Here is a 72,089-nt window from a genome sequence, read left to right as displayed (position 1 = left end):
ACAGGCCGAAGGGCATTACTAGATATTCATAGTGTCCATCATGGGTGTTAAATGCAGTCTTCCATTCATCACCCCGGCGAATCCGGACGAGGTTGTAAGCCCCACACAGGTCTAGTTTGGAAAAAATATTGGCACCACGTATACGATCAAACAGTTCTGAGATCAGTGGCAACGGATTCTTATTTTTCACTGTGATCTGTTTGAGACCCCGGTAGTCAATACAAGGATGCAGGGAGCGATCCTTCTTCTTGACGAAGAAGAACCCGACTCCTGCCGGGGAGGAAGACTTCCATATGAAGCCCCTCTTCAAATTCTCTTTAACATAGGCGGACATGGACAGAGTCTCTGGCAAGGAGAGAGGGTATACCCTACCACGGGGAAGGGATGCACCAGGACTCAGCTCGATAGGACAGTCATACGCACGGTGTGGGGGAAGTTTCTCCGCCTCCCTTTTGCTGAAGACTTCCGAAAATGCAGCATAATGACCAGGCAATACTGCCAATGACCAAGGCAGAGGAGGCTGAGCCGAACGAATCTTCACCAGGCAACGGCCGTGACACTCAGGGCCCCACCGGAGAACCTCCCCAGAGTTCCAGTCTGGGGCATGTAGTCGGAGCCAAGGCAGGCCCAGCAGCACGGGGTTAATGGCCTTGGATAAGACACAGAACGATAGAAGCTCGGAGTGGAGAGCCCCTACTTGGAGCCTCAGCGGCTTGGTCACAGCTATAACTGGGTCTGGCAGAGGTAGTCCATTTACCGATTCAACCATCAATGGTCTCTCCAGAGGGGTAGTGGGTAATTGAAGACGGTCCACCAGGTCTCTACAAATAAAAATTGCAGCGGATCCAGAGTCCAGATACGCAGAGACCTGATGCGTTTTCTCGCCGAACACTATGTTCACGGGTATGGACAATTTAGACGGCAGTCCTTCTTTGCCCAAAGTTGTCTCTCCTAGCAAGTCTAGGCTTTGGGGCTTTTGGGGACACAGACGCACAAGATGGCCTCCGAGGCCGCAATGTAGACAGAGTCCCGATGTGCATCTGCGTTGTATCTCCTGGGTAGATAGCTTACATTGGTCCATCCTCACAGACTCTTTAGGAGGATCGGCATCTGAGGGCAGCAGGGGTTTCTGCCAGGTAGGGACCGGACTAGGAAGCCCTCCCTCCCGATGAGCCTCTTGGAGCCATTCTCGGAGCCTTCTATCAATTCGGGCGGCCAGAAGGATGAGATCATCCAGGGTAGACGGCAGATCTCGAGCGGCAAGTTCATCCTTAATTTTAGAAGAAGTCCATCCCAGAATGTAGCCACCAGGGGCTCATTGTTCCACAACAGTTCTCCTGCCAGGGTACGGAAGTGGATGGCGTATTCGCCCACGGAGGTGTCTCCTTGGCGTAAGTTCAGCAAGGAAGCCGCTGCAGAGGAGACTCGGCCAGACTCCTCAAACACCGTGCAAAATCTCCGGAGGAACCCCTGGAAGTCACGGGTCTCTGGTTCTTGTCTCTCCCAGATAGGGTTCGCCCATGCAAGGGCCTTGCTAGTGAGAAGAGAGATGATGAAAGCGACTCTTGCGCCATCAGATGAAAATGCCCTTGAATACAGGCTGAAGTGGATCTGGCACTGGTTCAAAAATCCATGACAGGTACCTGCGTCTCCATCATAGCGGTCAGGAAGTGGCAAAGAAAAACGAGGATCAAAACTGCCAGGAGGTGTAGTCTGAGGATCAGTACTGCCAGGAGGTGTAGTAGGAGGAACGGCAGCTTGTACCTCCTGCCGACGTGTGAGAATGTTCAAGGCCTGGAGGAGTTGGTCATGTCGAGACCGGAGGTCTAGCATATCCGTCCGCATCTCTTGTGACGTCATCTTGGTCCTGGATGGACCAGCGGGGTCCATGGCCTGAGCGTACTATCCCTTTGGGTTCTCAGCAGTCATCTTATTATTATTATTATTACAGGCAGAATTACACTGAAAAGTAACATCTAAAGATAGATAACACAGAATCCACCATTCACAATAGGTGATGGACAAAGCTCCACTCCAATCCCTTCCTGCACAATGACCTCTGCCTAGGTCACAGATCATGCCTAGAAAACTCTCCTATAGAAGTCAATGGTTCAACCCCAGACTATTGTTTCCTAAGGTCCATGTGACTGATGTAAAGCATATCTCTAAATGCTGTTAACAGCAGCTCCGGCAAGATGGCTGTTCCCATAATAATGTACAGAAAATAGAATAAAGAAATCAACAATCAAATAATAAAAACATATTAGAAGAAAAAATATGTTTCATTACATAGTTTTATATAGTAAAAAAAAATTAGGTGGTACTGTACATTCCCTTTACAACAATAGGCTAGCCCGTTTCATCCAATCACACAGAAGGGCTACTGTAGCACAAATTGAAAAAAAAAAAAAAGTTAGCCGAAAGCGCCTACCATGGCCACGTCATCATCAAAACTGGACCATGAAGCAATGGAAGAAAGTGGTCTGGTCTGATGAATCATGTTTTCTCTCACATCATATGAACAACCGGGTGCATAAGCGCTGCTTACTTGGGGAGAAAATAGCACCAGGGTGCATTATTGGAAAACAGCACAATTTAGACTACAGATTAAGAAGCAATGTAATAAAGAAATTGAGTAATATACAGTATATCTGAGTAGTGCAGACTTAGGCCTCATGCACACGAAGGTGCTTTTGTGGCCACAATTCCCCCGAAAATCCACGGGAGAATTGTGGCCCCATTCATTCCTATGGGGCCATGCACACGACCGTGGTTTTCATGGTCCGTGCATGGCCCAGGAGCCCGCACCGCAGAAAGAACGGGCATGTCTTATTACGGCCGTGTTCTGCGGTCCGGGCTCATTGAAAATAATGGCTACGGCCATGTGTACGGCCCGCGGCTGTTACTCCGTGGCCGTCCGACCCGAAAATCACGGCCGTGCACAGGGCCGCCATCAGGGGGGTATTAGGGGTAGTGGTGTGAGGGGCCCGGCCAAACCTAATTGAAAGGGGGGCCCGGCAACTGCCGCGACATTCTTTTGGTAGGAAAAAACGGGCCCCTGCAATGGGGCCCGTTTTTTTCACTAAAAGAATGTCGTGAGCTGCTGCTGCTGCTGCGGGCCCCCTCCCCTCGTCATGGGGGGCCGTCAAACCGTCCGCCCGCGCGCGCGCACCCGATCGCGCGCCCAAGGAAACTCCCGAGCGTGCACCCACGAACGCCCGCACTGGAGACCGCCCGCGCGCGCACCCGCGATCGGCCGCGCGCGCACCCGCGAACGAAGCGCGCGCAGCCGCGGACACACATGGACAAAACTTACCTGGAGCCTGGCTGGAGGTGAAGGACTGGACGTCTAACCCGAAGACCTCGCCTGGAAGACATCGCCGGAAGAGGACTGGAGTGGGAGCAGCTCTTCTGACACAGTGAGTAAATTATCTCAAAGTGCTGATCATTTATGGCCCTGTTCACACAGTATTTTGCAGGCAAAAAAAAATCTGCCTCAAAATTCCTTAAAGAATTTTGAGGCAGATTTTGACCTGCCCACACTATCTTGCCGCGTTTTTTTGCTGCGTTTTTTGCCCGCGGCGATTGAGGACAGCAGGCAAAAAACGCAGCGAAAAATGCATTTTCTGCCTCCCATTGATTTCGATGGGAGGTCAGAGGCGGAACCGCGGCAAGAAAGGACGTGCTGCTTTTTCTTTTTTCCGCGACTGGCTCCCATTGATTTCAGATTAAATCAATGGGAGGCGGTTTTGGAAGTTGTTTGGTGCTGATTCTGACGCAGTGTCCGAGTCAATATCAAGGCCCAAAAACTCTGTGAACTGGGCCTTATTGTTAGGGCTTATTCAGACGATCGTGTAATACGTCCGTGCAACGCGCGTGATTTTCACGCGCCTCGCACGGACCTGTTACTTTATGGGGCCGTTCAGACTGTCAGTGATTTTCACGCAGCGTGTGTCCGTGTGTCCGCTGCGTAAAACTCACGACATGTCCGATATTTGTGCATTGTTCGCGCATCACGCACCCATTGAAGTCAATGGGTGCGTGAAAATCCCGCCCAGCACTTCCGCAGCCGTATAAACTATGAATGAAAACAGAAATGCACCACGTGCCACAAACAGAGTGTCATAATGATGGCGGCTGCGCGAAAATCACGCAGCCACGCACCATACGCTGCTGACACACAGAGCTGTTATGGACCTTTTGCATGCGCAAAACGCCACGTTTTTTGCGCGTGCAAAAAGCACACGCTTGTGTGAATCCGGCCTTAGGGTAGGAACACACTAGGCATGAACGCTGCAGATTTTATGCAACACATTTTATTGTGGAAAATCCGCAGCGTATTACAGTCGCAGCAGAGTGGATGAGATTTTAACAAATCTCATCCACACGCTGCAAAAAAAATGGACCTGCAGTGTGGCTTTTTAAGCCGCAGCGATTCAATGTATTCTGTGGAATCGCCGCTGCTCTGTTGCGGAAATGCTGCGGTTCTGCCGCAAAAATCACAAATGAGAAAAAAAAAAGGTACTTTTTTAAATTGATAAAGTTTAGACTTGCCCCGGCCGTAGTCCTGGTGACGCGATCCTCTATTCTTAGAGCAGCCCCGCCTCCTGTCATGACGTTTCATACCATGTGACTGCTGCAGTGTGTGATTTTTGCGGCAGAACCGCAGCATTTCCGCAACAGAGGAGCAGCGATCCCACAGAATACATTGACATGCTGCGGCTTAAAAAGCCAAAAAGCCGCAGCATGTAAAAAAAAATTTCAGCGTGCGGATGAGATTTGTTCATATCTCATCCACTCTGCTGCGACTGTAATACGCTGTGGATTTTCCACAATAAAATGTGTTGCATAAAATACGCAGTGTTCATGCCTAGTGTGTTCCTACCCTGAGGCCGGATTCACACAAGCGTGTGCTTTTTGCGCGCGCAAAAACGTGGCGTTTTGTGCATGCAAAAGGTCCATAACAGCTCTGTGTGTCAGCAGCGTATGATGCGTGGCTGCGTGATTTTCATGCAGCCACCATCATTATGACACTCTGTTTGTATGTTTGTAGCACGTGGTGCTTTTCTGTTTTCATTCATAGTTTATACGGCTGCGGAAGTGCTGGGCGGGATTTTCATGCACCCATTGACTTCAATGGGTGCGTGATGCGCGAACAATGCACAAATATCGGACATGTCGTGAGTTTTACGCAGCGGACACACGGACTCACGCTGCATGAAAATCACTGACAGTCTGCACGGCCCCATAGAGTAACAGGTCCGTGCGAGGCCCGTGAAAATCACGCGCGTTGCACGGACGTATTACACGATCGTCTGAATAAGCCCTAACAATAAGGCCCAGTTCACAGAGTTTTTGGGCCTTGATATTGACTCGGACACTGCGTCAGAATCAGCACTAAACAACTTCCAAAACCGCCTCCCATTGATTTAATCTGAAATCAATGGGAGCCAGTCGCGGAAAAAAGAAAAAGCAGCACGTCCTTTCTTGCCGCGGTTCTGCCTCTGACCTCCCATCGAAATCAATGGGAGGCAGAAAATGCATTTTTCGCTGCGTTTTCTGTCTGCTGTCCTCAATCGCCGCAGGCAAAAAACGCGGCAAGATAGTGTGGGCAGGTCAAAATCTGCCTCAAAATTCGGTGCGCGGTTCCAGGCGGTCGCCGGAGCGCATGCGCGGGAGTTTGCGGGTGCGCGCGATCGGTCGCACGGGCGGCGGTGTTTGACGGCCCCCATGCTACCCAGGGCCGCCATCAGGGGGGGGGTATTAGGGGTACTGATGTGAGAGGCCTGGCCAAACCTAATTGAAAGGGGGGCCCGCAGCTCATGACATTCTTTTTGGTGAAAAAAACGGGCCCCATTGCAGGGGCCTGTTTTTTTTCTACCAAAGGCAAGTCGCGGCAGTTTGCCGGGCCCCCCTTTCAATTAGGTTTGGCCGGGCCTCTCACATCAGTACCCATAATACCCCCCCTGATGGCGGCCCTGGGTACCATGATATAGTGCTGGACGGAGTACCGTTAACAGGCGGTGCCACGGTAGGGGGGCCCAGAAAATTTAGCTGTAGGGGGCCCTGAAATTCCTGATGGCGGCCCTGGCCGTGCACATGGCTACGGTCGTGTGCATGAGGCCTTAAGCTGAATTCACAAGGGATGGAAATGCTGCGAATTTTCCATTTGAAAATTCTGTAGCATATTCCAGTCTCAATCATCCACATGCTCCTAAGGGTATGTGCACACACACTAATTACGTCCGTAATTGACGGACGTATTTCGGCCGCAAGTAGTGGACCGAACACACTGCAGGGAGCTGGGCTCCTAGCATCATACTTATGTACGATGCTAGGAGTCCCTGCCTCTCCGTGGAACTGCTTTCCCGTACTGAAAACATGATTACAGTACGGGATAGTTGTCCTGCAGAGAGGCAGGGACTCCTAGCGTCGTACATAACTATGATGCTAGGAGCCCGGCTCCCTGCACTGAGTTCGGTCCGGTACTTGCGGCCGAAATACGTCCGTCCATTACGGACGTAAATAGTGTGTGTGCACATACCCTAAGCATTTTCTGGGTGGAAATCAGAGCATGCTGCAGATTTTCATATCCGCTGCATGTTCATTCGGTTCTGCATGGTTACTCTGGATTTCACTCTTTTCAATGTAGAAGGGATAAAATCCTCTGCACACTACGCAGCAAAATCTGCAATAACACTTGCGAATTTTGCTGCAGAAAGGTTGCGGAAATGCTGTGGAAATGCAGCATTTCCGTCTCGTGTAAATTCAGCTTACGTTCACACAGCGTAAACACTGCAAAATTTCCGTGTGGATTTTCGGTGTGGACATTTTGTTTTTGCAAGACAAATAGACATGCTGTAGATTGAGATTCCACACCGCAGGTCAATTTCCACAGGTGTTTACGGAATTTTTTCTGCAGCGTGTGGATGAGATTTGTCCAAATTTCATCTACTTTGCAGTTGATGTGTTTACACTGCGGAGGTTCCAAACGGAAAATCTGGAAGGAAATTTCGCAGTGTGTGGATGTACCCAAAGGGTATATGCACACACACTAATTACGTCCGTAATTGACGGACGTATTTCGGCCGCAAGTAGTGGACCGAGCTCAGTGCAGGGAGCCGGGCTCCTAGCATCATACATATGTACGATGCTAGGAGTCCCTGCCTCTCCGTGGAACTACTGTCCCGTACTGAAAACATGATTACAGTACGGGACAGTTGTCCTGCAGAGAGGCAGGGACTCCTAGCATCGTATATAACTATGATGCTAGGAGCCCGGCTCCCTGTACTGTGTTCGGTCCGGTACTTTCGGCCGAAATACGTCCGTAAATTACGGACGTAATTAGTGTGTGTGCACATACCCTAACACTGGCTGAGTTGCACTGGCTGACCTATTTATATAGTGGGGCTATGTCATAAATCAAATTATTAAAAGGAGACTCATTATTTTTAATTTAGATCTTGGAAAGTTTTATGAGCCATGATCCAGTTTTGCCACGCTTCAGTGCTAGTGGTTTCTCTGAGGTCAGAGCTGGTCTTCCAATTTCACTGTGGAATCACTTCAATGTATTTCTCATCTGCTGCATTCAGTAGGCAACCATTTAATTTCTGTTGCTTCTTCTCACGAGTTTGAACATTATTAGTGCTACTGCAGTTTTCTGCTTGATCGTCTTTGGCCTAAACATAAAATATATACTTAGGCTACATACTTAGGCCTGATTTACACGAGCGTGTGCGTTTTGCGCACACAAAAAAACGCAGCGTTTTGCGTGCGCAAAAGGCACTTGACAGCTCCGTGTGTCATCAGTGTATGATGCGCGGCTGCGTGATTTTCGCGCAGCCGCCATCATAGAGATGAGGCTAGTCGACGTCAGTCACTGTCCATGGTGCTGAAAGAGTTAACTGATCGGCAGTAACTCTTTCAGCACCCTCGACAGCGAATTCCGATCACCATATCGAGTAACCTGTTTAAAAAAAAAGAGGTTCGTACTTACCGAGAACTTCCCGGCCGTTGCCTTGGTGACGCGTCCTTGGTGACGCGTCCTTGGTGACGTGCCTCTCTTGACATCTGGCCCCACCTCCCTGGATGACGCGGCAGTCCATGTGACCGCTGCAGCCTGTGCTTGGCTTGTGATTGGCTGCAGCTGTCACTTGGACTGAATTGTCATCCCGGGAGGTCAGACTGGAGGAAGAAGCCGGGAGTTATCGGTAAGTCAGAACTTTTTTTTTTTTAACACGTTCACGTATATTGGGATCGGAAGTCACTGTCCAGGGTGCTGAACCAGTTTAACTCTTTCAGCACCCTGGACAGTGACTGTCTCCTGCCGGGTTCGGTCAAAACTAGTTCGGCCGAACCCGGTGAAGTTCGGTTCGCTCATCTCTAAGACACTCCGTTCGGATGTTTGTAAACAGAAAAGCACGTGGTGCTTTTCTGTTTACATTCAGTTTGACAGCTCTTGCGCGAATCACGCAGTTCGCACGGAAGTGCTTCCGTGCGACCTTCGTGGTTTTCACGCCCCCATTGACTTCAATGGGTGCGTGATGCGCGAAAAACGCTCGATTATAGAACATGTCGTGAGTTTTACGCAACGCACTCACGCTGCGCAAAATTCACACATTGTCTGCACTGCCCCATAGAGTAATATAGGTGCGTACGACACGCATGAAAAGCACGCGCGTCGCACGCGCGTATATTACGCTCGTGTAAATGAGGCCTCAGGCTACATTCACACGACATGGAAAAACTGCCATTTTTAGAACAATGTAGATCTATGAGTGTATTCACACTGGCCTTCAAAAAATAGGAGATGTCCTGTTTTTGGCCGCTTTCACGGCCAGACGGCCCCCATAGAACTCAATGGAACAGTTATTAACGCCAGTTTTTCAGGAATCAATCCTTGTGATGGCCATTACAAATTGATCCTGGCCAGGACTCCAAGGGCGGAGAGCTACTCTAAGCCCAGGGAAGCCCTTGACGTCACTGTCCATATATGGACAGTGATGTCAGGCCTTTCAACTATGAAGTCCCCAGCCAAAGAATTGCAAGCCCTGTGGCTGGGGACTCTTGTCTTGGGAAAGCCCTTGACGTCACTGTCCATATATGGACAGTGACGTTAGGGGCTTTGAGTTGAATTAAGTTGTCGGCAACAGTGACGTCAGGGGATCCTCCAGGGGCGGAATCCCCGACCAGAGTGGTGCCGACTCTCTGGCCAGTGATTCCACTCCTGAATGAGTTCCTGACATCACTATCCATAAATAGAAAGTGACGTCAGGGTACCATCCTGCAGCGGAATCCCCGGCCAGGGCATTGGCAATGCTCTGGCCAGGGATTCTGCTCTTAGAGAGAGCCCCTCACGTCACTGTATATATATGTAGCGTTATTCATAGGGTAGGATGAGGGTGACGCTATCTACAGGGGGTGTGGCGCTATCTTCAATGGGAAAGTATAGTGCCATCTATAGGGTAGGTGTGTGGTGCCATCTACAGTGGGGGTGTTGCGCCATCTACAGGGGGGGGTGCCATCTACGGTGGGGTGGCACTATCTACAGTGGGTGTGGCGCTATCTACAGAGGGGGTGTGTGGCACTATCTAGGGGAATGTGGCGCTATCTTCAAGGGGGTGTAGCCCTATCTACATGGGTACTGTGGCACTATGTGGGCATATGGCACTTTATATGTGGGCACTATGGCACTTTATATGTGGGCACCGTGGCACTATTTACAATGGGCACTGTGGCATTATGTGGACACTGGCACTATCTATGTGGGCACTCACACTATCTATGTGGGCACTATCTACAGTGAGCATTGTGACACTATCTACAGGGGCACTATGGTATTTACTGGGGGTTTGGACAAAAGAAACCCTGAAAAATGAAATCCATCCGTTTTTTTAACGTCCATGAAAATTGGTTGACAAACAGCCATTAAAAATGGACAGATGGACTGGAAATGGATGAAAATTTAGAGTTACACCTCTGGCACACAACCGAGTTCGGGCCATGAAAAATGGTCTGTGTGTTGGTCGCATTTCCCGTCCCGACCGCGGTACAGCTGAACGGGACTCTTGGCATCGTAGACATTTATGATGCTAGGAGTCTCTGCCTCCCCACAGAACTCCGTATTGTATAATTTTGTTCAGTATGGAACAGCTATTTTGTGAGGAGGCAAAGACTCCTAGCATCATAAATGTCTATGATGGCAGGAGTCCCGTGCACCTGTACCGCGGTAGAGTTGGGAAACGCCTGAACTCTGTCATGTGCAAGAGGTGTTACACTGAAGCAAAACCGCCACGTAAAACTGACAGTTGATCAGTTTTTAATGGATATTTTTTCACTTTCATGTAAATGTAGCTGTAATGACGGGGGTAGGGAAACGGACAAGTGAGCCCTAATCTACCCGCCACTCTGTCCCTGCCTACTTGCAACGATCCGCCCTAGGCGACGGGGTACAACTGGGCGGCGGTCCCTACGCTCAGTAAGTGCACGAGACAAACAGACAAGGGAATACAAAGCAAAGGGAATGGGGCAGTTGCCCACGGCAACACCATGAGCAACAAGAGTGGTGAACGAGCCGAGTCAAACCAGGAGTGCACGAGGTACCAAACGCAGAGCAGGAGAGTAGTCAGTAAGCCAGGGTCAGTATGGAGCAGGATCAAATAGTAGAAGCTGTAGCTGGGCCAGGAAACCACACGAGAAGAATCACAAGCAAAGGAGGAACAGGAAAGGCAGGTATAAATAGACAGAGGGCGGGAGCTAGCTCCGTCTGGCCAGGCTGTGATAGGCTCTCCCACTCCTAAGCCTGCCATCTTGAGTGGTGGAAGATGGAGTCAGTCTCAGAGACATAGACTCAGGTGCAGACTGATTACCTATGGGAGTATACACAGAAGTTGTGCCTGGCAGATCCTTTACAGTAGCCTTAGCCTATTTACCTTGCAGCTCTTAAATGATGCCATGGTCCCCCACCAGTTACTGGCTGCAGCCGTGGTGTCATTGGCCGCTGCAGTCACGTGTAAAGTACGAAACGTCATCGTTCCGATCCAGTAAACAAATACTGGCAAGACGCCACAGAACTGCCAGCATGGGATTTGAAAGGTGAGCATGTGACAACTTGTTATTTTAAGTTATATTCATATCATGATTTTTCAAAAGGTCAGAATACCTTTTTAAGTGACATCTTGAAGCTATGACCCCCATTGATTTGAGGAACAAGTGGCTCTCAGTCTAAACCCAGTCCATGATTTTAATGGAGAGGTAGCTGTGCATGACCAGTCATTCTTTATTAAATTGTAAGGTAGTTTCTGTACTGAAATTCTTAGCCATATGTTCGATTCAAAGTAGAATGATCAAGCCTATACTCCCATCACTTGTATTAGGAACATGTATATCTTGCAACCTCTCATACATCACCTATTCGATCTGCTTCTCCTTTCCTATATCATAAGCAAATATGAAGATTATTGACCTAGAAATAATTCGGTGAAAGTTACTACCATGATGGAAGTTCCTGCATTTCTGCAGCTTGAGATGCATAGGTTTAACTTGAAGCTGCTGCGCCCACAATCCGCCATAAAGGCTGGGGCCCCACTACTATTCATAGCGCAAATTCCAATTTAAAAGGGTCTTATCCGAGCATATAAAAATATATGCACATGATTATAACATTTATATATAAGCCACTAATATGGTTCTCGTTGAAAGGAAAATAAGATTTGATGGTAGGTCATGTGATCTAGCGCTGGCTGTTGAATCTTCTGTTCTCTGACGGGTCATACTTTTATCACGTGTTCCCGCTCCCCTGAGACACTCCCCGATCTTGTGAAAAAAACCTCCTCTGAAAGACACTCTTACTAATCGGAACATCCCGAGCATGTGATCATATACTCATATGCAAGATACGCCCACTGCGCTGAACATGTCACTCCAGCGTTCTTTTATCAAAGTCCACCTCCAGAAAATCTGTGTTCATCTACATGAAGGAATTCCTAACAATAAAATAAGAGTGCTTGGATTATAGGGGAGGGGTAATAATTTGACTACAGTGGCAGGAACACATATAGAAATACTGAGTGGTAACCTAAGTGTTCATGGAAATTGTCATTTTCTGTCTTCACATTGCCGCAGTGGGACCATCCAATTTTCAGCAGCAGAATTTGTAACCAAAGGCGCCAGGAGGAATATGCGAGTACATCAGTACAGAGGGCTTCAGTGATACTCGCTACATGGAGTTGAGTTTTTTTTGCTTGTTTTTTTTTTTCAAATTCAGATAACCCCTTAAACTATCGAGCAGTTGCATTCCACAGAAATACTTTGAGTTACAGCTCTGTGCTCTCCTGTGGACTGCAGCTGTCTCTAATAATTGAAAAGTCACAATATAAAAAATCACATTGAGTTCCAGTCTTATATTACTGCTGCCCTCCTGCGGTCAAACAGGGCCCAGAAAGTAACTTCTGCAACCCCTAAATCTATGCCTTTGAGATGGTGTCTAGGATAATGATCTGGCATATGTTAATGAAGTTGGTTGCACTGAACAAGCTTCCAATATTACATGTATTTCTCCTCCAACCTGTCATGCACAGGCCAGAAAAAAACATTGCCATGCCTCTCGCATTGTTCATTTGCTTTTATTTTTCAATAGTATTTATATGGCACCAATATATTCCGCAGCACTTACAGTAGTCATTTGTTCTAGAGTCAATTTCATAGGACACCAATTGACAGTATATTCCGGGTTGTGGAAGGCAACCCATATGAGCATGGAGACTCCATAAAGATTTGTACAAAGTACTGGCTCCGCCTGACAGAAAGCACTGAGGGGCAATTTATTAAGAATGACATTTTACATGTAAGTCTTAATAGTAAGAAAAGTTGGAGTACACATTTATTAAAAGACAAAAGCACTGAAATGCAAATTGCGACTTTTGGGCTCCTTTGTGACTTTTGTGACAAAGCTTGATAAATTAACCCTAAGAGTTTCTAAAAATAAATCATTATGACATTAGTCTTGAGGCATGGACTCCACAAGACCTCTGAAGGTGTCCTGAGGTTTATGGCACCAAGACGTTAGAAGCAGATCCTTCAAGTCCTATATGGTGTGAGGTGGGGCCCCATGGATCAGACTTGTTTCTCCAGCACATCCCACAGATGCATGATTGGATTGAGATCTGGGGACTTTGGAAATCAATTCAACGCCTTGAACTGTTTGCCATGTTCCTCGAACCATTCCTGAACAATTTTTGCAGTGTGGCATTAAACTGCTGAAAGAGGCCACTGACTTTAGGGAATACTGTTGCCTTGAAGGGGTGCACTTGGTCTGCAACAATGTTTAGGTATCTGCTACATGTCAAAGTAACATCCACATGAATGTCAGGTCCCACAGCATCACACTGCCTCCAACGGTCGGTCCTTCCTTCCTTCTCTCTATCTTTCTCTCTTTTCCATATTTTTCTCTCGCTCTCTCCCTCTCACTCACTCTCTCACGCTCTCTCGTTATTTCTTTCTTTTTCTCTCTTTCTCCATCTTTTATTCTCTCTCTCTTTCAATCTCTCTCTCCCTTTCTTCCTCTCTCTATTTCTCTCTCTGTCTTTTTTTTCCCTCTCTCTCTCTCTCTCTCTCTCTCTCTTTTTCTCTTTCTCTCGCTCTTTCTCTGTATCTCCCTCTCGTTATTTTTCTTTCTTCTCTCTCTCTTTTTCTATCTTTCTCCCTCTCTTTCATTTGTACATCTTCTTACAAGTACTGATTCAAAATACCAACCGAAATATGACCGTGTGAAAGTGGCCTAAATTCGAAAACCACTGTTGATCAGCCCTGAACAAATTGACCGCTGAGCCATTATGCAGCCACATGTCCATCAGATCTCTGCTTCCTTGCCCATTATTGAGTCAAACCTCACCCCCTACTATGAATATAAATGTAGCAATTGTCAAAATCTCATTAGATAACTTTTCTATAGCTTATTTTTATTTGTTTTTATTTTATTTTGTGCATTACACTGTAAGGAACAAAACTTGCATTCTGGTGCATACTTATTTTTGTCCACTAGAGGACAGCATATCCTTTATAAAACATGAGAAATTATTATGAATTTCCACATTATGCCTAGAACGGCAATTGATCTTTGTACTACTTGGTTCTGTTGCTGCATTTATGGATGAGGTTCTGGTGCAGTAAAGCTCTTGTACAGTGAATAAAAAGAATTTTTAAATCAACTCACAATGGGGTGCACAAATAAATAACCCTATGCTCACATATCCCCTGCTGCTCCAGTACAACCGCTGCCCGGTCCTGGTCACTACTTCCTGATGCAGTGATGATGTCCTGACATAGGGACATGTGAACACTGAAGCACACCATTGTGAGCTGATTTCATGATCGGACTGGCAATGTTTTCCGCAATTATATATTGTTATTTAATACGCCTTTTCCTGCTGATTCCACCTTTAGTTTTGATTGGTTGGGACATATAGACCTTTATACAAAAGGTTTCTTGGAAAAACTCCACACTAAAAGAACTGAAATTTGTGAATCGCTCACTTTCAAAATATAAGACATTAGATGCCAATAAGCTGAATATTGTGAACATCCTGATTTTGACAAACTGGAAACATCTACCAAATATAGGCTCACTAATTTTGAAAAAGACTTAGTACTTAAGAAAGCAAAAAAACTTAAAAGGGACAGAAATGATTATTCAACAAATAAACTGGGAGAATGGAAAACTGATTTAATTAATTCAAATACCGATCATAATGCTATTAGAGACGTTTTTACATTTCCATTTCATACCAAGCGCCTCATCCCTAGCCCATCGCTCCAAAACAAAACCCCGATTCCACATAGAATTTTCAAAAACAATAACCCTAACAGAAACAATAATCTAGATGAGAACATTCCATTCATGCGCTACAATCTCATTAACCCTCCACCCCTTAAAATGCCAATACCCCCAACAACTATTTCCTCTTCCGTACAGTGCACACAACCCAGCACAGTACTGGTCCCTAATGCCCTAAATAAACCTTCCAGCAGGATCCCTATTAATGCTTTTAAATCATCTGATTTGGAAGCCCATCTTTTTAATCTTACTCGGACCGATCAAATAATTCCACCTCCCTTGTCACCTCTGTTTAATGACTCTATAGAGATGCTAAACTCAGACAACATATCTCCTGCTCTACTGCAGCTATCCACACACAGTACACAAGATTCTTTAGAGTCTCCCAATTTACTAACTACACCTCCCATTCATCCCCAATTGGCAACTCATAAATTATAACTAAGCACAAGTAATTTCGACCATTACAGTATCAGTAATAATACTAATATTGAAGGACCTCTTCTATCCATGGACGACACCTATTCTGCTGTATCTTTTTAGGTCTCGCCTCCCAATTAACAATGCCCCCAGTTACTCCAACAGTCAAAACTACGGACATCTTTATACCATTCATCAAAAGTCCAAAAATTCAAAACAATTACAAGTTTCTTTCCAACAATCCAGTAAAATCACGACAAAAAGGAAATTAGAGGTCGATACCGAGGTAAGAGAGGAGGCAGAAAACGCCACCAGCGAATTATCAGTAAAACAGAAAATACACAGAACAAAGCAGTAAAATTATTCAATCTATCTACCTACAATTTAAACAAAAATGAAATGAGCCTCCTATCCAAAGGGTTAACATTTTGTCCTGTAGCTCCCCCAGACAATTTTGAATTGTTCATGGATCTAAATATGTTTGTTAGAAAGCTGACATTATTGAGACATTTCTCTATATCACCTGAATTTACAATACCCTCCACTACCATCAACTCTTCCCCTTCACCTGTCACGGTAGGTGTAGTTCCTAAGTCTAATATTTACCCTATACACCACTGTTTGTCCTTTCTTGAGACCTTTTCTACACTGGTGGGCAATGATGTCAGAACTACTGAAAGACCAAATAATTCTCCTGATAACTTAAATTTAGCTGAAAGAAGAGCTATCAAATCTTTAGTGAATATTCAGAGCCGGCTTTAGGATAGATGGCGCCCCGTGCAAAAGTATCTTTCGGTGCCCCACCCCATCATATAAAAATGCCCCATGAAAAGTATAGTGCCCCCACACAGTATAATGCCCCTTTAGTCACACACACACACACACACACACACACACACACACACACACACACACACACACACACACACAGTATAATGCCCCTTTAGTGCCCCCCCATACAGTATAATAATATTTAATAATATCATATATTATAACCCCTTCAAGGACACAGTATTTTGTCCTCTAATTGTGCCCACACAGTATTATGCCTCCTAAGTGCCACACACATTATTTTGCACCATATAGTGCCCCTACACAGTATAATATCCGCTTAGTGGCCCCCACACAGTATAATGCCCCCCTCCCCTGACTGCCACACACAGCCCCCCCTTGAATATAGTGCCTCCCTGTAGACAGTGCCATAATCCCCCACCTCCCCTATGTAGATAGTGTCATACAGCCCCCACCTCCCCTTGTAGACAGTGCCATACAGCCCGCACCTCCCCCTTGTACACAAATTAATATAATAATACAATGCCTAAATATTGCCACTATGACTATATAAAACCACGCCATACAGTGACTGAATAATACCACCATACTGTGACTAAATAATACCATCATACACTGAATAATACCACCATACACTGGTGGTATTATCTAGTCACAGTATGGTGGTATTATTCAGTGTTGGGTGGTATTATCCAGTCACAGTATGGTGGTATTATTCAAACACTGAATAACACCACCATACAATGACTAGATAACACTATGGCAAGAAAAAAGTTGTGTGCAACCTTGCAAACATTTCAAAATGTCTGATAGGGAAACATTAAAATTGATGCGCATGTCGTCCTAATGCTAAAATTCTAGCCTTATAGTCAAGTCTTCATCCCCCACACACAAGCAAACTATAACAAAGCCCTGCTCCGCTACATATTTTGATGCAATTTTCACAGAATTAAATAAAGCTGCAATATGGCTGCAACACGTGAATATACTCTTAGGGTAGGAATACACGTAGCGTAAACAGATATCATTGCGGAAAATCTGCAGCATAATCCGGTAGCAGCAGATTGGATGCGATAAAACAAATCCCATCTCTGCACAGAAACTGTACATAAATTGACCTGCGGTGCGTTTTTTTAAACTCTTGTATTGTAGTAGTTACCCCTGAATTCAATGGGAGGTAGAAATGCAGCGATTCCGCCATGAAAATCTCAAATGAGAAAAAAAAAAGCTTATTCTTACTCCGGGCCGTAGTCATGGCGATGTGTATTCTCTTCTTAGCACAGCCCGGCCTCCCAGGATGACGATTCATGCCATGTGACTGCTGCAGCCAATCAAAGCCTGCAGCGGTCACATCGAGTACAGCCAGTGGCGGATTAAGTAGACTATAGGCCCTGGGCTGTTACCCAAACTTGGGCCCCCTTCTACCCCGCCGCGCCGTAACACTACCTTTTTGTGCAAGCATTAACAAATGGGTGTTACGATTCCCCTTGTCAAAGGGCTGTGTCCCTACATACTGACAGTCTCCAACCATCACTGACAGTATCACACTGTGCAGGGACACATCCTCCTGACAAGGGGAATGGTAACACGCATTTGTCTATCAGTCCGGGACTGCACAAAGACTTTTTGTGAAACACAAGTATTTTCTATGATAAACATGTCTGGAGGTGACAGATTCTCTATAAATCTAGTGACTCACAGGTGACGACTTCTCAGGTTCTGGTAATTTTTTTACTCTTTTCTTCTCCATCCGGTCCAGACTTCATGACGACTTCTCCCGGCCATGACCCATTTCTGCAGAATTTGCAAATTAGATATCTTCTGTTTCTCACTTTTCCAACATTTCTACAACTATAAACGAAAATAAAATGATCATGGTGCCACACACTGTGCCTCTAAATATAATAGCACCATACACTGCGCCCCCGAATATAATTGTGTCAAACACTGTATAGTAAAGCACCACGTGCACAAAGGCCCCTGTAGATAGCGTCACACACATCCCTCTGTAGATAGTGTCACACACACAGCCCCTGTAGATGGTGTCACACACATGGCCCCTGTAGATAGCGTCACACACACAGCCCCCTGTAGATACCGCCACATACAGCCCCTGTAGATAGCGTCACACACACAGCCCCTGTAGATAGCGTCACACACACAGCCCCTGTAGATAGCGTCACACACACAGCCCCTGTAGATAGCGTCCCACCCACAGCCCCTGTAGATATCGTCACACACACAGCACCTGTAGATAGCGTCACACACATAGCCCCTGTAGATAGCGTCACACACACAGCCCCCTGTAGATAGCATCACACACACAGCCCCTGTAGATAGCGTCACACACCTAGCCCCTGTAGATAGTGTAACATACACAGCCCCTGTAGATAGCGTCACACACACAGCCCGGTAGATAGCGTCACACACACAGCACCTGTAGATAGCGTCACACACACAGCCCCTGTAGATAGCGTCACACACACAGCCCCTGTAGATAGCGTCACACACACAGCCCCCCGTAGATAGCGTCACACACACAGCCCCTGTAGATAGCGTCACACACCTAGCCCCTGTAGATAGTGTAACACACACAGCCCCTGTAGATAGCGTCACACACACAGCCCCTGTAGATAGCGTCACACACACAGCTCCCTGTAGATACCGCCCCATACAGCCCCTGTAGATAGCGTCACACACACAGCTCCCTGTAGATACCGCCCCATACAGCCCCTGTAGATAGCATCACACACAGCCCCTGTAGATAGCGTCACACACACAGCCCCTGTAGATAGCGCCACACACACAGCCCCTGTAGATAGCGCCACACACACAGACCCTGTAGATAGCATCACACACACAGCCCCTGTAGATAGCGTCACACACACAGCACCTGTAGATAGCGTCACACACACAGCCCCTGTAGATAGCATCACACACACAGCCCCCTGTAGATAGTGTCACACACACAGCCCCTGTAGATAGCGTCACACACACAGCCCCTGTAAATAGTGCCATACACAGCAGTGATGAAGGGAAGGAGTGAGTGATGGAGGGATGATGGGAGGGAGGGAGTGATGGAGGGATGAAGGGAGGGATGAAGAGAGGGAGGTATTGAGTGATGGAGGGATGGAGGGAGTGAGTGAGTGAGTGAGTGAGTGATGGAGGGAGTGAGTGATGAAGGGAGGGGGTAATGGAGGGATGAATTGATGAAGAGATGGAGGGAGGGATGAAGGGATGGGGGTTTGGAAAAGCACTCACCAGCCTGGAGCTCTGTGTAAAGACTTGACTGGTGGGCGGGCCTTCTCCCCTGCAGATATTCTGCTCCTTCACTGTGGTAGATGGACCTGATTGGTGGGCGGGGTCACATGGGCATGACGTCATCAAAGCTCCTTTAGCCTACTATTCAGAGCACATTTATGTAGAGAGGTGTAACTTTCACTATCCCGGCTAAGCCCGCCCCAAATTGCTCTCCCTGCACCTTCTCCCCATCTCTGCAGTGGCAGTTACCAGCGCAAGTGCGCTGCATAGTTTTTACGATTATTTGCAGTTCGGCCCATATGACGATCCGCCATTGACTACAGTGTCATCCCAGGAGGCCGGACCGTGCTCAGAAGAGAATACGCATCGCCATGACTACGGCCGGGAGTATTATCTTTTTTTTTTTTTATTCCTGCAGTCTTTCCGCAGCGGACATGCCGCCCGAAAAACTGCACCAGGATTTGGTGTGTTTTTTTCAGGTGGAATTCCCTGCGGTTTCCAGGATGGATACTCTGTTTAGTTTTATGCAGTGTATCCGCTCTCTGTGTTCCTAGCCCAATAATAAATTTGCTCTCCTCCAAAAAAAATTATCTCTAAAGAATCCTTTCTCCCCCATGCATAACATTTGCAGCCAACTTCCCCTCCCCCACATATCATTTATAATAAGCTCCTACACGACAAAATAAACTATACAGAAGTCCCCCTCCCCCACAAAATAGATTTGTAAAGAATCCCACCAAACTTCTATAGCATTTAGACAATGTCCCCTCCCACACAAAATCAATGTCCCCTCCCCCACAAAATCGATCTATAAGGAATCCCCACACACAAAGCACCTATAAACAATTCTCCCCTCCCCCAAAATATCGATCTATGCAAAAAAACAACCATCCTGTTACACATGATTTGTAGCTCCCTCTTTCCTCCTCCCCCACACAGCACATACATGAACATGGATTACACTAAAGCTGCTGCTTTTACCAGAGTCCTGAGCTCCGTAGAGGAGTCTTCACTGTGGCAGGAGCAGGAGAGCTGCAGGAGTCTGTGTGGCTGTGCAGTACAGGCTGTGCTGATTGGTGGAGCAGACAGAGGCCCCTGCTGCTTCACCAATCAGCGCTCACTTCACAATGCAAAGGAGAGGAAGGACCATTTCTCCTCTCTGATGAGCGGCCTGTACGCGAACCCCTCCCCGCCCCCTTTTTACTTAGTCCGGCGGGGAGCAAGGATGGAGGTTGTAAAAAAATAACTCATTTGGCGCCCCCCCCAAGGAGCCGACCTAGCACTGCTGAGTCGCTGGTTCGCTGCTTCTGAAACACAAGCAAGGGAAGGTAGCCAGCGCAGCGCCCCCTTCCACCTGCTGGTGTGATGCGCCCTGTGCAATGGCACAGGTCGCACACCCCTAAGGCCGGCCCTGTGAATAATGACCAGATTGTGATATGATCCGCAGATAAAGGTGGTGGAATAGTCATACAAGAGAAAAATTATTATATAAGTGAAACCATGAGACTCTTATCAGATTGCACATTTTATGAAAAATTAACAGCAAACAAACTACCTCTTTATGAGGTTGAATATAGATTCCTAAGCAAGGAAGGCTTTTCTGGTGGTTTTGATCTGGTCACCAAAAAAGAAAGGAGCTTTCCCGACTATGCCATTTATATACCACCTTCCTAAGATACACAAATCCTCCACAAATCCCCTGGTCGTCTTATTATTTCAGGGACTGGATCTCTTACTAGCAATTTATCCCATTTTATCGATTTACATTTACAGCAATTTGTACTCAATCTACCTTCCTACCTCAAGGACTCCTCACAACTAATTAGAGATCTGCGGGATTTACAAACGAATCACATCACATCCACTGTGAAATTCCTAACAGCTGACATAACAGCCCTCTATACCAACATTCCCCATGAAAAAGGTGTAGAGGCCATCAAAGTATTTCTTACCTCTGACCCACTTATACCTCCAGCACAGGTGCCATTTTTAATTAATTGTATTCATTTTATTTTAAGGCACAATTTATTCACCTTCAATAGTAAATTCTATAACCAACTACGAGGATGTGCTATGGGCTCCAGGTTTTCACCAGCCTATGCAAACCCTAACATGGGGAAGTTGGAGGATGAGCATATTTTAGGGGACCACCCTTATAAAAACAATATTCTGATGTACAGACGGTTTATAGATGACCTTTTCTTCATATAGAGTGCACACTATCTCCTTTGGTTGAAGAACATACCATTTGGTCAATTCAAAAGGGTAAGGTAAAACTGCTGTTCCCAAACGAATTTTTGAAAGAATGTAATATTTTAGAAAAAAGATTTTTAGAGAAAGATTTCCCATTAGTTTAATCAAAGGAGCTCGTAATAAAGCCATGGAGTTGACACAGGAACAGTGCATCAAACCAGCATCAGCAACAATGAAAAAAGATGGTTCTTTTACTAATAATAATTTAATTACCAGCTACAATACCGGAAATAAATTAGTCAGATCCATTTTAAATAAACATTGGCATATTTTAAAAAATGATCCATATCTCAAAGATCTGATACCCGATAATCCTAATATAACTTTCAGAAGATCTCAAATTCTAGGTATTCTTGCCCCAAGTAGGTCACGCAATAAACTCAAAAAAATCTCAATTGAAAAAATGTTCCCAATGTGGGCAATCCAGATGTCTTTGTTGCAAAAATATAACACATAGAATGAACAGTTTTTCCTCATCTGTAACATCGGAGTCATTTCGTATACATTCGTTTTTAAACGGCAAAAGTGACTATGTAATTTACTTATTACAATGTCCCTGTAATTTACAGTATATTGGTAGGACCACACAAACGCTACGCAATAGAATCAACAAGCACCGTTCTAATGTCAAAAAAGGGTTCCTTAAACAACGTTTTTCACGTCATTTTTCAAATACACATAAATGCAATTTTGACTCCATCACTATTACCACCATTGAACAAATTCCACCTGAGACTGCTAATAGGTTCATCAAACTTAAACAACGTGAAAACTACTGGATCTTTAAATTGTATTGCTTACATCCAGGGGGACTAAACGATATAACAGAATCCTCCCTAGATTGAGGCTATGTACATCAATCATTTAGTGGTTACCAAATATCTATTGCTTTTCATGACTGTATCAATTCATTCATTACTTTTTATATCAATTTTATGCTTTTATGTATTTATATATGGAATAACTTCATCGCATTCGATATTTGAAAACCCCTGTACTACAATAACGTTTGTTATTATCTCCATGCAGCAATCATCGTAGTAATTTCTTTATAATTACTATTATATTTTTTAATATTATAGTTATTAGTCCCTCAGTGCTTGTACATACTTTTATTGTTAATTCACACTATGAATTATACTTTAATTAATAATTTTTTGCAAAAAATACACACTTTCTGTTATGCTATTGATCCCTATATCAATTGGTTGATCAAACTTGGGGCTGGTCGCTTACCAACTCTATATTCCTTCTATTCGTCCCACTTTTCTCTAAAGACTAAATACGATCAACTTCTAATACACTTCTATTCTCAGCAACTCTATTGATCAATTTTTAAGTAACATTAACACTAGAGTGATTTACCCATATGTTGTTCTTTACTCTATATCTTACATCATCATTATTAAAGAATTATCCTCCGATTTACCAATCCCGCAGTCCTTCTATATCGGAGTCTGTCTGTCTCCTCTCAGCCTCCGTAGTCGTCCATTGCCTTGACTCCAGGGACGCTTCTCTTTGCGATCGCCTGTGTACTCGTTTACCTTCCTACGGAACAGGTTCCCGGCTTTTATTCATTCTCTACCCACTCCTCCCATCTTTTGGATAAATTCTTTATACTTCACGCTGATAAGTTACTGCCAATTTGTGAGTAATATATTAAAAAAAAAAATATAATAATTTATGCACAAAATTCTTTTTATCTGATTTCGTTTTACCCTGTTTGATTATTAACATCTACTATTAATATTCTTAGTTTTAATATATTTATTTATTAACTTTTGTGTGTTTCGGGTGAACATTTCAAACGGCAGTTTTGTTTTCTGTCATTTGTTACCGGTGTATAATGTCACTATTGATCTTTGACCTGTACAGATTTGGCGTGTTTTTTTCACCTTTTTGCATAGTCATCTAATTGTATTTAAAGTGTACCATTGCTTGTTTTTTTTATAGCCTGATGAAGACATCAGTTCGATGTCGTAACGCGTAGCCCTGTACAATAAATTATTTCTTATTACTTTGATCATCCTCATTACAGTTTAGCAGCGCCGTTCTCTTGGTCCATCTTTTGTTCACATTTTTTCTTCCTGAGACCACACTCCGCTGTGTCAATTCACATAACTGTCCATTTCCACCTTGGTTTCCCACCTTCAGAACACTGTCATTCAATATTCCTCTGAAACACACCCGACAGGCACTTCTACCACAAGGTCTCCAGACCCCACCCCAAGTCCCCTCCCTTGCACTTTCCAGTCCCTCCAGGATCCAGGTAGCCTATTAACTAATTTACTTTTTTTTACACTGATATATAGCCGGTTTGTTGATGGTCTCATTTGAGTTTTTGCCTTTAATTATGCTTTAATCTTTTTTGTACATTCATTATATATATATATAAAATGTTGGGGGGTCTTTTTGTGTATTACTTATGCATCAATAAAGTATCTTTATGATTAGATTTTATTGTGTACATGATTGTGTTATTTACATTCTAGCAGAGACATTTCTTTGGTTTTATGTTAGTATAAATTTGTCTTGCTAATTATTCGCGCTCACAATATATTATAGGTTCTAAGCCTATTAACTAAGGCCATACTCTCAAGGGTCACCTACCGCTACCTTTTCCAAAGACTCTACTGTTGTCCAGCCTTTTCCAGGACTACCATTACCAGGCCACGTCTCAGGCCTCAAAGGCAACCAGACGCACTGTAGTATACTTTTAGGCCTACCTATTGGGGAACTCCTAATCTTCCCTTCTCGCCCACTTAAGACTCCAGGTTTGAGCACAGTATCGTTCAACCTCTACTGCTCCCCACCTCTGGGTTGACTATCTCCACAACAACAGCAGACTCCTCCAGAGCTGCCCTCTCAGCAAGGCAAGGCACTCTACCATGACAACAATTCAGCGATGGCCCGCTAGTGTTCACCGCCACCTACTGCACCACACACCACACCAGTCTCTGGCTTCATTTCGCACAGGCCTACATTAACCTTCTGGCATCCACTCTTAGAAGCTGCAGCCTCTCGCCTTCTACTGCCCTCTTGCAGCAAGACAAGCCTGGTCTGCTCATCAGATCTACAGGGCAGCTCTAACTGAACCCCACGCAGTTGTTCTGCTCTCTTGCCATTTGGGCGCCAATACACCCAGCAACAGGCTCACCCAGGGCCTGTTTGACCCCCTCCTCCTCCTCTGTCGCTGCTCCATGTCACCTCCCCCCACAGATGACACAAACGCAGAGCCGCAGAGCATTCGGCTTCTTCTAGGGAATTGGAAGACAGAACATTAGAACAGCAACATACTGGTATCCCGACCGTCTCTTAAAGGAACAGGTAACTTATTTACTTTTCACTATCCAAAGACTGTAGTTTGGGAAACGGACACATGGTTAACCCTACTTAGTGTTCATATCTGATTATGGCTTTCCGTTGTTTTGCATCATAGGAGCAAAAAAAAAAAAACAGACGTTGCAGACACTTTGACTTTAACGAGTTCTGTCAAGTTTCCGCCATGGTGTCCGCTGCGCTATTTTGTCTAGCAAAAGTGATGGAACCTGCGATGGAACCTCCAATAAAGTTGTGAACAAACCCTTACACGCGTATTGCACAACTCTCTGTCCTTTAGACAGTGCACAACCTAACTAAATAGACTGCATATGTCTATGGTACTAAATGTGCACATATAAGTCCATAAGTTAAGAATGAGTGTAATATTCTAATTATTTTATTTGGTTTTCAAAGTAGGAATCATTTTCACCGCCCGTTCCTCCACCACGTTTATCTTTGTTGTCTAAGTAAGTAACCATTTTGTTAAAAATGTTAACACCACCCCCAGAACTCTCTCTATAATAGCAGTATGAGAAGGCGGCGTTGTGACATAAGTACCTTTAATGACCGCCGTGAAAAGCCATGCGGGTGGTCAATAAGGGGTTACGGAGCAATGTCATATTATGCTAATTGTACAATCATGTGATTATGCCAGATGTATATCTCACTAGATAATGCATACTTTTTATAGTGCATATAGATACTATACAGTTTAGGAAACCCATTTTCATGTACCCTATCAGGGAAATAGACAGAGGTCCCCCATTCAAAATTCTTATCTTAAGAGTGGAGAGCGACTACAAAGAGCGTCTTTCGCTGTGGAGGACTTGTCCTGTCCTGTATTACAAAGACCATTCACTGATTTCAATGAGAATTTTGTTATGCTTTATTTCCCCTGTGGTGGCGCTGCAGGGAAATGTAACACTTACTGGCAGGTTTCCTTACAAATTATAGCTGATCATTGGGGGTCCCAGCAGGGGGACACTTCATAATTAGCTTATTGTCAAGGGACCCTTTTAAGTAGTGATTATCCAAAACGGAGAACCCCTTTAACCCCTTCCCGACATTTGTCGTAAGTATACAACATGGAAAGCCAGTGCTTCCTGCAAAATTTCGTATACTTACGCCAATTGCTTGGCACCGGCTCAGAAGCTGAGTCGGTGCCATCATCCCCGGATGTCAGCTGTATCTGACTGCTGACATCCTGCAGTAACAGCGGGGACCGAAGTTAGCTTCGATTCCCGCCATTAATCCCTTAAATGCAGCCGTCAAAAGCGAACGCTAAATTTAAGGTGTTTGCAGCTCATCGACACCCCAGCAATGAAATTGCCGTGGTGTCGATGGCTGCAATGGCTACCGGAGGCCTAATGCTGGCCTCCCGGTGTGCCTAGCACAGAAAACTTCCAGCTCCCGCCAGGAGGCGCGGCCTGAAAGGCTTCCGTAGCTGCCGGCAAGATGGCACCGGCTCAGGAGATGAGCCGGCGCCCTCAGCGCTGGATATCAGCTGTATGTTACAGCTGACATCCACTTGTAACGGCAGGAACCGGAGCTAGCTCCGATCCCTGCCACTAACCCCTCAGATGCAGCGATCGGATGCGATCGCTGCAACTTTGTGGTTGCTAGCAGATCGCCAGCTGTGCCCTGCAATCGCACGACTGCCGACTGCTTTTATGACACTAGGAGACCTACCAACGGCCTCCAGTTTGACATTACGGAAGCCGATTAGGCCTCGCTCGGAGGCGAAGCCTAATCGGCTTGCTGTCAGTGAATGACTGACAGATCTAATACATTGCACTAATACAATGTATTAGAAAAAAAATCTGACAGTTGGAGCTTAGTGGGACTAAAGTAAAGTGTAAAAAAAAAAGGGAAAAAAAAAAGTTGTAAAAAATATAATAAAAGTTTTAAGTAATAAAAGAAATCACAATCGCCCTTTTTCCCTTATCAAGTCCTTTATTATATGACCGTAACGGCCTAAATGAAAAAATGTTATGTTATTTATTCCACGCGGTGAACGGCGTTAAAAAACGTAAAAAATAATGCCAGAATTTCTGTGTTTTGGTCACTTTGCCCTACAAAAATTTAAATAAAAAGTGATCAAAAAGTCGCATGTATCCAAAAATGGTGCCTATAAAAACTATAGCTCGTCTCTCAAAAAACAAGCCCTCATACAGCTCCGTCGACGATAAAATTAAAAAGTTATGGTTCTCACAACTCTCACAACATGTCAGGTCAGAAGAAGCGCGATCTCCAGCGCGAAACAGGCTGTAACCTACAACTAGCTGTCCTCCCTGTAATGCTTTTACCCTCGCCAAGGTGACACAATAAAGTTAAGAAGATTTGCAAACGGGTGAGTGCCGTATTTTCATTTCTCTCATTCACGTTCTCACAACATAGCGACATAAAATTTATTGTGCAAAAAGTTGTAAAACATAAAAAAGTGCTATAAATTAGGTATCGCCGGAAATCGTACTGACCCGCAGAATAAAGTTAACATGTAATTTATAACGCATGGTGAACGCTGTATAAAAAACTCCCAAAAAACTATGGCAGAATTGCAGTTTTTTGGTCACCTTGCCAAAAAAATAGGATAAAAAGTGATCAAAAAGTCGCATGTACCCCAAAATGGTACCAATAATAACTACAGCTCGTTCCACAAAAAAACAGACCTCATACCACTACGTCTATGAAAAAATAAAATTAGTTAAGGCTTCCATAAGTCAGGAAATAAAAAATATGCGGTTGTGCAGATCAGAGGGGAACATTTCATCTGTTTCAAGAGGCGAATTATCTGGGCCCTAAAATTTGACTTCCTAGCAAAATTCCCCAAACTGCAAAGGTGGGGAGTATGGACCAAAAAGGGGATAAGTAAAGACACCATTTATCAGTGCGACACCGGCCTGTGCAGAAAGGATTGTGTCACAGCATAACACACATCTATGGATCATTTTACTGTTTACCCCATTCATTTAAATTTTTACTTTGCACCATACGCAGCGCATTTATTTATGAAAAAGACCTGTGGGGTGAAAATGCTCACTACACCCCTTAATAAATGCCTTGAGGGGTGTAGTTTCTAAAATGGGATCACTTCTGGGGGGGTTTCTTTTATTATTTCCCATCTGAGCCTCTGCAATTGTGAACCAATTCTGTGTAAATCGCCAAAGTAGGCCTCAATTTCGCATGGTACTCTTTCACTCCTGAGCCCTGTCAAATGTCCAGGCAAAAGATTGGGGCCACATGTAGGGTGTTTCTAAAACAGGGAAACACAGCATAATAATCAGAGAGCTGTCTTTTCATGGTGGCACAAGCTGGGCACCACATATTGGCATATCTATTAAAAAATACAATTTTCACTCTGCAATATCGAGTGCACACTAGTTTATGCAAAACACCTGCAGGGTTAACATGCTCACTACACCCCTAGGTGAATACCTTGAGGGCTGTAGTTTCCAAAATGGGGGTCACTTTTGGGGGGTTTTCAATGTTTTGGTCCCACAGGGGTTTTGGAAATGCTACATAGCGACCAGAAACCAATCCAACAAAATCTGTACTCCGAAAGCCAAATGCCGTTCCTCCTCTTCTGATCCTTGCCATGTGCCCAAACAGCAGTTTATGACCACATATGGGGTATTTCCGTACTCCAGAGAAGTTGCTTTACAAATGTTGGGTTCTTTTTTTCCTTTATTTGTTGAGAAAATGAAAATTTTGAGCTAAAGCTACGTCTTATTGAAGAAAAAGAATTGTTTTTATTTTCACTGCCCAATTCTAATAAATTCTATGAAAAACTTGTGGGGTCAAAATGATCACTATACTCCATAGATGAATTCTTCAAGGGGTGTAGTTACCTAAATGGAGTCACTTTTTGGGCGTTTTCATTGTTTTGTCCCCTCAGGGGCTCTGCAAATGTGACCATTCCTGCTAAATTTGAGCTCCAAAAGTCAAATGGTGCTCTTTCCCTTCTCAGCCCTGCGTGTGTCCAAACAGCCGTTTATTACCACATATTGGGTATTGTTTTACTCGGTAGAAATTGCTTTACCAATTTTGCAGTGCTTTTTCTCCTTTAGTCCTTGTGGAAATGAGAAAAAATTAGCTAAACCTACATTTTCTTTGAAAGAATGTAGATTTTCATTTTCACGGCCTACTTCCAATAATTTCTGCAAAAAACCTACGGCGTCAAAATCCTAACTATACACCTAGATAATTTCCTCAAGGGGTGCAGTTTCCAAAATGGGGCCACTTGTGGGGGGTTTCCACTGTTTTGTCCCTCAGGGGCTTTGCAAATGCGACATGGCCTCCGAAAACCATTCCTGCTAAAATTGAGCTCCAAAAGCCAAATGGCGCACTTTCCCTTCTGAGCCCTGCCGTGTATCCAAACAGCCGTTTATGACCACATGTGGGGTAGTGTTTTATTCGGGAGAAATTGCTCTACAAATTTTCTGGTGCTTTTTCTCCTTTAGTCCAATTGGAAATTAAAAAAAATAGCTAAACCTACATTTTATTTGAAAGAATGTAGATTTTCATTTTCACGTCCTACTTCCAAAAATTTCTGCAAAAAAACTGTCCGGTCAAAATGCACACTATACCCCTAAATAAATTCCTCAAGGGGTGTAGTTTCCCAAATGGGGTCACTTTTAGGAGGTTTCCACTGTTTTGGTACCACAAGAGCTCTTCAAATCTGATATGGTGCCTAAAATATATTCTAATAGAAAGGAGTGTTCAAAATCCACTAGTTGCTACTTTGCTTCTGAGGCCGGTGCTTCAGTCCATTAGCACACTAGGGCCACATGTGGGATATTTCCTAAAACTGCAGAACCTGGGAAATAAATATTGAGTTGCGTTTCTCTGGTAAAACTTTGTGTTACAAAAAAAATGGATCAAAAATGAATTTCTGCAACAACAAAAAATGAAATTTGTAAATTTCACCTCTACTATGGTTTAATTCCTGTGAAACGTCTAAAGGGTTAAGAAACTTTCTAAATGCTGTCTTGAATATTTTGAGGGGTGAAGTTTTTAAAATGGGGTGACTTTTTGGAGGTTTTTAATATATAAGACCCTAAAAGCAACTTCACAACGGAATTGCCTGTAAAAATATCCTTTTGAAATTTTCTTGAAAATGTGAGAAATTGCTGCTAAAGTTCTAAGCCTTGTAACGTCATAGAAAAATAAAAGGATGTTCAAAAAATGATGTCAATCTAATGTAGACATATGGGGGATGTTAATTAGTGACTATTTTGTGTGGTATAACTGCCTGTCTTACAAGCAGATACATTTAAATGTAGATAAATGCAAATTTTTGCAATTTTTTTTGGTAAATTTTGATGTTTTTCACATTTAAATACTGAATGTATCGAGCAAATTTTGCCAGTAACAGTCCAATGTGTCACGAGAAAACAATCTCAGAATCGCTTGGATAGGTTAAAACATTCCGAAGTTATTACCACTGGCGTAGCTATAGGGGTCGCAGCGGTCGCAGTTGCGACCGGGCCCCTAAGCCTGGGGGGCCCGCGGGCCCCCGTTGCCAAACGAAGTAGAAGAGATTTTTTAAAACCTTATTTGCGGTGAGCGCACTAGGAAGGGCCCTCACGATCACATGGTGCATGGAACGCCCCTCACGTGATGTACCATGTGACATCACGTGAGGGGCGTTCCATGCATTCAGGAAGAGGAAGCAGCGTGGTGCGGACGGAGGAACAGAGCCAGGACGAAAATTGGAGCCGATCACCAGAAAACAGGTGAGGTGGTCATTGTGTGTGTATGTTTGTGTGTATATGTCTGTGTTATATGTAATGTATTGTATCGTGCAGGACACAGCTATGGGGGCCATTATACTGCATGGGGACAGCTATGGGGGCCATTATACTGCATGGGGACAGCTATGGGGGCCATTATACTGCATGGTGGAAGCTATGGGGACATTATACTGCGTGTGGGCAGCTATGGGGGCCATTATACTGTGTGGGGGCTATTATACTGCATGGGGGCAGCTATGGGGGCCATTATACTTTGTGGGGGCCATTATACTGTGTGGAGGCAGCTATGGGGGCCATTATACTGTGTGGAGGCAGCTATGGGGTATTATACTGTGTGGAGGCAGCTATGGGGGCCATTATACTGTGTGGAGGCAGTTATGGGGGACATTATACTGTGTGGGGGCCATTATACTGTGTGGAGGCAGCTATGGGGGCCATTATACTGTGTGGGGGCCATTATACTGTGTGGAGGCAGCTATGGGGGCCATTATACTGTGTGGGGGCCATTATACTGTGTGGAGGCAGCTATGGGGGCCATTATACTGTGTGGGGGCCATTATACTGTGTGGAGGCAGCTATGGGGGCCATTATAATGTGTGGAGGCAGCTATGGGGGCCATTATACTGTGTGGGGGCCATTATACTGTGTGGAGGCAGCTATGGGGGCCATTATACTGTGTGGGGGCCATTATACTGTGTGGAGGCAGCTATGGGGGCCATTATACTGTGTGGGGGCCATTATACTGTGTGGAGGCAGTTATGGGGGACATTATACTGTGTGGGGGCAGCTATGGGGGACATTATACTGTGTGGGGGCCATTATACTGTGTGGAGGCAGCTATGGGGGCCATTATACTGTGTGGGGGGAGCTATGGGGGCCATTATACTGTGTGGAGGCAGCTATGGGGTATTATACTGTGTGGAGGCACTATGGGGTTATTATACTGTGTGGAGGCACTATGGGGTATTATACTGTGTGGAGGCAGCTATGGGGGACATTATACTGTGTGGAGGCACTATGGGGTATTATACTGTGTGGAGGCAGCTATGGGGTATTATACTGTGGGAGGCACTATGGGGTTATTATACTGTGTGGAGGCACTATGGGTTATTATACTGTGTGGGTGCAGCTATGGGGGTATTATACTGTGTGGAGGCACTATGGGGTATTATACTGTGTGGGAGAAGCTATAGGGACATTATACTGTGTGGGGGCAGGTATGGCTGGCATTATGCTGTAGTACCGGCGTCACGACTTTGGGGCTGGCAACCGCTGTGACCCCCTATAGCTATGCCACTGGTCGCATACAATGTACAACACTGTGCTTGGTGAGGAGGGAAGAGGCTTTTAACAGCTTATTGGGGGTGGGTCCTGGGTTTTGGACCCTCACCAGTCTGATATGATGATCTATTGTAAGTAGGCCATCAATTTTTAAGTCCCAGAAACCCCCTTTAATGTCATTCTGTGGCTTTGCCAGAAATATCTGAGTTGGGAATAGCTCTTTAAGTGTCAATAAATGGAAGAGTCTCCATGTGCAAAAAAATGACGTGGTTGTTTTTTCTTTCCCTAGGACAGAACTTGGAATTCTTTTTATCAGCCAGAAGCAGAAGACTCGCCAGGGATAAGCAATTTGGGAGACTTCTCTAAGTGTATAAAAAAAGTAAGTAATATCAGTCCGGAACATTTCACAAATTTGCAGCTGATTGAAGGCACCCGGGAGCTCTGACAAACACCACTTCATCTACATTGTATACCAGGCACAGCGGCGTACATTCCATACTTTCCTTGAAACAAACATGTCCTACCTTTTTGCGGTCTGGGCTCCCAGCCAATGCACGCGACCGTGGAAACCATGGTTGTGTGCATTGACCAATAGGATAGAATGCGTCCTATACTATCTGCAATTGTGGATTGTATACGGACAGCACTTTCTTCATATGGGCCTATTGTACATATGCTGCTTTATTATAGATTATATAGTTATTATTCTACCAGAGATATGCATTTTGTCATGCAGTATAAAAAAAAAGTATATTTTTTCACAGAACAATTTTTTTTTATATAACTGCATCATGTCTCACCATGCTTTGAGTGGTGCTCAAAAGCGCAAAAAGAAGAGGGAAGAAGAAGAGAAATATGCCAAACTACCAAAAATATGTAGTTTCTTTAAAGCAACTGGAGATGCAAGTACATCATCTGCCTCTCACAGTACAACTGAAGAAACTTCATCAATAGAAGATGTAGATGTAAGTCCTGGCAGTATTGTACAGAGTTCATTGCAGGAGAGTGTAACAAGTGTACATGCAGGCTGTAGCTCAAGTACAACAGAGGAACAGATGGAAAGTCAGTCTGTGTCAGAGTCAACTTCACAGTCTAGCCTTATTGAAGGTGTTCTATCCGAGGAACACGTAACAGACAGAGGCCATTACCCTATTACCATTCAAGATGGAAATGTTAAAAGATTTATTATAAGTAATGGTCCATGCAGACCACAAGGGCCGTTTCCTAGAGATAAAATAGATGGAAGGTGTTTCTCGGCAAGTTTCTATGAGAGAGTCACTAAAACAGGCCTAAAAATACCTGTTACCTGGCTGTGTTATTCGCCCAGACTTAATGCAGCCTATTGTGAGCCTTGCTGGTTGTTTGGAGATCACAAGAGACAGGGATTTGAACCAGCATGGGCAAAAGGTATCCAGAAGTGGCAAAGGTTGTCCGCAAAAATCAAAATCCATGAAACTAGTCAATCCCACATAGAGGCATGTATAGTGTATGACCAATGGAGACGTAATAAAACCATAGATGAGGAAAATGAAAAAAAAATAAGGAGAGAGAGCACATTTTGGAGACAAGCTTTACATAGGATTGTTAGTGTTACATTAACAATGGCTATGGCCAACCTTGCTTTTCGTGGTCACAGGGAAAAACTAGGGGAGGTGAACAATGGCAATTTTCTCACCATAATTGAGTTACTCGCTGAATATGATCCTGTACTAAAGGACCTTTTGCAGAGACCCCAAGGAACAGTGAAATATCTTAGTCCACAAATACAGAATGAACTGATTAGTCTTCTTGCAAGCAAAGTGGAGGAGGAGATAATTTCTGAAATCCAGAAGTCACAGTTTTATTCTATCATAATGGATACAACTCAAGACATTGGGAAAATTGATCAACTCAGTCAGGTGATTAGATACGTCGTTGTTGAGAGAGATGAAAACTTTCGAGCATCCAGTATTAAAATAGAGGAAGCCTTTTTAGGTTTCCAGTCTGTTGAGGATCAAACAGCAGCTGGCCTCGAAAAGACCATTATAGAATCCTTAGAGAAGAAAGGTCTGGATCTATCAAAATGCAGAGGCCAGGGTTATGATGGAGCCGCCACCATGAGTGGCATTTACACTGGTGTTCAGGCTCGCATTCTCAGCAAAGAAAAGAATGCTCTTTATATACATTGCGCTGCCCATAACCTCAATTTAGTTTTGCATGATGCAGTTTCAAATATACCTGAAATTGCTATTTTTTTTGACACTGTTCAGTCTCTATATACTTTCTTTGGTGACAGTGTGAAGAGATGGGCATTTTTAGCATCCTTTACCTCTGAATCCTCCATAACTTTAAAACAACTTTGCCCAACAAGATGGGCTTCTCGATATGATTCTGTACTAGCTCTAAGATTTAGGTTTCAGGATATCTTACAGGCTTTGTCTAAAATTATTATTGTTTCCACCAAGCCAAAAGAGAGAGATGAGGCTAGCGCATTGAAGGCAAAAATGGAATCCTTCCATTTTATTTTCATAATTGTCCTGCAAGCCAAAGTTTTAGAAAATGTTAATTTGGTTTCTAAAATGTTGCAGTCAAAAGACATGGATCTTTGTACTGCAACCAAACTGGTAGATAATGCTACTCAAGTGCTCAGCGACTTTCGAAATAATTATGACGAGGCAAAAACGACATCAGTAACTCTAGCAGAAACATGGGGCATCCAAGCAAAGTTTGTAAATAAAAGAGTGAAGAAAGTGAAGCGACACTTTGATGAGCTGCGTTTGGATGAAAGATTACAGGACCCGGAAGAAAGATTCAAAACCACAGTCTTTTACCAATGTTTGGATATTGTTATAAATCAGCTGCAAAACCGGTTTTCTGCCATGAATACTGTTCTACAGAGGTTCAAAATTCTGCAACCAGCAACACTTTCAGGAGAATCTGATGATGTAGTCTTCAAAGAAGCAACAAAATTGCAAGACTTCTACCAGGATGACTTATCCAATGATTTTCCTGGTCAGTTGTTAAGTTTCCGGTCTGCGCTTCCAGAGGATATCAAAAGATCTTCATCTGTTCGAGATCTAGCTACTCTCCTGTTGGTTGACAGCTCTGGATTGGCTTCCACTCTACCTGATGTCTGCATAGCACTTCTGCTTTTTCTTACTCTGCCAGTGACCGTAGCATCAGCAGAACGATCATTTTCAAAGTTAAAACTGATCAAAAATTACCTTAGGAGTACAGTGTCTCAACAGAGACTAAGTCATCTTGCTCTACTAAGTGTTGAAAGTGAGAGGGCTAGAAAGCTTGATATACAGAGCATGATTGACAAGTTTTCTGAGGCCAAAGCACGGAGACATACCTTTCAGTAGGATTTGTGAGTATACAGTTTACCAGTTCAGTGTGACCAGTTTTATATCGGTTTGGAAGTTTTGAGTTTCACCTAGTTAAACGGTTTATACTAACTCGTTTCCTGTTCTCCGTTACATGGTTCCAGTTTACTAATCTTTTGCATGGTTCAGAGTGATACATTTGTATAGCATCTGCCTAGCTAGAAACCACAGGATAAAACCCTGTATATAGATGTATATTTCACCAGAGATGACTACTGGAAAAACTTTTCTTAAACCAGAATAGCATTTTATTGCTCCTGTGTGAATTAAGTCATGGCAGATGCTTACAAACGTTAGACTGTTTCTAATATATTTAATATATGTTCCAGACTTCATTGTTCCTCTTCTTCTATTTTTACAGGATGACCATTCAACGTTACTTGTTCAGTTCCCTTGTTTTGTTTACTGTTTTGGGGTTCGTTATCCATGAATGATATTCAAAGCAAATACGCAGTTCACCTCTTTCAAGTTACCAGTAAGTATCATTTGTTTTGAATGAATTTCTGTTTTTTTTGTAACATACCTTTATGATTTTTGACCCAAATGCTGATAATTTCCTTCATTTTGCAGGTGAGTTTGTTTTCCAGTTATTGGTTGAGTTGCCAAGATTCAGAATCTAGAAGATCACAGACTGCCGTCTATAGAATTTAGAGCCATATTGAAGGTAAGTGGTGTTTTTTTTTTTTGGCCTTTAATTGTTTCACTCCTAAACACAAAGTAAAATATGGACACTATGTTCAAACAATTACTGTTCTATACTGTCTGAATGACCTGATGCACTAATCATGTGGAATTATGTAAACCCCATTCTTACGTAATATATACATACATACATCATTTTCATGATCGATCATGAATAAAACAGGTTATGTACATCGGACATTAAAGAGAGCACTTTAAAATGCTATTAATGTTTCTAACTGCAAACATTTTTCCTGCTCATAGGTCTGCCACAGTGTGTCCTTCCAGTACCCGGGCCTCTACATTTTTATCTTCAGATTTTTTTTTTATTTTTCAATAAAAAAAAAATATTATTTATTACTATGAGATGTTGTCCCTATTATTATAATGTACTCCCCTAATTAGATTTTGGTCCTGCCGTTGGGCAAGGCGACTGCGTATAGGCGCGAGCAGGGTCTGCTTGGGGAGGGGTTGGGGGGGCCCAAGTTGAAATCTTGCACCCGGGCCCACGAGCCTTTAGCTACGCCCCTGGTTATTACCAAATAAAGTGAAACATGTCAGATTTGAAAAATGAGGCTGTCAGGAAGGTCAAAAGTGGCTGAAGAGGGAAGGGGTTAAAGTTATACATCTGCTGTGTCCACAACCACTGACCCAACAGGCTTATTATAGCACCAGATATGAGAAATGCATCTACCCTCTTGTATCTCTGTTTACCTAGTCTTATACTGATGAATGATTACATGTATGTTACATTTATATTCGATGGCATGTTTTCATTGATTTTATTCACTATGTATTTAAATCCAGCACATTTTTATTTCATCGTCTAATTTTATATGGTCTCTAACAAAAATTGCTGTGCATTTTTTTTTTTAATGCTACCGATAAAGTTAATTGAAAAAAGGGAAAAAAAGAGCAGTAGACAGGCGTGACAAGAGCGTCCAAAAAAAAAAAAGGAGAGAATTCAGCAGCTGTTGTCTGGATGGGGAACTCACTGACATTGTCTGTCTGCTAACATCATCACATAATCAACCAGCGGTAGAAGCTTAATAACAGCCTCCTCAGTGCCGGAGTCAGCGGCACCATCAGCCTAACGATTCCTTTATTAGAAGACACGCAAAGGTAAGCTCTAAAGATGGGGGCTGCTCAGACTGCAACTTGCTTGCATCCTTTCTAGTTCTAGCTGTGATCTCTTATAGGGTCTTGCACTGAGCAATTCACAAAGACATACAATGCATGTGTGGTAGGAGAATATTGCCATCATTGTCAAGATTCTCAGCTCCTGCAAAAGACAGTCTGTCAATCATTTAATATGTTACGCAATCGCTGCCTGCCTTCTATTTTTACCAAACCCGCCTCATCCTATATGTCTCAATGGGGTGCACGCTATGTCTGTTAGATGATGATATGTCTATTGGTCTATGTCGCTGGTCTCAGCCCCTCTGGTTACATCTTAATGATTAATTGTAACGAAACAGTGAGGGGTTCTCTGGCTTCGTGTCCACAGAAGGGCTCTCGCTATGCAATGAAATCTTAAGATAGATCATTAATTATTGAAATCATACAATGGCCTCTTTTTGTAGCATGTGTACTGGAGGGAAAAAAATCCTGCCAGCCATTGGTTCATAGGATGGGTACCAAGTAGGCCATGTACTGTTGCCAAGCAACAGCATCTGCCTGTTCCTAAATTACAGGCGCCTGCAAAATGAACATGCACAAAGCAGTACAAATAAATTCAAGATTTTTTATTTTTTTTGGGGGAAAGTGTTCTTTAAAATCTGCACCACTTTAATCAGAAAAAAATTGCGACTTAAAGCTTGGATTTAAATGAAACTACCCAACCTTCTCACTCGGATGCTGGGAGATGTACTGTATTTAGCCAGGAAGCCTAAGATTTCTCTGATTTGATGAGAAAGTGATATTTTAATTACAGGGACAATCTACTCAGGGTTACACCGAGACTTTTTGTAGTGCTACTGATTGGATCAGTGGACTGCAGCGGTCACTCAATAGTTAAAATTAATCAGTAATACTACAAAAAGTCTCGGTGTAGCCCTGGCCTAAGGAATGTGCTACAATATCTATAGAAAATATTAACAATATAGCCAAATGCAATCGGTAACATTCTTAACGCCTTCCCAACATTTGACGTATCCATACGCCAAAGTCGAGTAGGGGAAGTATGGAACGGGCTCACGAAATGAACCCGCTCCATACGTTGTCAGCTGTATGTTACAGGAGGCACTTCAGAGTAATGAGCGGCATCGAAGCCTGTCAGAATCACGATATACTGCAATACATTAGTATGATCACTTTAAAAATTAAAAGTTAAAAAAAAAAACCTTTTCCCATTTTCCCCCTAGAGAATAGTAAAAAAATAAATAAATAAAGATAATTGGTATCGCTGCGTCCGTAAAAGTCTGAACTATTACAATATATCATTATTTAACCCGTACGGTGAACGCCGTAAAAAAAATTGGAAACGCCAGAATCTCTATTTTTTGGTCACCTCATCTCCTACAGAAAATGAAATAAAAAGTGATCAAACCGTCGCATGTACCCCAAAATGGTATTATTGAAAACTACAGCTTCTCCCGCAAAAAGTAAGCCCTCATACCACTTAATCGCCGGAAAAATAAAAAAGTTATGGCTCTCGGAATTTGGCGTCACAAAATAAATTTTGTTTTTTACACTTAGGTTTTTACTTGTAAAAGTAGTACAATTTAGAAAAAACAATATATATTTGTTATCGCCGTAATCGTATTGACCCACAGAATAATATGTTGTTTTAATTACACAGTGAATTCCATAAAAACTACGTGCAAAAAAGAATGGAGGAATCGCTGCTTTTTCATTTTCTACAACACAAATATTTTTTCCCCGTTTCCTAGTACATTATATCGCACAATAAAAAACTACAACTTGTCCGGCAAAAATCAAGCCCTCATAGTACTATATAGACGAAAATATAAAAAAGTTATGGCTTTTGGAAGGTGGGGAGGAAAAAAATAAAATTAAAATCTGAAAGTTGTTTACAACGGGAAGGTGTTAAAGGGGAATTCCAGTTTAATAATAACTACCCTATACGAACATACATTTTCATGGGACCCTTAGGGTATGTTCACATGGGCCGGGCTATTTTCAGCCGTTTTTTGGGCTGTAAACGTCACGAAAAACAGCTACTAAAATGGCTGTGAAAAACGCAGTGAAAACGCTAGTTTGATTAAAAAAATGGCTGAAAATCAGGAGCTGTTTTCCCTCGAAAACAGCTCCGTATTTTCAGCCGTATTTTGTTAAGTGTGTGAACATACCCTGAACATTATCCTGACACAAGCAAGTTGTGGCGAAATCCAGTCTCAGATGCCTGGATATTTGTGTAACTTAGAAAATCAGCCACGATTCCTGTATGACAGCTGCTCGCTGACAGGCTAAAGTATCTAATTATCTAATCGCTGCGCATCTCTCATAAAGGTATTGTCCAAGTTATGTAAATATCAATAATCCAATCAACACTGATGGGACCCCTATTGAATAAGAATTAGAGTGCTAGGATAGGGACCCTCACCAATCAGATTTCAATAAAGGGTTTTCCTTGTTAAAGTGTAAATAAACATGCAACAAACTTCTGACATGTCATAGTGACATGTCAGAAGTTTTGGTTGATGGGGGTCCAAGCACTGAGACCCCCACTAATCGCTAGAATGAAGCGGCAGAAGCGCCTGTGTGAGCGCTGAGCCACTTAGTTTCTATTTGTCTTTTTCCGGAAATCTATGTAGCGGTGTAGGCGCTCAATAGAAAGTACATTAGCCTGTACTCCGTGACATCGGCTTTCCGGAAAAAGCCGAACAGCTTCTGCAGCTTCGTTTTAGCGTTTGGTGGGGGTCTCAGTGCTCAGACATCCACCAATCAAAACTTCAGACATGTCACTATGACATGTCAGAAGATTGTTGAATGTTTAGTTACGCTTTAACAAATACACTATTTGGGAATTATGAGTTAATAGAGGGTGATTCCCCGCTCAGGACCCTCATCTATCGGGCCAAACAAAGAGTGGCAACAAAGAGAGCAGCACTCGCAAATTCTCATTGTATACCGATTGACAGCGATGAGCTCTTCACGTGTCTGCCGCAACAGTACAAATACTCAGAATTATCTGTTTATAGATACCCTGTACATTAACAGATGTTGTTGTAGAAATTTCTGCAGCTGAAAATCAGTTCCATTCATCTGTATAGAACATGCAGAAATCCATGCACCTGCTGCAGAAACAACTTCATTCACACGAATGGAACAAATTTTTTTTTCTCCATAAAACAGGTTAAGTGAAATTAGGTCATTCTACAAAGCAGTATTAAGCAACCAGAAATAGTTCAGCAGCAAGCAGACGTTTTTAGTGCAAATGTGCTATTAAAAATGTCCTCGGTTTTTTGTTAACCCCCTGCCACCGCTGCCGCCGCTATAATTTGTTGGTTTTTTTTAGATTTTTCCTCCCTGCCTTCCAAAAGCCATAACTTTTTAATTACCTGTCGACATTGACGTATGAGGGCTTGTTTTTTGTGGGACAAGTTCTAATTTTTAATGGCACTATTTAATGTACCATATAATGTACTGGGAATCTGAAAAATAATAAATTGTGGGGTGAAATGGGAATAAAACAGCAATTCATACATTTTTATTTGGGTTGCGTTTTTACGACGTTAACTTTGCGGTAAAAACTATGTGTTAACTTTATTCTGTGGGTCAATATGATTACGGCAATACCAAATTTATATAGATTTTTATGATGTACTACTTTTACAAAGAATAAACATTGTTAAAAAAAATTGTTGTGTCGCCAAATTCTGAGAGCCATAACTTTTTTACTTTTCCGTTAAAGAGCGGTGTCATGGCTTGTTTTTTTGTGGGGCGAACTGTAGTTTTTATTGTTACACTTTTTGTGTACATACAACTTTTTGTTCACTTATAATTACATTTTTTGTGTTTTTTTTTACAGCATTCATTCTGCGGGTTAAATAATGTTATACTGTTATAGTTATACATAGCTATACAGTGAAGGAGCAGTGCAGACACAGTGAAGGAGCAGTGCAGACACAGTGATGAAGGAGCAGTGCAGACACAGTGAAGGAGCAGTGCAGACACAGTGAAGGAGCAGGGCAGACCCAGTAAAGGAGCAGTGCAGACACAGTGAAGGAGCAGTGCAGACAGTGAAGAAGCAGTGCGGACACAGTGAAGGAGCAGTACAGACACAGTGAAGGAGCAGTGCAGACACAGTGGAGGAGCAGTGCAGACACAGTGAAGGAGCAGGGCAGACACAGTAAAGGAGCAGTGCAGACACAGTGAAGGAGCAGTGCAGACAGTGAAGAAGCAGTGCGGACACAGTGAAGGAGCAGTACAGACACAGTGAAGGAGCAGTGCAGACACAGTGGAGGAGCAGTGCAGACACAGTGAAGGAGCAGGACAGACACAGCAAAGGAGCAGTGCAGACACAGTGCAGGAGCAGTACAGATACAGTGAAGGACCAGTGCAAACACAGTGAAGGAGCAGTGCAGACACAGTAAAGGAGCAGTGCAGACACAGTGAAGGAGCAGTGAAGGAGCAGTGCAGACAGTGAAGAAGCAGTACAGACACAGTGAAGGAGCAGTGCAGACACAGTGGAGGAGCTGTGCAGACACAGTGAAGGAGCAGTGCAGACACAGTGAAGGAGCAGTGCAGACACAGTGAAGGAGCAGTGCAGAAACAGTGCAGACACAGTGAAGGAGCAGTGCAGACGCAGTGAAGGAGCAGTACAGACACAGTGAAGGAGCAGTGCAGACACAGTGAAGGAGCAGTGCAGACACAGTGAAGAAGCAGTGCGGACACAGTGAAGGAGCAGTGCGGACACAGTGAAGGGGCAGTACAGACACAGTGAAGGAGCAGTGCAGACACAGTGAAGGAGCAGTGCAGACACAGTGAAGGAGCAGTGCAGACACAGTGAAGGAGCAGTGCAGACACAGTGAAGGAGCAGTGCAGACACAGTAGTGGAGTAATGGAGCAGTGCAGACACAGTGAAGGAGCAGTGCAGATACAGTGAAGGAGCAGTGCAGGAACAGTGCAGACAGTGAAGGAGCAGTGCAGACACAGTGAAGGAGCAGTGCAGACACATTGAAGGAGCAGTGCGGACACAGTGAAGGAGCAGGGTGCTGCTGACCAGTATAGTTTGCGAGCAGTAAATTAGAAGCAGAGCAGGACATTAGGCAGGGGCTCCACACATCAGCAGTACAAGCTGAAGTATCGGCCGCACCGTCGTCCCGTTCTGCATAGATTCTCTTGTGCCACCTGTCAGGTCGAAGCCGCTCTCTCTGCTGCTGTCAGATTTCCTGTACTCCGTTCTCCTCCTCGTGCTCCTCTCTGGCAGGCAAGAGGGCCTTGCTAGTACTTCCCCCTAGACGTGGTGCGCAGAGGCTAGGAAGGCTCACTAACAATGTACTTGATGAGAGGTTATCATGCAGCCTGCGTGTGACACAAGCACATACTTCTCCTTCCAACCAACGCAACTTGCACATGCGCAGCTCTTTGGACAAAAGAAATATATAGAAATCATGGACACATTCTTTTTATTCCGGACACAACAGACAGTTGCCAAAAGTCCTCTAATTTCACGCACTGTCAGTGAATTAACGGATGGTTGGTAACTCTGACTGTATTATGCAGCGGATTTGCTGCATGAAAATCCGCACATGATACGCATTGTGTGCATTTAGCCTAAGTGATATTTCCTAGTTATCTTGTACTTTGGGGGGAATGCTCTTTATACTATCAATATTACTACGTCATGGCTTGGCTTGTTCTGCCTCTTGAATTCAGAAAACATTTGTTGTTTGGCTGTATAAGGTTTGTTACACAATGTTGGAATATGCTGAATTTCTTAAACCCAAACACTGATGTCTGGATCATCAGTTGGCAAATATTAGACAGTATGTTCAAGTGGGCACATAACATCAAACAGTTACGTTGGTAATTGGAAAAAAAATCCATTTGTACAACCAGAAAATTCTATTACAAATGTAGAAGAATAGAATGGTGACTGTAAAGCATTAAAGGAGTGCTACAATTTTTTTATTCAGATTTCTGTTCAATGATATGACCTAGATGTCTTCCCGGTCCAGCTGGAGGGCAGCAATCATGCCATTCACAAAGCAGTATACATGTACAGACACTTGCCCATCATGGCTTTTTATTGGACACAGGAATTTATGATGGCACCGTGCCCTAGGTTTGGGAGGGAGTCCTCTAACAGGAGCATTGCACAATGCAAAGAGCTGTACTATCCTTGTTCTGTACATAAAGCACTATATAATACTTTGCAATAAGACCCGTCCACAATGGAAATTGGGCTAAGAGAATGTTGTAACAAATAAGGCTGACAAAGGGTGGCAATGTCATGAATGACTTCTATACATGGTTCCATTTATGCGTTGTTTAAGATTCTTGCACTATGTAAAAATAAAGTATATAGTAATGAAGCCCTTTAAAGAAAACTTCCCCTAGGCTGTCATCTCTTATCCAGCCCCACCTCAAGATAGTCAAAAGAAAAAACACATACAAGATGTCTAACATACCTCCCAACTTTTTGGGGACACTTATGGTTCATTGTGTGAAGTTTCATTTTTTTTCATGCATATCTATACATTCAAATAGTTTTTCATTTACACATTAGTACAAAAATCATCTGACTATAGAACTAGAAATTTTTAGGGTCCAAATTGCATCAAATCATGAAATAATATACAATTTGGGATCTAACATGCAGTTAGGAACTAGAGCGATGCTTTTTGGAGAAAATATAGCACAGTACATTTATTAATACAAATCAATTTATATAGAGAACGTTAAGGTGTAAAGAGGGAGAGGGGTATTTGGGTCAAAAGTTAGGACTGTTCCCCCAAAAGAGGTACACTTGTGAGGTACGGGTCCTACCAGCCAAGACCTGAAGTGCCGGTGGTGCTTTTATCAGCTCTTCTACTCAATGTGAATGACATCACTGATATTCTATAAGGCCTTTTATGTATTCACAATCAGTAAATACTGCACGGACGGAGTGTCATCCGTATTTGCGGACCATGCCCACAGTAATAAAGTATAAGAGCATGGTCCGTAAATGCGAAAAATTTTACATATCCTATTTTTTGAGGTTTATTTCTATGGCCCGGACACACACACATAAATATAAGGGGAGGTGTCCGTGGCTTATAGAAATTAATGTGTCAGTATTTTATCCATAATTGCGGATGAAAACTACGGACGTATTCATAGGGCCTAAGAGGGTAGAGATCTGACCTGTCATCAGTGTCTTCCATTACTAAGCAGCAGATAGAACATGTTTGGGTTGTTGCTTAGTAAACAATGCAGTGAAAATATAATTTGTAATAATTACAATAGGAAAGTCCTTTTTTCCTTACCAGAATATCATTTTCAGAATTTCCCTGAAACATTCGTTGTGTGAATCCAAATAAATCTACAAATAAATCATAAATGAAGGAAGGGCAAAACAAATGTTTTTACCCAAGCTACAGCTGATATCTTACCCTCCAAACTCTTCTTTACCAGCCAACCTGAAATCTTGGGTTCTCAGGGGCTCTCCTGGTCATGGCATGCTTATTGCTTGTATGAACCAGTGTCCTGATCCAATGTATATTGATGTATATACAAAACACCTTTAGTGCATTCACATATATTATTCATACCAAAGATAGAAAGTGGTTTGATTTTGCAGTCAGCATTTACAGCACACAAAATGGCAAATAAAGAAGACATCAGATTCAATGGTGTAGTTATGGGGGAAGCATAGGTTGTAGTCACTCCTAGGTGAACAGTACTGTAAATGGCAGCTGCAGGGAACCTGGTACATGTTTAGCATCGGGGCAGAGAAGTCTCAGTCTAAGAATGCATTTGTAGAGCCACGCTTATACGCTAACATTATATCTTACATATGTATTTATTTATATATTTACCATATTGCTTATATCGCTCCAACACATTCTGCAGCGCTGTACATAGATTGTCATCACTTACATCAGTCCCTTCACAATAATTTCCTTATCTCAGGCACACACACTAAGACCAATTTCATAGCTATCAGTATATTTTTGGACTGTGGGAGGAAATCGACACAAACATGCGGAGAACTTACAAACTCCTTGCAGATGTTGTGCTTGGTCGAGTTAGAAGCCAGGACCGCAGAGCTGCAAGGTAACAGTGCTAACCACCGGCCATTCGGTCCAGGGTAACATACATTGGATAGGTTGGAGTTTCTGCATTTGATTCTAGACTGGACTGATCCACCAGAGGATGCTACATGGGCCCAACACAATAGGGACCAGTCACAACAAAGTAAAAACCTCAGAATCATCTCAGCCCACTCAACATCTCAAGTAGGAAAGGTCTGCTCTTGTGGAAAACCTACACAAAAAGCAGCAAAAATTCTTAGATGTTATTTATAATTATTAGTATTTTTATTGAACAAACATTTTATGCAATACATAAATATTATTGTACCCTGTAAAGAGACTGACCACCCCACACCCATCTAGATGCTATTTATAATGGTCAGTATAATATGACAGATTTCCTCCTACATCTTATATTTGCACAGATACAAAAATTCTTTGCCCTTTTGTACCCTCTTTAACACTTACAGGACGTGCTACTGTTCTTAGGTCTCGGTGAATTTTTTTTTTTTTGTATAAACCTATCCAGATATCACATTGCACCAAACAGCAGCTGTTTCTGTGTCTACCACATATCATTTTTTCTTGCTAACATTCAAATATCATTTCCCAGGACACTTTGCTTTTGAGCAATTACGTGCAAATCCATCAAACATAGTACCGCATGATGCTCATCTAATGATATTTAAAGAGGTATTCTCACTAGCTTTTGCCATAACCTTCCGACCTCTGGGACACCCAATTATTCCAAAAATGTTATAAAAGGTCCTTTTTTATTATTTCTACTACACATCGGTGCTCCCGGATACATTCAAGCTCCATTCAAGTGAATAGGGATGAGTTGTCGTTCCCTGTACTATTTGTGGTCAGGGGCTAAACGGGCAAAAACAGCAAGGCAAGTTAAAGCTCAAAGCAAAAAACTAACACCTATAACTGGCACAGGGACCAGTGTACCAGTTATTTAAATAGTACGCCTAGCGTATCTACCAGACCCGCCAACAAACTTGCTAAGGTGGCGATGGCTGAGACAGCGCAGGAGTGCGGTGATGTTAATACATTACAGAAATGTTATACAAAGAAAAGAACAAACATACCCACCTGTTAAATCTACCGCTTCTCCAGCGCTGATGTTGTCAGTGGTCACGTGTCATACATGCTAGCCAGTAATTGGCTGCAGTGGTCTTGTGGATGTACGGCACGTCTTCACTGCAGGAAAATAAACAAAGACCAGCGGGAATCTCCAAAGCATCGGCAATCGAGTGGCAGGGCATTTAACCGGTGAATATTGTTTGTGGGTTTTTATAACATTTCCTTCATCTACTGTCATTTCTTAAACTCTCGGACAACCCCTACAACCACTACGGTGACACCTTAATGGAGGATCTATTTTCTCTCCATGTACATAGGGGTTTCCCTCAATTAGTCCAGTTGCCTACAATACTTTGAAAATATGCTTAGGTTAATTTGAAATGAGGGGACAGGGACGGATGTGAGTGCGCTCACTGTACAGTATTGGGGACAATAATACATTAATTTACCTACAGAAGTTACACATATATTATGTCTGTTCCATATCACTTGTTGGAAGTCCCATCCATTTAGGAGTGTTACTACATCCTAAAAGGGGTTTTACATTTTTAACAATCTTCTTTACTATAAATATGGACATCATAGACCGTTTTTTGTTTTTTTCAGGAGCACTCTTTTATATCCAAAACCTAGCTTGTCCATGCAAAAGATGAAATAGCTCATTGATCGCACCACGTAAGGCAGTAAATTAGTAAGGTCTTGCAGTAAGCTCATGAATTCCCTCTGGTGATGCCTATTGGCAGTCAGAATTTTTTAATATAATATTCTAGATATTTTTAAATATAATATTCTAGATATTTTATATCGATTTCTATGCAGGGAATTTGGAGCTTTGTTTCTTAGGCTTTGTTTAGATTTGCGTCAGGGCTCCATTCTTGGGTTCTGTCTGAGCTTTCCGTCAGGGGAACCCATGAACGGAACCCTGACTGAAACAAACGAAAACCATAGGTTTTCGTTTGCATCACCATTGATTTCAATAGTGACGGATTTGGTGCAAATGGTTGCCGTTTGTCACCGTTGTGTAAGGGTTCCGTCATTTTAACGGAATCAATAGTGCAGTCAAAACAACGGAACCCTTAAACAACGGTGACAATCGGAAACCATTTGCACCGGATCCGTCACCATTGAAATCAATAGTGATGCAAACGGAAATGGTTTCCGTTTGTTCCAGTCAAGGTTCCTGGCTTCCCCTGACGGAAAGCTCAGATGGAACCCATGAACAGAGCCCTGACGCAGATGGGAACAAAGCCTAACAAACCATTGGCCACTAAACTGATATGTGTAGATATTTATCAGCACAGAATTTGGAAACTATTTAGACTAAATTATATTAAAATACAAAATTGCATTGTAGTGTAGACGATAACCTGTGATAAAGTTGCGGGCAGCTTGCAATGATTGCAAGAAATCTGTTCATGTCTGAATTTTTGCAATTGTCATGCAGCTTACCATGACCGTCACACTACCCAGAATTCATGTGGCCTAAAGAGTTACATCAATACATTTTGTGCAAACCTTTCCACTAAGGGGTGGTCTGTAAATTGTGTCTAGCAAACCACAGTGCAAGTAAGTGCAGTGTGGGGTAATACTGGTCTATTTCCTTGTTCTCTACTAATCAGGATCATTCCCTTCTTTACATAAGCGCTGAGGATTTGCTGAGAACAAGCCTCATACTCCTTCACACTATGCTGCCTATCTGACCAGAGCTTTAGTGTGCAGAGCAAACAGCTGCAGTTTGAGGAAATGTGTAGTGGGCACGCTTAGTGACAAATATTTCACCTTTTTACGTATTTAAAATTTCCTAATAGGCCACTTATTAATGACAGTGCAACTTTAATGCTACATATAACAGCCAGCAGTGCTCGTTTTAGTAAGTAATCCTATCTGGCACTCTAATAATCCAGCTAATCTGACCTTTGTTTCCTTTCATTTTTTTTTACCAATAATGAATTTTATAAAAATTCTTATAGTCAGCACTCGGCAACTTTTCCCTTTCTTGACAAATTTTGAAAGGAAATATACATAAGTTGTATTTGGACAGACTGACTGCCTCTCACATAATAAAGCATTTGCTTATTATATTCTGTATCATTATTTGGAAATTCGCCAAATAAATGTATTAAAACCAGGAAACCTGTGTACTGCTCCTGATCATAAGGCTGCCCATGAACAAGCATACAAATAATGAGGGGAGATTTATTATTGCCGTCTTAGACAGAATAAAAATAGACTAGACATGCAGAAACTGTGCCAAGTATTAACAGTGGTGAGGTATGTTACATAATAAATTTGGCACGTCATGTATGTGACTTTTATGACTAATTGGCGCATTTTGCTTAATAAATCTCTGCCATTGTGTCCAAGTACAATACTGACTTCTCTTGAGCTCCTTAGTCAAGTACATCGGATGAATGCTTCAACATTGTAACTTGCAGGTTCTGCAGAGACTGGGCACGGCTTCAAGTGTGAGGAGCAATAGCCATAAGGCAATTTTTTGTGTGTATAGCGCTTCATAAACTAAATCTAAGAAATTAAATATGGGAATTAACTCCTTAACGACCACCCACCGTCTTTTGACGGCAGGTGGTGCAGGTGCTTCGTCTATAGCAATGTCTTTTGGCGTCGCTGTAGAAGAGGCTGATGTGAGTGCTCATCCTCTAAGCAGGAGCTGTAACTTTCAGCTCCTGAACTTAGAGAAGCCTCCTGAACACAGCTGGGATCGGAAAACATTTTTGACCGCAGCATGATCAAAGGGAACTTCCCTCTTAGATTGTGTCACTGGAAACCCGGTGACACGAACGAAGACCGGGGAATCTCTCTGCAGTGAGCCCTGGAAAAGCCCTAGAAAGGACGCCAAGGCTGTGTAATGTCCATGGCTGCGGGCTGTCAGCTCCAACCTCCCCCTGACAGCCGCAGCCACGAGTCGGCAAGCGCTGGCCCCAGCCTCCTCCTCAGGAGACGCCAGCGCTCGCATCCACTCACCTCTGCCGGATCCCGTAGGGTGCGCGCGCACGCTCGTCCCCGCTCTAAAAGGGGTAGCGCGCGCGCCGGACCTCATGGACGACCTTTGACCCGTGAGTACCCTGGACTATAAGAGGGGTCCAGCCCCCTAGTTCTATGCCTGAGCGTTTTGGTGTTCCCTAAGTTTGTTTATGTGATGGCCTCCTAGTTGTTTCCTGTTTTGGTCCCTGTTCCAGTCCCTGTACCTGTCCCTATACTTGTTTCCAGTTCCTGTTACTAGCAATCCATACCTTTCTGGTCGAGCACGTATCTGTGCCAAAGTCATGCTACGCTACATCTACGTCTGACCTGCTTCATCTCGCCTGACGTCCGCCTGCTACCTAAGTCCCAGCCGAGCCTGCACTGCCGCTGTCTGAGCTGCCACAGGTACCTATAGAACTATAGACAGTCACCTGCTCCCTGTTGGCCAGCTGCCTTACTGCCACGGGGATATGGCCCAGTGGGTCCACAGACCCTTCGTGACAGTACGCTCAGGCATGGACCCCGCTGGTCGATCCAAGACTATGACGACGTCACAGGAGATGCGAGCAGATATGCTGGACCTCCGGTCTCGTCAGGACCAACTCCTCCAGGCGTTGAACATTCTTGCACGTCGGCAGGAGGCACAAGCTGCCGTTCCTCCTACTACACCTCCTGGCAATGTGGATCCTCAGTCAACACCTCTTGGCAGTATTGATCCACGTGTTTCTTTGCCACTTCCTGACCGCTATGATGGAGAAGCAAGTACCTGTCGTGGTTTTCTTAATCAATGCCAGATCCATTTCAGCCTGTATGCAAGGACTTTTTCGTCTGATGGTGCCAGGGTCGCTTTCATAATTTCTCTCCTCACCGGCAAGGCTCTTGCATGGGCAAACCCTATCTGGGAGAGACAAGGACCAGAGACACATGACTTCCCTGCCATCCTCCAAACTTTTCGCATTGTGTTTGAGGAGCCTGGACGGGGCTCATCTGCAGCAGCCTCTTTGATTAACCTACGCCAAGGAGACATCTCCGTGAGTGAGTATGCCATCAATGTCCGCACCCTGGCGGGAGAGCTCTTATGGAACAATGAAGCTCTGGTGGCTGCATTCTGGCATGGACTGTCTTCCTGAATTAAAGACGAACTTGCCGCCCGGGATCTGCCGTCTACCCTGGATGACCTCATCCTTCTGTCTGCCTGGATTGATATACGGATCCGTGAATGCCTCCAAGAGATTCAACGGGAGAGAGTTCTTCCTAGTCTGGTCCCTACTTTTCAGCAACCCCTGCTGTCCCCCGATGTCGATCCTCCTAAGAAGTCGGTAATAACGGACCATTGTAAGTTATCCACTCAAGAGATACAACGCAGACGCACATCTGGACTCTGTCTTTATTGCGGTCTCGATGGCCATCTTGTGCGCCTGTGCCCTCAAAGATCCCAAAACCTAGGGTTGCTTGGAGTGACGACCTTGGGTAAAGAGAGACTTCCGTCTAGCTTGTCCATACCCGTGACCATAGTGTCCAGGGAGAGAACACATCAGGTCTCTGCGTATCTGGACTCTGGATCCGCGGCTAATTTCATCTGTAGAGACCTGGTGGACCTTTTGCAATTGCCCACCACCCCTCTGGAGAGCCCGTTGACAGTTGCTTCAGTGAATGGACTACCCCTGCAAGACCCTGTTATAGCCGTGACCAGGCCGCTGAGGCTCCAAGTGGGGGCCCTTCACTCCGAACTTCTGTCGTTCTATATCCTGCCCAAAGCTGTTAACCCTGTGTTGCTGGGTCTGCCGTAGCTCCGACTGCATGCCCCAGTTCTGGACTGGAATTCTGTAGAGGTTCTCCAGTGGGGCCCTGAGTGTCAAGGTCGATGCCTGGTGCAGATTCGTTCGGCTCAGCTTTCTCTGCCTCGGACATTGGCAGGATTGCCGGGTCATTATGCTGCATTTTCGGACGTCTTCAGCAAGAGGGAGGCATAGACATTGCCTCCACATCGGGCGTATGACTGCCCTATTGAACTGAACCCTGGTGCATCCCTTCCCCGTGGTAGGTTGTATCCTCTCTCCTTGCCAGAGACTCTCTCCATGTGCTTCTATGTGAAGGAGAACTTAGAGAGGGGCTTCATACAAAAGTCTTCCTCTCCGGCTGGAGCCAGGTTCTTCTTCTCAAAAAGAAAGATGGCCCTCTTTGTCCTTGCATCGACTACCGTGGTCTCAACCAGATCACTGTGAAGAATAAATATCCATTGCCCCTGATCTCCGAGCTATTTGATCGTATACGTGGTGCAAATTTTTTTTCTAAACAAGACCTTTTATTTTGTGGATTGGAGGGGGTTTGGTCCCGAAGAGAGGTCCTGGGAGCCAGAGGAGAACCTCAATGCCCCTACTCTTCTGAAGAAGTTTCTCTCTCGCTCGTAAGAGGGGGGATACTGTAATGTCCGTGGCTGTCAGCTCCAACCTCCCCGACAGCCGCAGCCACTAGTTGGCAAGTGCTGGCCCCAGCCTCCTCCTCAGGAGACGCAAGCGCTCGCATCCACTCACCTCTGCCGGATCCCGTAGGGACGACCTTTGACCTGTGAGTACCCTGGACTATAGGAGGGGTCCAGCCCCCTAGATCTATGCCTGAGCGTTGCTGTGTTCCCTAAGTTTGCCTATGTGATGGTCTTCTAGTTGTTTCCTGTTTCGGTCCCTGTTCCATTCCCCATCCCTGTACCTATACTTGTTTCCAGTTCCTGTTACTAGCAATCCATACCTTCCTGGCCGAGCACTGTGCTGTCCCAAAGTCGTGCTACGCTACATCCACATCTGACCTGCTTCATCTCGCCTGACGTCCGCCTGCTACCTAAGTCCCAGCCGAGCCTGCCCTGCCGCTGTCTGAGCTGCCACAGGTACCTATAGAACAATATAGTCACCTGCTCCTTGTTGGCCAGCTTCCTTCCCGCCACGGCGGTATGGCCCAGTGGGTCCACAGACCCTTCGTGACAGGCTGTCTGTTCAGTTTGCCTGCTGTTATGGAACACTATGTGCTGCCCTAAGGGGGGGTTCCCACGGGACGGAAACGCTGAGTGAAAACCACGCAGCGTATCCGACCTGGAACCTGCAGTACATTCAGAATACGGAAAGCAGCTGTAAAAACCGCTCATACTTACGTAAGTCGTTGTATGCAGCTTCTTGGTGCAGCTTCCTCAGGGGACGTAGAAGGAGGCACCAAGAGGCAGCGATATGCGTGGGGTAGACCCCTATACTACAGCCCTTTCGGGTCATGCACATTTGATACTTTTGCTTTACAATTTCCGGCTCTTTCTCCTTCATTATTTTGTGGATGTTCTCTCTCATGACTGTTTCCTTGTGCCTTTTTGCAGTTAATTTTTCAGCTTCATTGTGATACAGTTATATTCCATTCTTTGGTAGCTTAGCACTAGGCAGATCCAGGTTTCCGGTTTTTGATACAGTTGCATTTTGGAGTTGGTGCTTTCAATATTGACCCATCCCAATTATTATATCTGTATATTATTGCCCAATTGAGACAAATATTGTGACTGTAGTATTGCCCTGATAATTTTGACGTGGGCTTCTGTTTATATGTTTTTAACTTATGTGTCATTTTTTGAATCAATATAAGTTTTTTCATTATTCATACTACACCGTGTTCCAAATTATTATGCACATTGGATTTAACTGTCATAAACATTTAATTATTCGTTTTTCAATTAAACTCATGGATGGTATTGTGTCTTAGGGCTCTTTGGATCATTGTAATCAATCTCAGACACCTGTGATAATTAGTATGCCAGGTGTGCCCAATCAAAGGAAAACTACTTAAGAAGGGCATTTCACATTATTAAGCAGGCCACAGGTTTCAAACAATATGGGAAAGAAAAAGGATCTCTCTGCTGCCAAAAAGAGTGAAATAATGCAATACCTTGGACAAGGTATGAAAACATTGGATATTTCAAGAAAACTTAAGCGTGATCATCGTACTGTGAAAAGATTTGTGGCTGATTCAGAGCACAGACGGGTTCGTTCAGATAAAGGCATAATCAGGAAGGTTTCTGCCAGACAAATTAATAGGATTAGGAGAGCAGCTGCTAAAATGCCATTGCAAAGCAGTAAACAGGTATTTGAAGCCGCTTGTGCCTCTGGAGTCCCGCGAACCTCAAGGTGTAGGATCCTCCAGAGGTTTGCAAGTGTGCATAAAGCTATTATTCGGCCACCCCTAAACAATGCTCACAAGCCGAAACGGTTGCAGTGGGCTCAGAAATACATGAAGACTAATTTTCAAACCGTGTTGTTTTCTGATGAGTGCCGTGCAACCCTGGATGGTCCAGATGGATGGAGTAGTGGATGGTTGGTGAATGGCCACCATGTCCCAACAAGGCTGCGACGTCAGCAAGGAGGTGGCGGAGTCATGTTTTGGGCTGGAATCATGGGGAGAGAGCTGGTAGGCCCCTTTAGGGTCCCTGACGGTGTGAAAATGACCTCTGCAAAGTACGTAGAGTTTATGACTGACCACTTTCTTCCGTGGTACAAAAAGAAGAACCGTGCCTTCCGTAGGAAAATTATCTTCATGCATGACAATGCACCATCTCATGCTGCAAAGAATACCTCTGTGTCATTGGCTGCTATGGGCATAAAAGGAGAGAAATTCATGGTGTGGCCCCCATGTTCCCCAGACCCCAACCCTATTGAGAACCTTTGGAGCATCCTCAAGCAAAATATCTATGAGGGTGGGAGGCAGTTCACATCAAAACAGAAGCTCTGGGAGGCTATTCTGACATCCTGAAAAGATATTCAAGCAGAAACTGTCCAAATACTCATAAATTCAATGGATGCAAGAATTGTGAAGGTGATATCAAAGAAGGGGTCCTATGTTAACATGTAACTTTGCCTGTTAAGTTTTTTTTTATTGAAAGAGCTTGTGATTCCTGTAAATATGACCTCCTTATGCCGCAAATTCAACAAATTACCATTTTAGTTCTCTTTACAACCTTTAAAATGTTTTGATCTCTGTTGTGCATAATAATTTTAAACAGTGCATTTTGAGCTTTTTACTGATTGTGATCGTGCTTCTTCTCTTTGTTGCATTTGTAGCTTTCCTGATGTGTCCGTTTCAGTACATTCTTGAATTCACGTATGTGAATAACAATACTGGAGAACCTTTTCTAAGAACTTTACGCAGTGTGCCATTCCTCTGTTATTCCTCCTGGATATGTATGAATAAATTGACAAGGTGTTGCCAAGCCTTGCCGATGGGGGATACTGTCACTTTTCCACCCGGAAAATGGCGGTGAGGTCTAATGTAGTAAGACAGGAAAAACTGTCGCACCCCAGTAGCTGCGCTGTATTCACCAACACTGTGCACTCTGCATAGATAATGACTACTAGGGCATCCCTCAGTGATGTACCAATCTTATTAAATATAACAATGAATTGTGCCAACTAACAAACTTATCTCTACTACTGTACAAACTCGGCTCTGCTGTATCTTGATATCATTTGTGCTGAGAATGTATTCTAACATTATAGCAATATCGTCACATTTCCAGTCGGAAGGAGAAGAGATGCCTTAAATAAACAAAGTCTAGGCGCGATATAAAAACATATTAAGAAAGGAAACAAAATTAGATACAATAAATATAATAAGTGATTTGTGGAGGAAGTGAAATCACAATGTAAATATACGACAATGCGTAAGAATCTGAGTGTGTTTGTGTTGGATCTGGAAGGTAGAGGATTGAATTATCTGGCTGCGAGTACTTTGTAGTTGGTTAAAACACCACTTATGGGGACAGCTGTCACCGTCTTTAGCAAGTGATGACATAGCAAGCCATAAATAGACCGGCAGCAATGGATGGAGCAGGGTGCCGGGCTTGGAGGATTCTGTAAGCAAGAAGACAAAAAGTGAGTAGAATTTGGTATGTTGTACAATTGTAGTGAAAGCTTGTGATGACACTGATCTACTTGTACTTTATTATGTCTATATATAGGTCAGGCTCAGTGCTGTAAAATGCAACTGGATCATAGGATGTTCTCGTTAAATGCTTCATTTATGGTTGATACAATATTATATAACAAATCATTCTTTTCTACGTTATGTATTAGTATTCTTGCTTTGGTTGCATAGTGTGTGTACAATGTATCATTACATTCCTATGTTTACATCCATGCAGAACATGGTTATGAGTGGAATTGCATGTTTGCCGAATACTGCTTGATAGTCACATAAATATGGTAAAATATCTGCACCCTTTACTGACATAAAACAAGGTGACACAATTACACTGATCAAACATGAATAATTTAGTTACAAAGTAATACGTTCTGGAACAATTGTTCTACCATAATCAGTTACCTAAGATTTTACATAGATTATCTATCTATCTATCTATCTATCTATCTATCTATCTATCTATCTATCTATCTATCTATCTATCTATCTATCTATCTATCTATCTATCTATCTAATATCTATCTATCTACCTATCTATCTAATATCTATCTATCTATCTATCTATCTATCTATCTATCTATCTATCTATCTATCTATCTATCTATCTATCTATCTATCTATCTATCTATCTATCTATCTATCTATCTATCTAATATCTATCTATCTACCTATCTATCTAATATCTATCTATCTACCTAAAGCTTCTTAATTATTAAGGAGGAACCCTTGAAGTTTGTAACCGAAGATGAATAAAGGGCTTTTCCCACAATTAGAAGTGATGGTGTGCTAGGAAATCCTATCAGTTCCTGACCAGTGGAGGGCTAGAACCCCTACAATTCCTCAGAATGAAGGATCCACCGTGCTAGTTAAGCTTTGAGTCTCCTTCAGAGATTTTCCGAGCAGTGAACAGGAGTTCTGCTGTCCAGGGATATAGCTTCTGACCCTTTATTCAGGTGATCAGATGGTCCAATAGGTTAGACCCCCGCTGATTACGATATGACGGGATATCGAAGCAATACACCATCGCTTCTTCATTTCAATACACCATCACTTCTTATTATGAGAATGGCCCTTTGAACTTCCGCATTGTTTCTTGGAAGGAATAGGTGGAAATGTCTCAGATAATTTCTCCCAAAATAATAAAATAACTTGTCCACCGGATTTACCATAAAAAAGGATCACAAAAATCAAACGTATTGATTCTTCTTGTAGACTGCAGATGTAATAGTCATGACCTGCACCCAGTATTTAGCAGATGGCTAGATGTAGATCAGTAAACATTGACATATACACTGTAAAAAGTTTTAATCCGTCAATAACCAAACACTAGATGTAAAGTACTAGGGTCCGACCTTTAATGACATGTACAGCTCTAGTACAGGGTGGTGGAAACAAGAGCTGCTGAGTCTGACAAGAACCAGAGCAGCTATCATTGTGATATAAGTGACAATAAAACTGCAATCTTCCCCAGTAACTTGGGCTAAAGTGCTAGCTCTTGCTTTGAGTTTGCACCCCCACCCCAAAGTACTTTTGTGTAGTCTTTTTGGGAGAGATGAATGTGAATAAATAATGACATTTCACCCCACTCAACTACCTACAGCCCTAGCATTGATCAAAATACCCTAAGTTATACATATGATAAACTACATGGTCAAACGTATGTGGACAGAAGAACATCTCATCTTTGAGTGCTCACTGACAAGAGCGTAACTACAGTCCTATGGGCCCCAGGCCAAAGCCATAGTGCCCCAGTCGGTAATATTGCCCCTCTTGGTGCCCCACAAAGTCATAATACCCCCTTTTGTGCTCCACAAAGTAAAATTGCCCACTTTAGGCCCCCCGAATAATAGTACTCTTCTCCTTGCCTCACACAATAATAGTGCCCCCCTTTAGGCCCTAAACAGTAATAGTTCCCTCACACAGTAATAATGTCCCCCTTTGTGTCTCTTTTGTGCCCCAGTATAGCTGCTGTCCGTTTTTGTACCCCCAGTTAGGTGCCCTTATACAGTAGTTAGGTGTTACCATATAGTAGTTATGTGCCCCCATACATTAGTTAGGTGCCCCCATATAGTAGTTAGGTGCACCCTTATAGAATTTAGGCTTCCATAAAGTAGTTAGGTACACTTTTATAGCAGTTAGGCCCCCATATAGTAGTTACCCCCCATTAATAGTGCCCCCAATGTAAATAAAAAGCTCACCTAATCGACAAGCTGCTGGGTGTTCTGCCTGCTGCCCAACGCAGGTGGCGTAATACACTGATGTCATCGCACCTCCTGCCCCAGGACGCCAGCAGCTGGTACTGGGGGCACTGTGGCTGCATTGGGAACAGTAGCTGAGGGCACTGTATCTGGCACTGGTGGCTATTATTGGGGACACAGCAGCAATTAGGGTCAAGGCTGTTACTGGTGGCACTGTGACTGGAGCTGGGACATCATAAATCCTGACATCTCCTGTGTCTCCTGCTCTCTGGCTCCTCAGAGCACATATTCTGGGAGCAGACAAAGCAGGAGGAGTTAAAAAAAAGCCAACAAGGTTTCTACTCTCGTAGGTGCACTGCTAGACGGAGTTTTGGGGCAGAATGCCTAGTGACGACACTGCTAGCAGCCTTCAGAGTTACTGTGGTAAGGGAGGCCTGTGGGCCTTGCTGGCTTAGATGCCTGGTCGCAACTGCGATCGCTGCGACCCCTATAGCTACACCACTGCTTTCTGAACATTTTATTCCAAAACCATAGGTATTAAATGTGATTGCATAATTAACATATAGAGAAAGGTATGGTTTAGGTTCATTCAAGTCTCCTTGCCCTCAGTTTAGTGACAGTTCAGTCTACAGACCTGAGTAATCTAAAATAGATTGGTTTCTAAAATAGACCTCACTGGAACTATGGGGCCCAGTCAGACCATGAAAACAGCTACATATCATTATTGCTACTCCACCAAACCTTATATTTAGCATTACGCATTTATACAGAAAGCACTAAAAAATATACATTGGCAAACAATAATTACGGACGTTTTACATAATAAAGAAATATATTAGAACAGTGAAAAGTATAATTGTTATACTATTTTTACCTTATAAAATAAATATAGAGAAAATATTTGTATAGAAATAGAGAAAGAACTTGGACAGCCTTAAAGGGAATGTTTCACCTTTGTGCTTTATACCTAATTAAAACCAGATAGTAAAACTGAATCTTTTTTTCTAATCTGTTTTTATTTTTTAATTGTATTTTTTTAATTCTATTTTCTGTACACGATTATGGGGGCAGCCATCTTGCCTGAGCTGCTGTTAACAACATTTAGAGGTATGCTTTACAGCAGCCACATGGACCATGGGAACCTGTGAACAGGAGGGGACCTAATGACTTCTATGGGAGAGTTTTCTAGGCATGCTCTATGACCTGTGCAGGATGGGATAGGAGGAGATCTGTGGCCATCACCTATTGTAAATGGTCTATCAGGTGTCAACTATATAAAGGTGTTACCTGTCATTGTATTCCTGCCTGTGATGATAATGAACAGGAAGTGTCAGTCTATTGTGAGGCTCAGTGGCCAGTGTGGAAACTGAAAGATTTTAGGATCATTTTTTTTAATAAAGATAACAGAAATATCTTAAAAAATGTGTTTAACATAAAAACTTGACGTAATAAATAATTTTCTGATGACACATTATCTTTAAGGCTCATGCATACGGCCATAGTAGGGATTTGTGCGGTAGCCTCCTATGGGCCCATACTGTACCTCTGTTTGTTTTTATAGGAATGAATCCATAAAAAAAAAATCTGTGGCATGCTCTATCAGAGGAATTCTCTTCTTTAAAGGAACAGTGTCATCACAATATTTTTTTTAATATGTTAAAGATGTTAGTGCTTTATTAAAAACGTTTATATTTATTTGTGTGTTTGTGTTTTACTTTTTCTTATTTTTACACTTTTTCTTCCCTATGGGGGCTGCCATTTTTTTTTCCATTTCTGTATGTGTCGATTAACGACACATACAGACATGGAATACGGCAGCCACAGTCCCATAGGGACTGCGAACGGGGCCCGTTCCATCCACTAACATGTACGCCGTCTGTGTGGGAACTGCGCATGCGCCGCTCCCACACAGTCCAATTTGAAATGCGCGCCGTCCGGCGCCATTTTCCTGTGGACCAGAAGTCGCGGCCGGACAGTAAGATTACTACTTCCGGTCGCGGCTTCCGGACTTGTGCACTTGGACCAGCGGCAGCAGACGGAGCGGACGGGCCGGAGGGAGCCGCGGCGGCAGGAGCAGGTAAGAGATTTCTATGTATGTTCGTGTTTGTGTACGTTTACTACTGTATGTAAACCTTCTACACTGTGTGTTAGCTCAAAAAATGGCGACACACAGTGTAGGAGGTTAGACCGTTCAAACCCCTCGTTTATCCCGGCACTAGCCAGGATAAAGGAGGGGGGGATGCTGAGAGCTCACTAGAGCGAGGGCTTTTTACCCAATTTTGCAATGCTGCAATTTTGGGAATAGCTCCATCTAGTGACCAGCAATGGGAAATATTATAAATTAGAATTAATTTATAATATTTCCTGACTCGTGAAAAAAATAAAAAAAAATTGAACAATGTTTAATCACCTACACACTAAATGTTTAATTTAAAAAAAAACAACATGTTTTTCTGGCAACACATTACCTTTAAGCATTGTTTCTAGTGAAGAGTTTCAGCCCTCACCAAGGACCTACTGCGATCGCTGCGACCCCTATTGCAACACCATTGCTTAATCAGTATTACAGACTTGTGCCTGTAGGGACTCCGTGTGCTGCAATATAGTATCTGAGCACTCAGCAATGCCGTGTGCATGGACCCTATAGCTACAGGTGAAGGTGTTAAGTAAGCAAGGGGGTTTTAGACAATGCATTTTCTTATACAGCAGTTCAACAAATAATACTATAAGGCCATGATCACATATGCTTTTTTTGGTGTAGTTTATGGCTTATTTTTTTTAGTCAAGTAGTAGTGGACACAAAAGAAAGGAGATGCATCAATGTGTTCTTTATACCTTTCCTTCCTTTTCGATCCACTTCTGGCATTGACTCAAAAACTAAGACAAAAACTGCATCAAAACTATGTGTGTGATCCTGGCCTTAATATTTATTTTTTTGTCTTAACTACAGCATTCTATGTTTCTAATGATAAAACTCAAAAATTTCAGTGAAGAAAAAAGCGGGTGGCGATGGGATGGCATGGTCGGTCCCTCAATGGTATAGGCCCAAAGCACTTGCCCCTTTTGCCCATAATATAATTCAGTCCCGTTTGTGGGCACTATCTAGTTTAAATCAAGAACATCAGAATGGCTGTAGTATTAGTAGACAGCAGTAATAAACATTATTAATATCAGAAAGGGGGAAGTGTAATGAAACTTTGGGTGAACAAGCATTCTGTAAAAGCAGAAGAGTAAAAGAGTAGCTCCCGTTCTAATGCTTAATGTGCTGAAGGTTGCCACAGTGAATATCTCATTACTCTGAAAAATCAGGTTATAAGTCCGTTATTTTTAGAACAGTACACACAGTTGTTGTCAGCTTTGTTTCTATTACTACCTGAATCATTATATATATATATATATATATATATATATATATATATATATATATATATATATATATATATAAACTGGTTCTGGTTATCAGGTAGAGATATTATATTTGTCTATATGGAAAGTGTTAAATAAAAAATGATTAATTAATTGTTACATTTCTGTTAGGAAGCGTCTGTGTCTTTAAGATAGTCATGACTACTGATCTAGCTTCTGGGTGGTTCTGTTTACTTCCTGAGCCTATCCCACTTCTCTGTCTTCTTCCTGTCAGGTGTAGGTGCTTTGCCTGTGAATTTTCCCCTTACCTAGATGTTGTGATCAAGCTCTCACTTACTCAGACTTCTGGACTTCTAGTAAACTGACCTTGACTTGTCTCTTGTTAACCCCTTGTTTACCGATTTTGATTATTTGCTCCCGGCTGGTTCTGACCACTGCTGTATCTGATTTTCACTTGCTCTGTTTGGACTCTCTGTTTGCCCTCTGGCTGTCTGGTTACCTGTTCAGGTATATCATGCATTGCACCCCTTATCCAACACTGAATTATTAGAACAACCTGGGTTCTGTGCAGCAAAAACCATCCCGCCTTGCGGTGGGCTCTGGCGAATACCTCAGAGTAGCCTTAGATTCTGTCGATCAGAGTTGTGATGGATTTGTGGTTCAGGTTCTATTTGCACACTTACTCCTGACAGTCTCATGCAGCCTTTTGGGATCGTTTACAATATGGAAGCAAAAATCGGAATTATTGCCATATTATAATCAATCTGGCAATATTAATTGTTTTGGGTCTACAAGCTTGTCTTTTTCAAGCCTGTACGTGTTTTAGTAATACATGTTAAAGTGCTGATCAGAGAGCTGTAAAATTGCATGGCGCATTTCCTTGCAACCCTAAATCCAGCCATACACAGCTGTTGGTCGAACAAGCTATCTCCCTTGCCCGCCTACGTAAACATGTGCACTCATTCAAGAATCCGTGTTTATTTCAATGGAGAGTGAAGAATAAGCGGATGCCACTACCCTGTGGCAGCGGCTTATTCCCATAAGAACATATGATCCAGCATTTTGAATTCCAACATTGCCTTCTTTCCCTCAACATCTACCGTCACAGCACAGTCGGGTCCCTATGAACATTAGATCATTGGTCAATCCTATCCAAATTGGTGGATTTATCTGACGTTGTGTATGGTTATTTTATCTGTTAAAATACTGGAAGACCCTTTTTCAAAGGGTCTGTTCACACTACCGTTGGAGGTCGTTGATTTTGTAGATTTGACACCAGGAATAGCATTGTATGCAGCACTATCCTTACTGTTAAAACGACGGAAACCATGACAGAAGCCCAACATTCCCATTATAATTGTGATCCATTTAGCATTGCTGGGACAGAACTGGCATAGCATTGGTGCTTCCCTAATAAACGGAAGCCATGAAACAGATGTGAACATAGCCTTAGGAAATTGGAGAGGGGCTCACTTCTCCTTATTTCTATAGAAATAAGTGCCATTTGGTGAAAACAATGGCCCCCACCAGTTCTGCTTTGATAGTACATTGTGCAGATATTTTAATGTAAAGTAAACTACACTGATGACCGTGAGTTATGATCTTTGTCATTGGAAAATTCTAGCTGATTCGTATCTGAAACTCTGCCTTGGTCTTTATCGACATATGCCCTGCGTTCGTGTTTGAGCACACGTCCGTTCTAGTCTAGAAAGGCTTACTGGGAACTGTATTGGCAACTATATTGGCTATTGCCATATTTCGCAGATACAGATATATCTAAGCATTTTCTGCACAGAATTTTTACAAACATAACAATCAACCTCTCATAAGGGACTGATTCTACTTGCGGAAATCCAGCGAGGACTGCTTTCTGGGAAAAAGTAGCCAAAATAGTTCTCCTCCAAAAAGAAGAAAAGAGTCTCTAGTGCCACCTAGAGGTGACTACGATGTAAATCAATGATAACCCTTTAAAGAGCCCTGAAACATGACTTATCAGCCAAACCACGTTCTGGTGGGTTGTGTAAGATGCCGTGTGTACTGCTTGTCAGTAGATACGGATTCTCCTTGAGAAGATCCAGCTAGTAGGATCAAGAATGTATATTAGTTGAATTTTTTTATTATTATTATTTCGTTTAGAAATATATTTTTAAATCTGCACTAGGACAAAATCTATTTGCCAAAATGTTCATTGGAAGTTTCATCTGCTGCCAGATATTACACTGGCTGATTGAGCAATGCAGGAGATAGACACGGATTACTCTGCAGGACTCAGCACCTGCTGACGATAGTGAGTCATGTGTATCACGCACAGTCTACAACACTGAAGATTTGCCATTTTTAACACATTTATATATTTAGACGTTTTATGGAACAGTGTGCCTAAAATAGAAATCACTGAATCTCTGAAAATATTACTTTTTATTATTATATTATTTAAGAAAGTTTGGATGTATTTTACAAACATAAGCCAACTCTCAAATTACTATACCCTCATAGCAGCAGAGACAGTACCCGCATAACAGCCACAAGGCCCTGTGATTCCAGAAATATAAAACACTCCAAGGGCTCATGCATTCACACGGTGCACCATGTTTATGCCCTAAGTCACTGTATACTCGTTTAGACAGATACTCTCATTGATACAGTTTTGCCTTTACACTGTGCAGTTATAATATAAGATGTGGAATTTCCAAAATGCATATATATTCCAGATAAGCAGTGAACACAATATTCAGATAAAAAGTGTCATCCATTGTCCATATAAATTGTGCATACAAGGCAATGCATGGTTTGATTTCTTAAGGTACTATTACACAGTCCGACATGGGCCGTGTAAGCGTTGATCAACGAGACAGCTCGTTGATTGGCGCTCATTTGCTCCTATCACATGGAGCAATGATTGTATATGTATAGAGATGAGCGGTCATTACTTCATACGCTCGTCCCGATATATTTTCATCATGTCGGCAGCGCGTCTCCATGATTACACAGGGCGATGTGCTGCCGACAACGATGATTTTCAATTCTGCATAAAAGAGCAGATCAGCCGATGAACGAGCATTTGCTCATTCATTGGTAGATCGTTGCCCTGATTACACAGGTCAATGATCGGAAATGAGCATTCAAATGAACGCTTGTTTGCCTGATCATTGGCCCGTGTAGTAGGGCCATTATCCACATTAATTTTGGCGCCACACAGCAGCTTGTCCTTATATGTGTTGGTTCTAATTATGCTGCCCCATTAATAATAGAGACCATCCAAAGAGCCCTATTTAATCATAGCTCCCTCCCATCTACTGTGTACTCATCAATAATAGTGCCCATTCAGAGAGCCCTTATTATTTATAATGCCACACAGTGTGCCCACATTAATTATTATATACATCCGGAGAGCTCCTATTAATTATAATGCTATCCAGAGTCTACAGTTCCCCCATAATTATATTGCAAATGTAAGGGCTCCCACTAAAATAGGCAAACAAAAAATAAACTCATACTCGCCTCCTCCTTACCCCTGTGTGTCTGATGCTGCTCGCTGCCAGTTCTTTTCACCTATGGAGTGTTGATCTTTAGCGAGATCTCTGGCACAGGGCTTTAACCCAGCAGGTGCAGTCTATCTCTTGCCTCTGCTAACTCCTCATCAGCGTCCCATACACCACCACTTCACACAGCCCCAAAGGGCACATATCCCCCTCAGCTATGCATCTGCACTAATATCCAATTTGCTGCTGGTCACCAGAACTGAATTCATAAGGCAATTATATTAGACATTTTAATTTTTTAGCATTTTGGAGCAAGTGCAGGGGACAGAAAATACCTTAAAGGCTATGTACACTTTTAAAATTGTTTTGTTTTTTTTTCAATAAAAATGTCTATCAGTGTGTTTGGTTAAACTTTCTACATCTAAGATGCGATCGGTGACAGCTCAATCCTCCGTGTCAGATACACACAGGACCCGATGTCACTGAACCCGTCTGTCCTACTGAGCTGACGGATACAGTTTTCAGCGCTCAAAAAGGAAAAATTATTTTGAATAAAAAGTATTTAGAAGGTTGCACCAAAACACTGATAGACATTTTTATTTATGCTTATATATTATAATCAAATAATATCTTTGGGATCCAGTGTTACTCTGAGCGCTCACGTATAATGATGTGTTTCCTTCTAGGCACTGCTATGTGGATACTTGGTAGCAATGACTGATGTGGAATCGACATATGCAGATTTCATAGCCTCTGGGAGAACAGGAAGAAGGAATGCTTTGCATGATATACTTGTCTCCTCTGCTAGCGGGAACACAAGCGAGCTGGCTCTAAAGTTATCAGAGCTTGACATAAACAAGTCAGGTAAGAGTCGTATCTGCAAGTGTGAAATGTGTGAGATGCCGCATCTAATGCATGAATGTGATCACATCTATTGCAGCCTCTAGTTTGGTGACAGCTTCTAAAGGCAATGTAGGGAATTTTAAATTCTCTGGAGTCTTGTGTGTGTATTTTAAAATTGCTTGTAATGCTTAAATGGGTCATCTATTATTTAAAAATTGATAGCTTATCCTTAGGATAGGCCGTCATTATTACATCAGTGGGTGCACCCCCGCCGATCATCTGTATGAAGGGGCCGCGGCGCCTGAGCGAGTCCTGCAGCCTCTTCATTGTTTACAACGGTTTCAATCTGGTACGTACTTGCACATGCCGTTACTTTGATAGCGGCTGTGCCTGGTATTTCAGAGTTGTCCCGAGTCCTAACAGCCGCAGTAGGGATACATTCTGCACAGTGTTCGGATGTCCTGTACATTGCACAGAGTGTAAGAGAGTGTACGGACCTAAAAGCCACTGCAATGTTTACACGGATCGGCGCTCAGGTTAGCAGATGCTGAAGGGAGGGAGCTTTTTTAAACATTAGAGGACCTTCTTATTCTTAATGAATAAGAGGGCAAATTAAATCACTATAGCCTGACCCTTTAATGCTCACTGGTACCACAGCAGACCACACAGGAGTGTATTGTGGACCCATCTCCCCCACTTAGCAGCCAGCCGGGGAGATAGTGTGATGTTGGTCTGCCAGTGGTTCCTTAATTTACACAGGGAGGTATTAGTAGAATGCCATGAACAGAGCTGCTCAGGTAATTGGTTTATATATCTAGAAATAGTGGTAGAAATCTCTGCACAGATTAGCGATTTCCTTTGTTTTTTCAATTGCTTGCACATCTATGAGAAATACAGGTGGGGAGACAAAGAGGAAAAATGTTAATTGGTGAATTATTAGCTTTTCTCTGCTGAAATGTAAATTTAAAATTTCCCCTAACACAACTACTCTGTGACTGCTATACTGAAGAAAGAGTGACAAGACACTTACATCGACTCCCCCTATTCCCCAGTCTCCAAGATACTCATTTTAACTCCTTGCTATCCACATTTGCATTAAAGCAGCACTCCGGTCCAAATAAAAATGTCACTTTACATGGCAAATGTATAGGAAACATACCTAATGCCATCCTTTGGAAAGATGCTGTTGCTGTTCATCCATTCTGGTGCCCCCTTGCCATGTATGTAATAGAACCGCACAGTCTCAGACTACACTATGCACAGTGTTCTTTAATAGTCTAAGACAAGTCCCCCTTCCCTCTGATGGAGTAGCAGCACTGTGTCCATGCTGTGTGTGTCTTTTTCTGCAGGTCCTGTTGCAGGTTGTGACACCCATGGTCGCGGACTGTCGGGATTACTCACCCCAATGGCCGCAGCCATGGATCAGTGAGTGCTGGCCCGCATCTCCTCCTCTGAGTTCTGACCCGCATCTCCTCCTCAGGAGACGCCAGCGCTCACTTCCGCTTTACTCCGCTGTGTCCCGTAGGGCCAGCGTGCGCACCTGAATTATATGTCTAATTAGCCCATGATCACCCTGGACTATAAGTAGGGCCCTGCCTCTTCATTCATAGCCTGAGCGTTGTTGTGTTTACCCGTGTTAGTCTTTGCAAATGGTCCCTTAGTGTTTTCCAGTTCCCAGTGTTCCCGTACCTGTATCCTGTATCCCATGCTACCTTGTTCCTGCGCCATATAGAGTTGGAGTCGTATTGTGCCGTATACTACGCCTTCCATGTTACACCACGCTTGGTGTCTGCCTGCTGCTAAGGTCCCATCCGAGCCTACCATCACTACTGTCTGTATTACCACCGGTACCTTTTTTCGAACTATAGACATTGACTTGGTATCCTGTTGGCTAGCTGCTATCCCGCTACGGTGGTACGGCCCAGTGGGTACACATACCCACAGATCGTGACACAGGTGTTCTAGCTGCAGTGGAAGAGCTCCATATGAAGAGACAGATGCTTGTTCTTGACATCCCTGGCGCTGTCTTTCTTCTCTCTGCTGCGGGCTGCGTCTTCTGATGCGCTCCTCTGGGCTTCCGTGCTGTCTCTTTTTGTGCACTCTTCCACTGCAACCGGAACCCATGCAGGGAAAGAAATACACAGGATCAGCACAGTGCTGCCAGTCCATCAGAGAGAAGGGGGGGTGTCTCAGACTACTAAAACACACCGTGCATAGGGTATTCTGAGACTGTGGCATCCATTTTAAAGGGGACACCAGACGGACGAACGGCGGAAGCATCTTTTAAACCAGGTATGTTTACTATACATTTGCCATGTATAGTGACATATTTACTTTGGACCAGAGAGTCACTTTAAATTTGAGCGTTGACTTTTCTATTTTTTACTTCAGTGGCAAATAGTCGCAATAGTCCTAAGGATCAGGACTCCACTTTGTATTTAGAAAATGCTGGAATTAGTGCTACACAGAAAATACAATGTATATAAAACTTATCATTACTGAATTTGGGTATTACAATACCAGTCCGTGGGACTTTTATTGGATGATTACCAAGGAGCTGCCTTGGTAATCATCCAATAAGCAGCCTGCAGCAAGCGTGTATACAGCCTCTTGGTCTCAGAGCATCTACTAAGGCTCGTATTGGCTAATCTCTATGCAAAGACTATTTCGAAAGTTTCTTAATTTTGCATTTAGAAAGCAAATGAACAATAAAAAATAAAGCGTTAGTGCAAATGTGTACATAGCCTTTCGTAAAAAATTAAATGTCCATTGCCTTCAGTGAAAAATAAATGTATAGTACCTTCAGGAAGTTTTTACCTTCAGATGTAGTGGAGCTGCTGCCCGGTCACAGTCACTGTCTCTGCAAGCCTACTAGCTCACATTACACATGTCACCCCTCACTCCTTACTCCTCCCCCTCCCTCTACTATTACACTCCTCTTGGAGCACCCCTGTCTGCCTGGTTGAATCAGCGCTATGGCTTCTGTAATCGAAGGACTTTACTAACTACCAAGATCTGTCTAAATCTAATAGATAAGGGAGCGAAAAAAGAGGGAGAACGCCCGGCGCACATAATGCATCATCAAATGAGAAGACAATACGGGCTTGGGGGTAAGAGGAATGCTTACCAAAAGGTGTTGTGCTGGGGGCACAACACTCTCTTGTGCTTGTCAAGGTGAGAAGCTGCAGCTAGGATTCCATCCGGGTGCCACACGGGCACCATGTAGCGATAAATGTAAGAGGAGGTTGAAAAATTAGAATTGGAACATATATTGTAAATGTTCTTTTGCCTGATGAAGAGGTCGCTTTCGACCTCGTAACGTGCAGCTTATTCAAAATAGAGATAAAAACATCTAGCATTTTACTATATGCCTTCCATGGACTGATTGCTTCACACCATCTGCATTCATTTCCTGCAAAGAAGCAAAGCTGGGGAAATATTCAAATTTTTCAAGATCTGTCTAAAAACACACAAACAGCTTGTAATGCCCTGTTTGGAAAAAAAAAAATTAGAAGACAATACTGAATACTGATAATAAACTATCACCTAAAATACTAAAAATACTAATACACTGTATTGATTTTTGTAGCATGTAATATCGACAATGCAGGGAAACAGAACTTACAACTGTGTGGGTTGCTCTTTCTGACCACTCCTTTAATAAAATATGTAAGATTAGAAATAAACATTATGAAATGTAAGAAAGATTAACCTTAAAGTTAAGGATGGATTAAAGTATACTAACAGGTGGTGCAAAAGTTTGTTGGGATCAAAGCCCATGTATTAGGAAACACAAATTAATCGAGTGGCATTAGATATCTGTAGGTCAACGTTCTATAAAAATATCATATCACTATCATATTCAAACCAGGGGAGAAGCGGAAGTTAGATGAGAGGTGAAGCAGCTGTTACTGGTTAATTATGTGTGAAAGAGGGTACGAAGACAGACAAAACGGTACAGATGTGATCTCTTCTCACACGTGTCTTATTGGCGCATACAGTCCTATTTACAATGTTTACAGTGAAGGATAACTAGAATCCATTCACAATATTATCTGAGGAGTGCATTCAACCTAGTGTTCCTTTCTAACCCAAAAATTTGTATAGATCCCAGAAGAGAAACATTTGTATAATCCCTGGTGGTCGGAGGTTTCAGTGGTTACTTAGAAAATTCCTGCTAGTCTAGAAGTCATTAGTATTTAGAGTCTAATAATAATTCACTTTAGGCTCCAGTGCTGTCTCTGCTATATAAAAAAGGGAGGGAGTTGAATGCAGTCAGCCTGTCCAATGTTAATTGCATTCAACTTTTTCTTCCTGCACCAATCACGGAGATCAGTGCAGTGGGATATAAAAGCTGCATACTTATTTAGCCGAGTTCTCAGTGTCCATGAATGCTGTGCCAAATCAATATTCTAGAGAAGCAGATAAGCACCCACTATGTCCTTGGTTGTGGTTTTTGATTTGCACTAGTTTTAGAAATGTCCTGCAATATTGCTTGCTAAGACTTGCCTGATGAAGACGCCGGTCCGGCGTTGAAACGCGTAGCATCTTTACTAAACATTTACCTTCCATTAAAAACATGAACTTGGGTTCATTTCATCATTAAGCAGCGCCTGTATGGTCCTTCTCTTTTTGTTCCTTGTTCCATTTATTGCAATATTGCTTAGAATGAGATGATGTAATGGGTAGTTATATTTTGTTTGACTTGGCTGGATATAACATTTATCACCTATTCAGGGGCTTGAGGGTTTAAAATGTTGGATCACTAGTTGTCCAATCACTAGGATCCGTACTGATAGCTAAAACGGGGCACCCAGTCCTCTGTCCCTCCTCACAAGCATGTCCGCATTTGGGAGGAGTTATAAGGAGTGGTGGTCAAGCACACCCGCTGCCACTCCATACAACTCACTCCATACAACCCTACAGTGCTTAGAGATGTATGCTTCTAACAATCAGTGGGGGTCCCAGTAGTCGGACCCCCACTGATCAAACATACAAAACTCCAACCCTATGGATAGGTGATAAATGCTCAAGGCTGAAATAACATTTTAAACTGCTGATTGGTTCTTGAGATCCTACTGTGACTTCAAGATATGTTATAGGCAGAATAACCAGCTTGATTCACAGTCTAGAGACAGACTATTTCACATCCTAGGAGACTATGATACGCATTATATGCATAGGGGCTTTATTTCTTTTTCTGGATGAACGGATTTCGTGTTTACAAACCCTTCAAATTTTAGGCTTCTTTTGCCATAAAAAATTAGGTAATGCTTTCAATTACTCAATTTTGTCTTTCCTATTATAGAGGGGGATGAAAATGAACAGACAACTCCTAGTGAGAAAACTACGGACAAACAAAATCAAGCGCCAAAACAGGAGAGCTAAGAACTCTGTCTAATACGCAATTGAGGAGTCGCATCAAAAGGTTATAAACCTCAAAGCAATATGAAGTTATCTAGTGTGGCAAGAGAAGACTTTGGCCTGGAGATCGGAAGTGACTGGAAAATATCAAAGAAATTGCGAGCAACGGAGATAAATGGAGGGCTTTTTCCCAATTTTATCATAAGCAATGGCTGAGATGTTTGAAGCACAGTTCGCTACTAGAAATTTTAATGAAACACCAATGGGTTGCCACAGAAATTCTCATGATGCTTTTTGAAACCCTCTCAGGATTCAATTCTGTGCTGTTGTAATGGCTTCCATAATTTATACAGCTCAACTTCTTATCTCGACAGATGTCCCAATCATAAAAAAATATAGTAAAAAATAATGAATTGAATTAAGAACATTGTATTAGTGTTTTAATAGCTTTGTTGTTTTACGATGTTTTGTATGGTACTTTTAATAGTTTACACTGCCCCGATTATAAATGTGCACATGTGAACTGGTGGCCTCACACACAAAAGGGCTGTTTTGTGTTTTTATTCTTTTTGGGGGTTTTTGTTTATCTTTTGTCATTCACCGAATAATTACTTAATCACCAATCTTGTAACATTTCATCGGCACAATAGCTCTGTTAATAAAAGAGCGGTGAGTCTATAATAATGCACTTGTATTTAGTAGCAAATTAAGTCACTGTGTTATGTGATTTGTCAGTTTCTAACTCACTATGACTTGGATAGTATTATTCTCACTATAGTAGATCTGAATTTTCACAATACGAATTATCACAAAAATACAGGTTTCATTCATTAAACTTTTGTCACTTTTTTATCTTCTAGAAATTCATGTGAAACATTTTTGTTGTGCTAGGGAGTGATGCACTACACTAAGGGTTGGAGAATAGGGATGCACTAAGGAAGAGTGTCATTATCTGGTCACACCAATTCCTTCCAAAATTAGTACCTATTTCTAATACTCTTCTGGTTACACATCTTATAGTACACTTTTTAATGTTTGTACATTTTACTAATTAATAGTGTGGATGTTTATCAGTTCTAATAACCAATAAAGTTAACCAAATATCTTACACTTGCAGAATCGGTTTAATTTTTTTTTACCAAATATGTGTTACACAAAAGGAAATGGGGAGATTTACTAATGCTGTCTAGGATTTAGACAGCATAAACTGAAACCAGGCATTTAGATGTGCCAAATTTATCACAGTGGTATGATAAATTTGACAGTTTTTTGGGACAAAATTTTAGTCACAATTTTGGTGCTTGTTTAGGACAAGTCCTTTTCTATATAACACCGCTTTTTGGCTAAGTCCAAATTATTGGACTAAAAGCAAAAAGCAGCTAAAACAGTTACTAAATGTGGCGCACAGCTTGTGCATCAAAATTCTGGCTAAATTTAAGCCAGAATTCTGTCGGATTTTAAATACTAAATCTGCCCCATAATTTTCAATGATCTTTCAATTTTTATTGACACCACCACAGAAGGTAACTGTATGTATGTGGGCAAAAAGCACAGACAATACTGAAAATCAGTGCCTAAATAAGATCACCATACAATGTCGAAATGTTAAATTTTTACAGTATTTTTTACAGTATTCAAATAATATGACCATATAGT

At 42.9% G+C, this 72,089-nt stretch overlaps 1 protein-coding gene across 1 annotated transcript; it reads left to right on the top strand.

Moving 5' to 3' along the window:
- The first annotated feature begins 35,455 nt into the window (after positions 1-35,455).
- PKIA (cAMP-dependent protein kinase inhibitor alpha) lies at positions 35,456-71,529 on the top strand. The gene is made up of 5 exons (XM_075828175.1): positions 35,456-35,754; positions 35,850-35,943; positions 36,851-37,082; positions 64,913-65,090; positions 70,378-71,529. Exons 4-5 carry the CDS (start codon positions 64,940-64,942, stop codon positions 70,455-70,457), a joined length of 231 nt encoding a protein of 76 aa, XP_075684290.1. The 5' UTR covers positions 35,456-35,754; positions 35,850-35,943; positions 36,851-37,082; positions 64,913-64,939; the 3' UTR covers positions 70,458-71,529.
- The last annotated feature ends 560 nt before the right edge of the window (positions 71,530-72,089 follow it).

The sequence above is a fragment of the Rhinoderma darwinii genome, chromosome 5 (genome assembly GCF_050947455.1).
Source record: "Rhinoderma darwinii isolate aRhiDar2 chromosome 5, aRhiDar2.hap1, whole genome shotgun sequence".
NCBI classification, from domain to species: domain Eukaryota; kingdom Metazoa; phylum Chordata; class Amphibia; order Anura; family Rhinodermatidae; genus Rhinoderma; species Rhinoderma darwinii.
Note: the sequence above shows the minus strand (reverse complement) of the source record. Positions and strands in the feature narration are given on the sequence as shown.

Coding starts and splice junctions, on each gene's coding strand:
- PKIA (XM_075828175.1), top strand. CDS start 64,940: ATGACTGATGTGGAATCGACATATGCAGATTTCATAGCCTCTGGGAGA. Junction 65,091..70,377: donor GCTTGACATAAACAAGTCAG/GTAAGAGTCGTA, acceptor TTCCTATTATAG/AGGGGGATGAAAATGAACAG.